The sequence below is a fragment of the Macrosteles quadrilineatus genome, unplaced genomic scaffold, assembly GCF_028750875.1.
Source record: "Macrosteles quadrilineatus isolate MER2022 unplaced genomic scaffold, UCM_ALF_1.0 Scaffold_2__2_contigs__length_208266976, whole genome shotgun sequence".
NCBI classification, from domain to species: Eukaryota; Metazoa; Arthropoda; class Insecta; order Hemiptera; family Cicadellidae; genus Macrosteles; species Macrosteles quadrilineatus.
The window spans coordinates 47,405,011-47,477,099 of NW_026542595.1; the positions used below are offsets into that span (position 1 = coordinate 47,405,011).

The 72,089-nt window shown below is 35.1% G+C and overlaps 3 protein-coding genes across 3 annotated transcripts in view; all 3 read left to right on the top strand.

Annotated features, from left to right (window-relative positions):
* Nucleotides 1-1,940: 1,940 nt before the first annotated feature.
* On the top strand, nt 1,941-28,035 carry LOC128986504 (hexokinase-1-like). The gene is made up of 10 exons (XM_054406907.1): nt 1,941-2,053; nt 9,719-9,872; nt 13,402-13,620; nt 14,547-14,729; nt 15,746-15,882; nt 17,697-17,809; nt 22,943-23,098; nt 24,040-24,179; nt 25,513-25,646; nt 25,765-28,035. The coding sequence occupies exons 1-10, from the start codon at nt 1,961-1,963 to the stop codon at nt 25,861-25,863; spliced, it is 1,428 nt and encodes a 475-aa protein (XP_054262882.1). The 5' UTR covers nt 1,941-1,960; the 3' UTR covers nt 25,864-28,035.
* A 6,064-nt stretch (nt 28,036-34,099) lies between these two features.
* LOC128987688 (hexokinase-1-like) lies at nt 34,100-55,231 on the top strand. The gene is made up of 11 exons (XM_054408671.1): nt 34,100-34,117; nt 38,854-38,946; nt 40,216-40,369; nt 41,476-41,694; nt 43,113-43,295; nt 44,182-44,318; nt 49,534-49,646; nt 51,400-51,555; nt 52,305-52,444; nt 52,811-52,944; nt 54,839-55,231. Exons 2-11 carry the CDS (start codon nt 38,857-38,859, stop codon nt 54,935-54,937), a joined length of 1,425 nt encoding a protein of 474 aa, XP_054264646.1. The 5' UTR covers nt 34,100-34,117; nt 38,854-38,856; the 3' UTR covers nt 54,938-55,231.
* A 10,651-nt stretch (nt 55,232-65,882) lies between these two features.
* Nucleotides 65,883-72,089, top strand: part of LOC128986595 (uncharacterized) — a 15,238-nt gene continuing 9,031 nt past the window's right edge. The window contains exon 1 of the mRNA XM_054407036.1: nt 65,883-65,952. The gene's annotated coding sequence lies outside the window, so the exon portion shown is untranslated. The remainder of the gene's footprint in view (nt 65,953-72,089) is intronic.

Here is a 72,089-nt window from a genome sequence, read left to right on the forward strand (position 1 = left end):
TGTCGACTATTTTCGCAGCCTAATGACCGTGATAGTTTTTCTGCAGTATACAGTATCTAGCTTCTTAATTGTCTAACCTCACCACTCGGCCTTGCATTACAGTCCTACTGCAGCTTTCTCTGCCAGGTTACCTTATTGAGATGTTCTGGAACGGGGCCGGTCCTCGACGCGCCCCACACGCACACTAGCACACTGGACTGCATCACACCATCACCACCCCACAACTTGTAAGGGGGTTAGACTATTATTTTAAACCCATTATAGCTTACGGTTGGATTTGATTCGACTGAAACAATATCGACACGCCAGGACCAGGGTGAAGGTGATAATGAATTAAAGATGGGGATTGGATGGTAGTGCAGGGCCGAGTGCCGGCCAGGTATCAGTGACCGGTTCCACGGTGCGGCGGGTATGGGGGTAGAAATGTCGACCAGGGAGGGGGCAGGAGAGTGCAGGGCCGAGTGCCGTTAAAACAAATTAAAAGGGTGCTGTTAAAACAAATTAAAAAGTAAAGCGTTCCTGGGTAGCCGTGCCGGGGAAAATTCCCTAAGAATACTTGGGACATCCAATTTTACAAGAAAGTTTAGCTCGTATGTTTTTTTTATTTTTTATTATTATTTGTAACCTAATCGTGGATATATGAACGTAAGCTTTTTAATTACTATTTTACTAAAGTATGCTAATAGCTTCATTTAACGAAAGTTAAAGTATGTCTAGCACCTTGTGAGAGCATTGTTAAGGATTGGATTTCAACAGAATGGGACCTCGTAATTACCATAAGGTATTGTATCTAGAATACACAGTAAACATACATACCCAAAACCTACTCCCCTCTACTCCAAAACGCGCGTTCCAACGCTCACATGTGTACGGTCCCATTAGAACCTTCGAAACTCTAAGCGCGCTGCTAGCGCGTTGCACGATGAACCTCACTGGCGCTGCATGTGTACGCACTCATTTGTTTGCTGTGTTTCTAGGACGCGCGTTGCAACGCTCTCACATGTTCAGTGTCTAAAGGCCCATGTAAAGTTTATATTCACGCAGGGAAAAGCCCTGTAGTCCGATTTGTACTTTTTCAGATTTATACCTTCCCGTGATTAGTTACTATGACTGTGCTAAATTTCGTGCGATTAGCTTCAGCCGTTCAGGAGGAGTATTTGTATAACAAAAGCAGGAGTGTAGTAATAAACCTTTGAGTTATTATAGTCTATGAACATCATAATCAATCATTACTATTACACAAAATCGAAACCATAACACTCGATCTAGGAAAAACTATATTTCTCCGAAACAACTGGACGAATTTCATATCTAGATTAAAAACATAGCTTCCTTTATGTATTCTAAGAAATGTTACTGGATAATTCAGCCGCTGGTCCACTACATGAACCTTTAACCAAAACAACTTTCTCGGATCAGTTGGCGAGACAACAAAGCCAACATTAAATTTTTCAGAGTGATAGTTTACGAGATTTGTCATTTTAACCAATTTAATAGACGATGGGTGTTAAAAGAACACTAACACTCCACAACACTGTTTCATTATTTCTTGTTACAGCGCATAATGACTCTTCAACAACAAATCAATACTCACTGTAGGCACTAAACAAATAAAAACTGAAATCATTCCTATGAATCTGAAAATTCTGTTTGTAGGAACTTTGTGTTTTGTTGGATCGATGAAGAAATGAAGACCACTAAATTTTACGAAAAGTTGACTGACGTAGAATTTAATTTGAACCTGTGGTTTGTCATGGTATATTCGTGCATGCTATAGGCTACTGTAACTGTAATTCTTATTCATATTCAACCTATCGTCTCCAGACGTATGGCACCGCTAAGCGTGACCAGAAGAGCTAGTAGCCTGATCACGGCTAATTAAGAAGTTACCTATGTAATATCCTAGACAAGATACGAATACAAATATTCTCTCATTGCAGGATAGGGCGGCCAGGACAAGATGGCGGTCAACAGGGCGACTGTCCTCAAAAACCTGAACGAAGCGATCAAAGTGTCACCTCTCAAGATAACTGACGAGAAAAAGAAAGCACAGGTAAACATTTGTTGATCTTACATCATTTTCCATTTGATAATCGGCATTTCTTTGTAACGCCATACCCAGGGGTTTACATTGTGTTACTTTGGTGTTTGAAGAGAGTTTACACTAATCTTTGTTAAACCCTTGAAAAGACTTTAGAATATGGCAAATATTATCAAAAAGGTCAAATTACCTGATGAAATTCTAGTTTTAACTACAGTACTTGATTATGCATCGTTGGAGATTTTACTTAATTATCACTGTATAGGAACCCTCCTGCATTATAAATTATTTAAGTTTTTTTTTTTTTTTTTTTTTTTTTTTACAGTTTAAGTAGGTAATCAGAGTTCATCAGGAGACACAGGTCGTGGGTTTAGTAGAGCAGGCGTAACCCTTAACCATGTAACCTATCTAACCACACAGACATCGGATATACATATACAGTGTTGACATGTAGCTGTCTTCCTACAAGAATAGACAGAGTTTGCGGTCAGTCTGTCATATAGTTTCATATTTTTGACATTAAATTATAACACCTATTACCGTTACTGTAACTCTATGGCAAGACGTAAGTTCGGACCACTAAACCGTTTTGTTCTAAGAGCCAAAAACACCGTTCGATTAAGTTTTTCCATTGATACGATAACACTCGTAAAAATAGTATTCTTCGATTCCGAACAAATTTATCAAACGTGAAAAACAACTTCTAATTGAATGAGTTAACGAAGTAGTCCGATACATTCTTTTGAAGGGGTTTGTAACCTCAAAAGTTTTTTGTCAATTTTATTGCAAACATTTTTATCTTTGATGAAAAGTATAAAGGTTTTTTTATAAAGTACATACTGCACCCATTGGTTACTGAGACAATGCATGTGCTGAACTCAACATGTTGTACCCTTTGTACTTCATGAAACTGATTCTCCACTTGAAGAGAAAATTTATTGTTGCAGATTGCTTTCTAAATTGACATAAAAGAAAAAGCGTGTTTATTTTTTTGTAAGCTTTTAAATATATTTTCCTACAGTTACTTGGCAAAGCAGGCTTCCTTGCACTGATTTTAGCACGTAATGTAGCTATTTGCTGCATTTACTTACTTTTGCGGCACTCGTTTTGTTTGCCGCATTTCAGTATTTCAACCATACAACACAAAAAAGTGTGCTTTTTATAAGGCACGTAATACGTGTACGCTTGGAAATAAGTTGGCAACACTTAAAGATAATACGACTACAATTAGCTGATGCAGCGTTTCACAGCCTTTTGAATTTTGATACTACGACTTAACCTGTTGTTTCATATTTCATGTCAACATTCTATTTTCGTTCAACACTTGAATTAAACCTAACCTAAAACGTTAAATTATAAATTAGTTGAATTAGGTTTTGAAGACTATTTATTTATATGTTGTATAGTAACTGTAGGAAAAATATAATGTGTAACGTGAGCGCAAAGTGCCTTTGCTGCACTCTAGAAACTTTTCACACAAAACATTTCTCATAGTGCAGAAAAGTGCCACTTCGCGCACTAGTTATACAAATAGCTATTTCAGCATAATTTAAAAACGTGGACGTAGAGTAAAACTGTTTATCCACGAAATCGTTACTGTGCTACTGTATACAGCAGTCGATGGTGTTTTATGACACTATACATAATAGTCGTTACTGATACAACGCAACTAAGCCGCTATATTTGTGCACTTCTCTCGAGTGTTTGTGTAAAGCAACTTCTGTCATCGTTCTTTGTTGTCCGGAACTGTCAAATGTAATTACTGGTAATCCATTACATTACAATAATTACAGTAATCACCGAGGATTTAACATCAATGGAGTGATAAGAGCCGTGCCGTGCGGATCCTATAGTGATAACAGTATCTGTCAAGTGGCGGTTGTTATCACCACAAACAGATAACATACCTGACCGACACCATCGATCCAGTCCCCGGCCTTGCCACTTAATAACTTTAGGAATCTTCCTTTCTTGGAACTTCAGCTCGACTTTGTCATTTCACTGCGTGTATGACAGGGAAACTGGGATTAGGTCTGAGTTCTTAGACTTTCAACAGATATGTGTTGCCAGTTTTTTACATACAAAAAATGTTGGAAAATCTGTATTAGGTCTATTTTAATTAAAATCGTTTCAACCTGAAGAATTGAACCACCATGAACACTTTTTTTGCATTTTACTATTGTTGTTTATCGCCCTCAGCGAACCCTACGGTTAGTTGAAGAAAGTATTTAAAAAATACAAATAGATTTACTAAATTAATAAATAAATTTTCACTATGCTAATGATAATGTCTTTTTAAATTTACCATGATTAACGCACGTAAACTTATGTTACAACCTTCGAAATGATCTGACCGTTCAACTAAGGGCTGCAGTATCCAATTGTGAAACTCTGTCACAAATATTAGTGTTATATGTAGTTTATTGGATTGTACCTACATCGACCAATCACAGTTCATGTCGAGTTTAAGGATACTGTACTTCAAAAGAGAGTCAAAATTTTGAGGTAACTCTTTGACACCACATTTACCCGTTACATAAGTTGTCGCGTCCCCGGTCTGACATATTACAGGATGATCGCGCTGTGTCTGCGACAACAACCGGTTTCTGATGTAAACAAGGCGCCGCGAACTGGCAGCCTGGAATGTTACGCTTACTATTTTTAATATCCCTTTTATCTCCACTTTAACTATATTGGTATAGCTTCTTGCTGAAAATGTTTTGGAAAGAATCTGGACCACTGGACCATGTGCACCTTGCTTGGTTCGCTGCAGTATAAAGTGCCTTGGCGTCTTGGCCACCAGATCATCATTGCCTCTAGTTCTCTACAGTCAAACATCAATCGTCTTCTACCAAGATAAAGCTTCTCAGTTTGGCTTTGAAGTTTCCACTCACAAAATGTGTCATTTGATGTACTTTTTCGCGTTTACAAACTCAAAAATTCTCTTCCATGGCTCTTCACTTGTACCCATTTCGTTGCCTATTATCAAGCGTTTCGAATATCCGTGTTCTTTGCTTTTATTTCTCTACATCTATTCATGCTTCCTTGTAAATTTTTAGCTTTAACCTCTCCAATATCATCAAATACAAAGGGATTACTCCAATCATCACACTCACTGCATCGTGCTGTAGCCCTTTCGACACCACCTGAACAGTATTTTCCTCTTAGGACTTAAACTTGATATTCTCCTCTGTCCTCTCGTTATCTTTCCCCACATTTCGCAACCTCAAGCCACTGATGCACTCTGGAGCCCCCACGTCCGGAGGTTTTTGCACCTTACATTGGTGTTTAACTTTGCAAACATCTTCAACTTTTCGAACGCCTTCATGGGGTTTTCGGTAATCTGATCGTAACGACCAGCACTGCTCAATTTCATCTAACTTGTTATCCCCACTCCTAAATGTTTTGTTCTATTCGATCATTGGATGGTCACTTTTACCCATGTTGTATCTTGCCAATTTCTCCAATTGACCCACTTGGCCATCATTTTCAAAGTTCTAGGTTCTTATTACCTTATCGCATCAGAAGCTCAAAGCTCGAGTTAGCCTTAAGCAGCTGTCTGTCGTCCATTTAGGCTCTTGCAAGAATATTTTTTTGAACGGCAACCGCAGAAATCCTCCAAACAAGACCTTCCACAACAAAAGGGTGTAACACTGATCCTAGTGAACATTATTTCGTGATGATCTTGCTCCACTTCTCCATTGCCAGTTTATAGCGTCACCGTTCTGTTCTGGAAGTAGTCCCTTGCCAGTCGGTAGATGTTCACACATCACAATGCTCGCAGCACTCTGTCATTTTATGGCCACCTTGCAGGGTCAAGTCAAACGCTCCCGAAATATCCACATAAGCCCTAAAACGTACTGAAATTGAAAACCAGAGTATTTCACTCTTGTTTTCATATCAAGCAGCGAATCAACTGCTCCTACTCCTTCTGTAAATTCATGTCTTCTATTTATTCTCTTCGATATTACCTTTGACTATTAAGTATCCAATAGTCAATGATATAAAAGTACCTAGCAATAAAAGAAAAGTGTTACCAATATCGAACTTGACTTTGCATAGGTCCTTGTCATTAAATTGTATTTTATTTTATTTTACCTATTAAAGGTTCGTAAACCTACTCTTATTCAACATCTTACTATTCAGTGCCAATAACGTACCCTTTATTCTCTCGTAAACTCTTTTTTCGTTCATAATAAGGTTTGGTTTAAGGCTGGTTAAGTGATTGGTCCAGTACAGTGAGAGAGAGAGAGAGATAGAGAGAGAGAGAGAGAGAGAGAGAGAGACTTGCAGTCGGCACGAGGCACTCTAGCTAGACTGGATACTGATGAGGAATGTGTTGGAAGAAAGCCAACTGCGGCGTTAGAGGTTCTAAAGCTTGTTTACCTTTCTAAATTCAACTTAAATTTTTACTTTTATTTTGATCCAGATTTGATAGCTTAAAATCTTTTTGAAGCCAAACAAGGTACTTGTGTTTTTTTTTCGTTAATACTGTACATAATTTTACTTTTTATCTACTACTACTTCACTAAGTAGGAAATACTACAGCAATGCGGGTTTCAAGTAATATAAAAATATGTGCTGCATTTTATTAACGTTTCTTCAAAGTATGACATTTTAAATACTGTATTGATTACTGGTACCTATTTAAATAACACTGAATTTGAAATATCAAATTGAGGTTAATTTCACCCTTACCCCCACACGTCCTTGGAGTATATTTTGAACCCATTCCTATTCCATTTCCACGCCGATCACGCAGCAATAAAATAGTTCAACGTCACCGCATGTTCAGTACACCAAGGACGCATGTATCAAACCATTAGAACATCGGGTTGATGAATTATCACGTAACTTGAACAACATACTGGTTTGCATTGAAAAGTGTTGAGGCCCGCCGAGATTCAAATTACATTTGAACTTCTGAACAAGTATCCGAGCCTTCTGTTCATGACACGGGAGTTTAAAGGTTATTTCACAGTCAGCCAGGAGCCTGTGGTCCCTCACGTGAGCCAGTGTCGCCCTCGCCTTGGCAGTGACAGAGAGTTGTAGCTCGCGACGACGCGACGCGCGATCGCTAATCAGGCTGTTGACGCCAGCGCAGACCTTGAGCAGAATTTATCCTTCACAACAATATTTGACCTTCTTCACTCGACTTTAAACTCCCAACTTGCTTTGAATTAATGTTTACATTGTTGAATTTCATTGGTGCAAACGCCGGTCATGATACGACTTCCTCACACAATACTTCAGATGATGTTTTGTAGTGTCTTTGGTTGTAGGATACTGTTTTGAACATTTATATTTTAGAAGCTATGACTTTTACACCATCTCGGATCATATAATTGCAAAAATGTCTAAGCATGTGATGTGATACAGTAACCAAAACAAAATTAACGTTATGAAATACGCATAAACTGGATACGCATGACTATCCGATACAGCATTTTTACCGTGCCCCTTGTTTTATAACTGTATTTTTAGCTTTGTTCTTCACTAAAGTGGAGTTAACTTGGATTAGATTGACGTTTTTACATTTTTATTTTACATTCCCTGTAGGCCTATGGGAAAAGGAAATTCTCTAAAAACAATTGAAAATGCCGAGGCACTTTTCTTGTAAATGGCTCACAAATAATCAAAATCCCATATCCACCTTTAAAACCGTACAATTTACATAAACATGTTACAATTTAAGGTCAATTCATAAACACGAAATTGGCACTTGTATAATGAAAGCAAATGGGAACTCTTTGTCGTGGCCATGAATTGGTGAGAATTAACAGACTGGTTGATATAAGCATTTGGCTTTGAATAATCACTAGGCTAAGTTGTGTCAGTAGCTTCTCCACAACTACAAACGACATGTAGACGAATCTCTCAACATCTAACAATCCAACTATTGCTGTTGTTATAAAAGTTTTAACATCCGATATTAGTAATTTCAGTTGGAAATTACACTGTTTTAAATGTTACTTAGTCATATATACAATTTATTGAATACATTATTATCAGTTTTGATAATTTGTTGACTGTTACCCTGCAGCTTTTGATGATTACGTTAGTTAGTTTCTGCAATCTTTAGATAGGTAACTTAAAACGTTTGAGAGCTGAAAAACCATTTCGGTCCGTGGTACGAACGCTATCTTTCAGCACACGATATCCTATTACCACTATTCACCACAATAATAATGCACACTAACAGTCAACAGAACTACAACTTTAAAGATAGGTATGTGAAGAAATAACTTGAGGAATGAGCAAAAATAACAATAATTGATAGTTGCTAGGCAGCGGTGAAAATAAATCAATTATATTGCAATGCTATATGGATACTGATTGTGTCTTTAATATGCATTCATGTTTTAAGAAAGTAAGCGGGCAGCTGATTTTGCGTCCCTAGGGATGTAAAAACCTGCTCGGTCCCCAAATGACGATGACAGCTGGCATGGCGAGCAAAACGTAACTTTCAGCCACCAATTAACATATATGTAAAACATCTAAAACATCATAGTGTGGTGAAAAACAATTAGTTAATTTACATAGGCCTACTTTGTTACATTTTAAAGTCCCAGTTTATGCTTTCATATGTTTTAAATAAAACTATTAAGGATATTAGTAGAGAACATGATGACAGGTTATTGAGACATGATCAATGATCAGTGTTTTATTTGATTGGTAACCAGCCTAAGATATGGAATTGACTGCGCCAACCCCACTGATGTGGACAAACTGACCAGGTCAAGTGAAGGTCATGGATCAAACAATCCATTGCCAGGAATACACCATCAGAAAATAGCAATGCAATTGCAATTCAATCATCTATCTTTCTACAACTCGAATTTCTAAGCATAAAAGTGTTTGCTCTGGCAATGAAATCTTTTCAATACAGTAAAATCATACATTTATTCTCTTTAGTTGTTTTATATATTGAGTATATGTTGACATCATGCTTGATTTATTTTGTATATTTTATGTTGTACTGCATACATTTGTATTTTTTTTAATAATTAGAAGGGGTGTTTAACTACTTAAGCTTGTAAAAGATTGAGAGTTTTGATTGTGCAACACTAAAATCCACCCAGCAGTTCATTGACATTTTAATAGCTCATTAAGATTGTATACACTGACAGTAGGGTACAAATATTTCGCTACTAGAATATTTAATTACTGCAAGGTATTTGTATATTCCACTTGCTGCCATACTTTCTTCATTTAAATATTTACATTCTTGGAACTTCAAAATATTCAGGGAAAAGACCATACATTTTTAATGGTTGAACTGCATTGGAGTTTTAGTTATAGTCAACGGTCCTTTCTATACTTTTAAATTGTTATGAGTAACTTTGTGGTATCTTTTTGTCTCAGTGCTTAAGTTCAAATGTTAAATATGATTAATTATACTGAGACAAATCAACAAATCATTTTTTATTTTAAGAGTGTACCAATATTTCTGTTATACCCCAACGTTTTAATTTATTAAGTTCTTAAAACTGTTGAAAACTATAAGTTTTACTTCATTTGTTTCACAAGTTGCAAAAGTTTCTTCTACCATGAGAGAGGAACAAAACAATAAAAAAATGCAACCAAACATTGAAGTCTTTATTAATATTTCTAACTTTAACACCAAAATCCCTTGGTTAGTATCTGACCCTACTTTGACATTGCCTTTTGTCACAGATTGATGAGAAGCTGAAAGGGATCCACATAGACGGGCCTACAGTGCTGAGGATTGGGGAGGTGTTCCTGAAGGAGCTGGAGTTGGGCATCCGGGACAAGCCTTCCTCTCTCCTCATGGAGAACACCTACATCCCGGAGTTACCCGACGGCACAGGTACAGTCGGGCTTAGCTAAATGTGGAAACAAACTTCAGCATACATATCTTTTTGTAGGCTTTTGAATGTTGTACATGATGATAACTTTTTGTTTTGTTTGAAAAAGTACAGTATTTGAAAAAGTTTTGCATTCCTTCGAGTTTGGAAATAAGCTATGTTGGAGGCATAAGTAGCCGTAGCATGATTTTTTTAGGCATTTATATTTGACTAGCAGAATACCCGTCCTTCGTACAGGGCTGGCGTATAAGTATAAAATGCTTTTTGCAGTTATACTCATGCTTTGTGTTTGCAATATCTCTTCCATTGCAAACCCAAAGCACGGTTTGAGAAAATTTGGTTCCTTTAATTTACAGAAGCTATAGTATAACACATATACCATAGCCATAATGTTCTACCACTACACCTAAACAATAAAAAAGTAAATTATCGAATATTTGCACATTTTTTAAACATCTTACTAATATTATAAATGTGAAAGTTTGTGTGTTTGTTTGTTTGAAGTTCAATCACGCATTAACTACTGAATGGATTAGGCTGAAATTTGGCATGATGATAGCTTACATGCAAAGAGTCACAAATATCAACAAATAAATTTTTTTAACAAAAATTCCAGAATCATTTAAGTTGTTAGATTTAAAATCATTTAAAAATAAGATCCATGATTGGCTTATTAGTCACAAATTTTTTTCTGTAAAGGAATTTTTAGAATGTGATATAAGTAGGCCTAAAGTGTAAACTAAGTGTTGGGTCCTTTATTTACTATGAGTATTCGAATGTCTTGTTGTTGTTGTTGTAAACGTTTTATTGTCTTGTTTATTTATTTTGTTGTTACTATTTTTAATCTATATTTATTTTATTTTATTTTATTGTTATTATTATTATCTTGGTACTGTCTTTCAATGAATAACTGATGAAGCCTATTGTAATCATGTATTACTTAATGGTGAATAAACTTCTTGATTCTTGATTCTTGATACATTCTCGATTAACATAGGCATATTCTTATCTCAAAAAACCTTTCAGGCTCCGCCCCAGTGGCTCTGTAGTTCCCCATGTTAACCTTACAAGTATTAATATTTAAAGGGAATAAAAATATTTAGTCAGCTGTTTCAAATAAAAAGGTTTGTTCTGTGTATGATATGCAAAAGCTTTAAAGATTAAAAAATTTTGCAACAGGGTGCAGCACTATATTTTTGCATTTATGAAAACAGCTAATATAATTTGAACTATATAAGCAGAAACAAAAAAAACCTGTGATACGCGATGAGAACTGTAATAGAAGGATTGATTACAGTTATGTTTATGTTTTTAATTTCATGAATAATTTGTGATATTTTGCGAATTTTTAATAATTTATTTTTAGTGGTAGAACATTATGGCTATATGGTAGATGTGTAATACTATAGTATACCTTAAATTTAAAGAAGCAAATGTTATCAAACTGTGTCCTTCCCCCATTGCAAACAGAAAGCTTGAGCATAACTGCAATACACATTTTATACTTATATGCCAACCCCGTACGAAGGACGGGTACTCTGCTAGTTATTTATAAATTTAAAACATAGACTTAACTGTAAACAATCATACTTTAACAGTTCTCATTGTGCATCACAGCTTTTTTGTTGCGGCTTGGTTCAAATTAACTTTTAATGCTATTGGATATCATAGAACAACTTATGTAATTGAAACAGCTGACAAAATTCTTTAATCCCTTTTGAATATGAATACTCATAAGATTAACATGGGAAACTCCAGAGCCACTGGGGCGGAGCCTCAAAGGATTTTTGTGATAAGAATGTGTCTATATGTTAATCGGGAATGTGAGCTATCATCATACCAAATGTCAGCCCAATCTGACCAGTAGCTAAAGCGTGATTGAACTTTAAACAAACAAATAAACACACAAACAAACGAACACACAAACTTCCACACTTATAATCTGATGTTAGACAATTATTTACCTACCTACCTCAAACGATTTACCCACTCTATTTCAAAAATGTGCTTAAGGCTTCACCCTAAGAGATTTCATAAGTTCAGTGTAATCCTTATGAGTAGTTTTAGCACTTTTTTTTTAGCACAAACAAATAAATATTACAAATAAGTTAGCCGTAAACAACTATCTTGATAATCAATTTAAAATTAAAGCCATTGACTGGCTATAATTTTATTACGTCTATGACAACTACTTTTGGTTTAATGCAATTGCATTCTGTATATTGTTAAAATAACATGCCAGAAAGCCTTCTGCACGATATTTAACTATATTATTTTGTGGATATTATTCACACTCTATCAAATCACTGTGTTCAAAACACTATGCCTAGGTACCAGCGTTGGGTTGGGATTGTTCAGGTACCGTATTGAAAGATTAAAATGTTGATGTTATTACAATAGTTATTAATTATCGACTAATACTTTCATTTAACATATTCTTTGTGCTTTCCTGAGGATTCATGACAGATGGTGAGTGCTTTAGTGTTGCATTATAAGACATACAGTGTTCCTTGCACATTGTACCATAGATAAAAGGAGTATAGACACTACTTCTAAATCTACTTCTGTGTCTACTTCTGTGTCTACTTCTTTTAATCTATGATTGTACACATTGGCAGTGTTAAACATACCAGAACATACCAGTTATATGACATAGGAACTCTATCCCTACACTTACCTAGTTGATTTGTTAATTTATTTAGTGTAGCTCTGATAATATAAAATGTAAACAAAAACAGTTAAACAGGTTTCACTATTAAATTTTAAAGTGGGATACGGTATTGCAATGATATTACTGATCAAGTTTACAACCAAAGGTATCACTGTTGTTTGAGCAGGTTTGCCCCTTTTAGCGAGTTTCCCAAATAGTGTATAATAATCTATTACCATAAAGTCTTATGGTAAGACCTGTGACCAATATACTTTTCCATCCGTTCAAATTCGTTACAGGCTATATATTTGTTTCTACATTTGGTAAAGATACAACTTTTATCCATCTGATCATTAGAGTGCACCTACAGCAAGTTAAAAAGCAACAATATTTGCAGGATGTAGTAGCATATAAACAGTCAATGGTAGTAGTCTTAAGATTCTATAAAGAAAACTGCAGCCCAAAAAATTAGTTAATGATTATTTTGCATCTAAACTAGTTTTAAATATCAATAGACCTAATATAAGAATTTGTTTTCTGACCTGATATCAGTAGCTCTATATCACTGTTAATTATAAAAAAGTTAAAATCACTACACTTTTCAGTAATTCATCACTTTGGTAATTCTCCGTCTAGTTATTCAAATGGTGATGTTACCTGTCAACAGCTCAGATTCCAAACCTAGGTTTTTTAAGTTTTTACTATTATGATAGCAAAAACTTGCCAGAAAATGAGAAGGAATCCACACTTGCACAACAAACACAAAACTAAGTTATGATGTACACAAATTAGAATATTTTTACTTTTATTTTGTATGTTGGTGACAAGGTGGTCCTTTCCCATTCAGACAAACCCAGTATTTATTGTAATTATGTTTTCAGAGGAAGGTCAGTTCCTAGCCCTAGACCTGGGAGGTACCAACTTCAGGGTGCTTCACCTGGTACTTCACAAGGGCCGTATAGTCAAGGAGCAGTCCAAGCACTATCACATTGATGATGAACTCAGGCTAGGCTGTGGACTCAAGCTGTTTGACTTCATTGCTGAATGCATCTCCTCGTTTGTTCACGAACACAACCTTGCTGATCAAACACTGCCCTTAGGTAAGACCTTGGTAAACCACTATAATTAAACATAACTCAGTTTCATTTTTATGTTATAGCCTCTGGATCACTGATTTTTACAACAAAAGGTTTAAATTACCTGTATCCGTCAAGTGATCCTCGATTGTAGTTGTTTGACTACAGCTGTTTCGCGTTTATAAACACATCCTCGGGTCAATGTTTCATTGATTTATCCCATCCATGAAATGGTCGTCATGAGGTTGAAAGTTCACAAATAACACACGTACACGAAACATTAAATTGGCCAAAACACAAATACATAAAAACAACATCGGACACATGCGGCACCGGTAGAAGGTAGGTCATGACTGCCAATGGCCAATTATTATTTTGTGTAAAATAGAATAATTATTAGTTGGGTCAATAATTATTAGTTTTGAGGAATAGAGCGGCACGGTACTCTATTCCTAAAATATTTGTGGATCGACCTTGTCAATTTGTGACTAAAATTATTCTGCATTTCAGGGTTCTTTCAGATAAAAAAAAATACCTTGTTTGTTTGATTTACTAATTTTTCTAATTTAATTTCTCAAAATAAATACTGTATACTAAAAGTAATTGATTGAGATCAAGGACCTGGTTCAGTTTGCTTCCTTCTCATAACAGTCTCATAGCGGTTGATCATGTTGATCCTTTACCACTGTGAATTCCTAGCTGATTAACCCATCACAACTCAATCTTATGAATAGTAATGAAACGTTAAAGGTGAATTGTGTTCATTGTATGTCACTAAAAATTGTATTGGGCTCAGCTTCACATTGAATTCCAGCCCATACTAAAACAGAAAATATTAATTGAGAAATGTGGGTGTTCTATAGTCCTAAGCATCAAATCAGTAACTATACATTTTTATCCCAGTGTCTTTAATTGTACATCGCCTAACATACTTTTTTTTTTATATCTAGGTTTCACATTTTCGTTCCCTATGCACCAGAGGAGTCTCTCATCAGGGATACTGGTCACTTGGACCAAGAGCTTCACAACCTCTGGTGTGGAGGGGGAGGACACAGTGAGACTGCTTAGAGAAGCTATGCAGAGGAGAGGAGACAACCATGTAGAGGTGGTGGCTATACTGAACGACACTACTGGTGAGTCACTACTGACTAGGAGTCTTTAAACATGTTTCTTTAGCTAATGTCTACTTGGAAACCACAAATTCAGAACACACAGGTTTTATCTTCACACAACACATGAGAACAACACACCTTCATTGCAAATAATAGACTTGTCGGCGTTAAACACTCAAATCCAAAACATGTAGTGATAATGGCATAATATGGCATTGGTAATGGTGTAATAATAGTATAATTAGGCGTGATAATGTTTGTGCAGTTGAGTTGATGAATAAAATGAATTTACCTAACCCGCCATGTTAAACTTCCCTATCCCAAGCGTGATGTATACAACTTCCTTACTTCTCGAGTGATGTAAAGTATCAAAAACTCACTCGGTGATGTAATGAAACCCATTTAAATAACATTGAGTGATTAACTTAAAAAATATACCTCTATGGAGCCAACGACGTTCAACGCCAGAAATCAGCTGTGCTCTTGAATTTTATTGTTATGTTTTGAAGAATTTTCCTAACCTAGCTTTTGTTTGTAAATGAACGTTACTGTTAGAAGATGAGTGAAATGGATAATGATTAATATTGTTCGTAACCTCCTGTATATTGTCGGGTCAGGTAAAATCTTGTACGTTACACGTTACGCAAGAGCGTGTTTATACATCACTTAGGTAAATTATGCAACTCGCTTCCGCTCGTTGCACAACCTTCACCTGCGTGATGTAAAAACGCTCTTACTACACTTGTAAAGTAAATAGCTATAATAAATGCTCAAATTTCTATTAAATTGTGGTTTACTTATATTTTTGTCATGACTTCTTCCTAGTTATTCATCACATAGTTTTAGTAACCAAACAAGTAATTTCAATAGCTTGCTTCTTCTGCAAGATATCACATTATTGTTTCAGGTAGATAAGCCATGATGGGTGATGTGAAAACTGAATCTAAAATTGTTTTAAACCATACTTAACTTGGTCATCCTCTATCATTTAATCTGAAGATGAATAGTAATGATAAAGATTGTGTGTTGATTGACAGGCACACTGCTGCAAGGAGCTTTGCTGGATCACCGCACCACCATCGGTCTCATCATCGGCACTGGCAGCAACGCGTGTTACTTGGAGAGAGCGGACAGAGTGCAGCATTGGGAGACTGAGCGCCATGGCGAGAGAGAGGTACTCACTAGAATGTCTGTATAATACTTGTGTGAACATTACTTAATGGTTATACGGAATACATATTTTCAAAGGATTTCTTTAAACACAGTTTAAAGGAGGCCTTCGTTGTGTGTAGGTACTGTATATGCTGTAAATGCATTCATAACCTTGACTGTCAACCCTTGGCTGTATAATTGTGGCCCTCTTCTAATGCCTAACATGGGAAATGAAAATTATTATTTCATCTAAGATTGATTAAATAATTTTAATAATAGATAATGTTTTACCAACTACTAAAGGCACACTACCGGTATCGATCTTTTACCCGATCAAGACCGAACCGAGCAGGGAGAAGGGAGGTAAATATCAGCAAAATTTTACTCCTAAAATTTCTCCGATCAAGACCAAGACCAGACAAATTCTAACGAGCGCGGTAAAAGGGAGTTTAGAGAGAGATAGAGAGCGTGTGTGAGTGAGAGCGCGAGAGGCAGTGCAGTGGAGTGGTACTTGTCGCTAAAATAAAATATTCTAAAAAGAGGGCTCAGTTATATGTATTGATTTTTATTCAATAAAATAATATATAACAGAACGATCATTTTAATTGACTGATAATATTAATTTTGAAAGAATTTAAGTATTATTACATAACTAGTTCACCTGTTGCTCAAATTTGAGCCATTGTTAAGTATTGCAGGCGTTATTTCAAAACGAATAAAATTTGTGATGACTTAAAAGAGTCAACTCAAAGATAATGTGATCAATCACTCCACTCCAGTTATCGAAACTGGAAACGAACTCACTCTGAAAACGAACGCTCTTGTGTGTATCATGTGTTAACTACGAACAGCTGTAATTAATACTAATTATTTGTCTGTTTAAGTAAACAAAAACTTTTCATCATAAGAAATACATTGGGACTTTGATGGCTTGTGGGGCAAAGCCCGAGAGCTTTTATTACAGGAATTGGCAAAAAATCTATTCTACACAAAAAATACTTAATTTTGACACATCGTTTGTAATAATCCGTCCATTGTTAACGGAGGAGTAGTGTTTCGTAGAAAACGCCTTCACGTATTATTTATAAGGATTCAAGTTTAACATTATTGATATCTGATGAAGCAATATAAAAATATATCAAAATATACCCTAACTCAATTATTTATTATTCTATGTGTAACTAAAGACTGTTTCATGTTTATAAAATGTGTTGTTATGTTGGCATAGCAACTTGCCTATACTTGTTATGTTGGAGAAAAAAAATGTGCTTATGAGTTGTACAAGTTTGTATGTGTTTTAATGTTATAAAATAAAGTATTGTTTGTTTGAAGAGTAAGTCTTATAATTTAATAAGGTCCACAGATTTAACCTCAACAATATCATTGATTTAATGGTTTCAAGTTGTAAAATACATTTTCAAACTTGAGGGAAAAAATTACAACATGACCCATAGTATATAATGACAAAATGTTATCCACAATTTATCTATTTTACCAATTAAAAAGGGTAATTGCCATATGCCGATGTCTGGATTGTCATACGGACCCCAGACACACTATCGAACCTGCTCCCTTCCACCTCCCCTCTCCCTGCTCGGTTCGGTGTCTTGATCGGAGAAAAGATTGATGGTGTGTCACTGTCATAAGTGGCATGAACATGAGCTAACCTTATGACAAGGCCAGTAGAGCAACGATACTTTATTGGCACCACACAACTGTTTATTTATGGTTTTCATTCCGTATACTATTTTAATTGACTTTAACTGCAATGAATTTGATTATAAGGAAACTGGACGTTTGTTTTTAAGTATTTAAATCAACAAAATATAATTTCAGATCATAATTGACACAGAGTGGGGAGCGTTTGGAGACAATGGAACAATAGACTTCATCAAGACTGACTACGACAGACAAGTTGACAACAACTCATTAATTAAAAACTCATTTACGTATGTATACGGTTTGAATTTTTGTAGTAGTTCTTCATAAGTTTAAACTAGCTTACAAGGAAATATAAATGATTTATTTATTTAAAATTGTTGAAAGATTGCTAGATTCAAAAAAGCAAAATAACATACTGATATATCTTCATAAAATATACAAAATACACGTAAATTAATTGGTAAAACTTTATTCTAGAACTAATTCAATTCAAAGATAAATGTAAACAATAACAAATAAAAACAACAATAATCATCTGATTATTTAAGCATATGACAATCCTCCCCCCTATTAAGCTGCTCTTAGTTGGTCGCAGTGTCTCTTAAATAACCGCCCGTCTTCTGATTTAACGAGGTACATCACATGCCCAAGCGGCCTTTCGATTGTTCCTGTTGACCACTTTTCTCCTGAGACGTTTGAGTAATTTCTCATCAATACACCTTGTCCCTTTGAGAAACTTCTTCTAGTTATAACTTGACTTTTATTTTGCGGGGTAGGTTTAGTCTCGACCATTAAGTCCATTTCGGTTCTTATGTTTCTTCCAAACATAAGCAAGTATGGAGATTGTCCTGTCGCCGAATGGTGTGTCTTCCTCAGCTGTTTCAGTATCATGTTTATCTTATCCTCATTGTGTCCTCCCCCACAAGCATGTAAGAGGTTCTTCACCGTTTGAACTACCCTTTCTGCTTGACCATTAGATTTCGGACAAAAAGGAGCAATGGTTTTATGTGTTATTTGATACTTCTTGAGGTAATTTTCAAACACAGTTGATGTAAACTGAGTCCCTTTGTCTGAAACGAGGACATGAGGAAAACCAAATGTTGCAAATAGTTTGTCTAGTTGTTTTAAGCACCAGTCAGTTGTTGCCGATTTAGTCGGGATCACCTCTACCCATTTACTGTAAGCATCGACAACAATGAAGTAACTCCAGCCTTTTAGTGGTCCTGCAAAGTCTACGTGAATACGTTCCCATGGCCCACTTGGAGGTTCCCATGGATGGATCGTTTCCTTAGGTGGACTTTTGAGTTTCTGTTGGCATGAATAACAATGTTTGACTAAATTTTCTATCTCCTGATCAATATTTTGCCAATAGCAGTAACTTCTAGCCAGAAGTTTCATCTTCGTCATGCCCATATGACCGGCATGCAACTCGTTTAGAACTTCTTTTCTTAATGTTAAAGGTACACAGATTCTATTCCCTCTGAACACACAGCCATCCATTAAGCAAAACTCGTTGTCACTTAATCCAAGTTCTTTTAAACTCTTCCCTGTGTTTAAATAGTGTAATATCACTTTGAGATTTTCATCTTTCCTTGTTTCCTCTTCAATCTTTTTTCTTGTCACTGGCATTGCTTCCACTTGGTTTATCAGGTACTGCTCGTGATCATCAATTACATTTTCTGGAACCTCAGTGACCGGAAATCGAGATAAGAAATCTGCATTAGCGTGTTCTGTTGTATTGCGGTATTCAATTGTGTAATCGAATCCTGATAAAAAGTGAGCATAATTAAACATTCTCGAAGCTGTCATTAAAGGTAAGGTTTTTGCAGGATCGAAAATGGAAACGAGGGGTTTGTGATCTGTTATTAGAACAAAATGTCTTCCATAACAATAGGCGAAAAATTTCTTCAAACCCCAGTAAATTCCTACAGCTTCTTTGTCGATTTGGCTGTACTTTCTTTCTGCTTTTGTGAGAGTCCTTGAGGCGAATGCTATTGGTTTCTCTGATCCATCTTGATATCTGTGAGATAAACAAGCACCTAAGCCAGTTGGACTCGCATCTGTAGCAAGTACCAATGCTTCACTCGGATCATAATGAGCTAATATTCGTTCACTGGTTATTTCAGCTTTGATCTTCACAAAGGCATCTTCGCACTCTTTATTCCATGTAAACTTCTTTCCATGTCTTAGTAGATTGTTTAATGGTTCCAGATAGGTTGACATGTAAGGCACAAATCGTGTGTAGTAATTTGTGAGTCCTAGGAAAATTCTTAGTTGAGTAACATCTTCGGGTCTCTTTGCTTTACTTATTGCTTCAACATTTTCAGGTGATTTATGAAGGCCATTCTCGTCTATAACATGACCTAAATACTTTACACTTTTCTTGAAGAATTTGCATTTGTCCCGATTCATTCGTAAGTTGTATTGTCTAATTCTTTGAAAAACTTCTTTTAGTCGACTCATAGTTTCTTGAAATGTGGTCCCTTGAATAAGTATGTCGTCAAAGAAACATGCAGTGCCTTCTAGTCCATGGAGAACCTTGTCCATAAATCGTTGCCATATACTTGGCGCTACTTTTATGCCGAACATTAGGCGGTTTACTTTGTACAAACCTAAATGAGTACTTATGGTTTGTATTTCTCTTGATTCTTCATCCATTTTGGAAGGTGCAAATAGGCATTACTTATGTCCAAGGTGCAGAAAAATTTCCCTTTGTTCATGTGTGTAAAGATGTCTTCAATGCGAGGGATAGGGTACTTCTCATCTAATATTAGTTTGTTTGCTGTTACCTTGTAGTCAGCGCAGAGCCTTACACTTCCATTAGGCTTTTTTACGGGAACAATCGGTGTTCCCCATTGTGAGTTTTCAACTTTAGAGATTATACCACTGTTCTCTAGTCGATGTAGCTCATCTTCAACAGCTTTCCTTAGAGCATAAGGTACTTGTCGTGGTTTGACGAAAATTGGTTTTGCCCCTTCCTTAAGCTATATATGTCCTTGTTCTGAATTTATTTCACCGATTTCTGCCTTGAAAATATCTTGAAAGTTTGTTAGGAGTTTATCAAGTTCCTCTGATGTGTTAGTATCTGTAAGTTTTATGTCAGCCCAATCCATCTTGACTTCTCGGAGCCACTCACGTCCAAAAATTGGGTCTACGTTTTGTTTTAAAACATAGAGCTTCCCATGAAAACTGAAATTTCTGTACTTGCATTCAACAAAACAGACTCCCACAGGCCTTATAATTTCTCCAGTGTATGTTCTCATTTCCACTTCCGTCTTGAATAGACGTTTATTAAGTTCAAGTTTAAGAAAATCACTGTATGATAATGAGCTCAAAGCCGCTCCAGTATCAAGTTCCATATTCAATGACTTGCCTTCAATAGAAACATTAATTATAAACTTGTCATTCACGTTTGGTGTACCCATCATGTAAACCTCATGAACGTTGTCATTATCATCTTCAACATCAATTTTATTTGATTTCAACTTGTAAGCGTTCTCACTTGCATTGCTAACCCTGTTGCGTGTAAGACAAACATTCGCAATGTGTCCAATCTTGTTACACTTCATACAAAATTCATTTTTAAATTTGCAAGTATCAGCTTTATGTTGAGTACTGCCGCATCTGTAACATTTACCTCTTAAATCTTGACAGGTAATATGCGGTTTGGTTTCATTTCTACTCTTACTTGTTAACCCAGATTGTTTACTCACATAGTTAACATCCTTAGTTTGTTCTGTAACATAATGAGAGTACTTAGGTTTTATTGCATAACTTTCCAGTTTGGACTGTTCAATAGAAATGGCCATTTCTACCACTTCCTTAAATGATTGTGTATTTCCTTTTTCTTGAAGAAGCCTAACTCTCACTTCATTATCTCTTAATCCTCGAATGAATTGCATCTTCAAGAACATATCACAAACTGAACGTTCACAGTTGTAACACTTAAAATCGCAGTCAATTGCCAAACGTTTTAGTTCTCGAGCGTACGTAGAAATTCCCTCTTCAGTATCTTGAACTTTACTGATGAACCTATTTTGGTTAGCAAGTACACTTGGAGTAGGTTCCAAACAGTTTTGCAGTATATCTGAAAGCTCTTCAAACGATCTGTCACCTGGTGCCTCGGGAGCAATCACGTCACATAATGCCTGATGCATTTCGGGTGTAAGAGTACTAAGAAACAGTTGTGTTTTGGTTTTTGACTCTGTGATTTGTTTTAGGTCCAAGAAATTTCTAAACCGCATTAGGAAATTCTGAAAGGTTTCATTTTCCGTGTAAGGTGTGAAACTCACATTCGGTATGTTCAACTTATGCGGATTATTTCCTTCACTAGAGACATTCCTCTCTACTCCTGTTTGTTTAATAGTGACAAAGAATGGTTGTAATAAAGCTCTTGGCTCGAGGTATGTTTCCTCTACATCTGTACGGTAATCTTCTTCTCTTTCAATTTCATCTTCATCATCTGTAGTTGTTATAATCTCTTCATGTAACAAAGTGAATCTTTTCCACGTTTCATCCAGTAGAGTTTGTCTGCCCAAAGCATCGTATATAGATGAACCTTTGGTTTTCAGCACATGTAAAGTCCTTGTAATTTGAGACTTTATGATTCCTCTTTGTTGTTTTAATTTTCTAGTTTCACTTTTATCACTCGTCGCCATTGATGTATCTTCATAAAATATACAAAATACACGTAAATTAATTGGTAAAACTTTATTCTAGAACTAATTCAATTCAAAGATAAATGTAAACAATAACAAATAAAAACAACAATAATCATCTGATTATTTAAGCATATGACACATACCTTCCTTCATAAGTGGCAGCCTGGCAGCCCTCTTTCGTTGTATGTGGATGCCCATTCTTGTTCTTGCGTTCTTATAACAATAATCCTGAAACTTATTACTTTCAACTAAACAAGCTTCTAGAATTACACTGCACCGTTTTCAGCAACAACGCAAATGCACCTGACCTGTCAGTGGCTGTCACTCATATATTGCAACTTTTGTGTGTTGGTTTGGTTATGTGGGTTTTGGAGTGAAGTGACTATGGTTATGGGAAGGCAGGCAGGGGTGTAACCCCAGCTACAAAAAAAAAAACAAACAAAAAAATGCATAAATAATTATAAATGATAAAAAGCATTATTAAATCATATACAGTATTTAAATCAACCTGATTCAAAATTCAAATATATCTCATTACATCGGCTTGGCCTCAGTCTGTGAGGTCCAATTGACTAAAAGCAATTTTACAGTATTTCATTTTTTAAGTACCTTCAAACAATGTCTAAATAACGAAGATAACACAGAGGAAAACAATCTTTAGAATGTTGTAATCCAATTTAGTCATTAAAACCCTTCCTAGTTGTAAATAATTTTGAAGATTTTCTAATATACCAGATACTATAACTTATTTTATTTCAGGTTTGAAAAATACATTTCCGGAAAATACATGGGTGAAATTGTCAGAGTTATATTATTGGACTTTGCTAAATCTAATTTAATTTTCAATGGAGAACTTAGCAAAAAACTTCAAGATCCTAACTCATTCACCACAGCAAATGTTTCCAGCATTGAAGAGTGAGTATAAGATTTATTCTGAATCAAAATAACTGTTCATTTAGGTGTAGTGTATTAAGTCTGTGTATTCATCATTCAACCTATAACTTAAAATCTTTGTTGGGATCCAAAGTGTTCATTTTGTTACTAGAACTAAGGACTGTGAGATAGAATTGAGCAACCAAGTGTATTTCATTTTGTGGTTTTAGTAAACACGTGGTTTGGAGAACCAGATACACCTCATAGCCTGTGGTGCTCTAGCTACCTAAAAGCCTGTGTACTCTAAGATAATTTACAAGCTGCAAATGTTAGCTATTAGCGCAAGTTAAGCACACTAGTGCAAATACGTCTACTTTCTATTATACAGGGACTAGTTATTAGCATTCATTGTCAGCACTAATAAGTTGTGGAAATAAGATGAACAGTAAACACCTTTTTGTTCTTTAAGTTTCTTCTTCTTAAATAACTGTATTCTGAGACAAATTTGTGAACGATTTAAGAATTGATTTACAAAGTTATGAAAATAAACTTAAAAAACTAATTTACGGGACCCAAAGTGGATTGGGAGAAAATAACTTGAAGTTGCCTCAAATACTTTGGTAGTGTAAGACTCTATACGCACTACCCTATTTAAAGGTATAATTGTTTAAAAGGGCTCTTTAGTACATTTTCTTTTAAAAGTTAAGCAAATAGCGCATTAATATCTTGTACACAGCAAGTAAGGAGCTAATTCACTGGGCTGTAGTGGACACAAGACTATCCATACCACTTATCTCAAACATGTTTACAACAACAAGCGAAAAAGTGAAATACTAGCAAAGCTAACAATTATCATCACCACTAGTGGGGCAAAATTTTTAAGCTGTGAATCAGTCAGTCAGTTATTGGCTATGTATACACAACCCTTTAAGATACAAATAACCAAGATCTTTATATTCATAGATATTCTTGTATTGTTTTAGAGACTGCATAAACAATGTGACGTTAAAAACTGAAGAAATCCTTAAAAGTTACGGCCAGAAGTACACACAAGAGGATATTGTAGTATTAAAGTACATCTGCGAGATTGTCTCCCTGAGGGCTGCCCTACTTGTCTCTATATGTAAGTACCTACAGAAGTACACACAAGAGGATATTGTAGTATTAAAGTACATCTGCGAGATTGTCTCCCTGAGGGCTGCCCTACTTGTCTCTATATGTAAGTACCTACAGAAGTACACACAAGAGGATATTGTAGTATTAAAGTACATCTGCGAGATTGTCTCCCTGAGGGCTGCCCTACTCGTCTCTATATGTAAGTACCTACAGAAGTACACACAAGAGGATATTGTAGTATTAAAGTACATCTGCGAGATTGTCTCCCTGAGGGCTGCCCTACTTGTCTCTATATGTAAGTACCTACAGAAGTAAGCCGAAGCTACTATGGATTTATTTTTGTTACATTTGTAAAATAAATGGTATAATAAAATGGCACATACTGCCTTCTAAAAAAAATACCCCCCATGTAAACCATTTTATAATTACTCATTTTCTTTTATACAATGTGAAATAAAAAAAAAAACTTATTGTACGATAATTGCTGCAGACAAGATATAAAAATGGCTTTTGTAGCTAAATTTTATGAGTTTTGTAATTTGTACTTTTAGGATATGACTCTTTTAAAAAGTAACTTTTTGCCCGTGTAGTGAACTATATTTCTATGTTTTATTTTTTGTCATAAAGGAAATACAGACAGATTAAACTATATAATTATGTACGAAGATTAGTAAACACTAATTCACCTGTTGCTCGAATTCGAGCAATTAAAAAGTATTACAGGTGTTTTTTTTTTAAAGAATAACAGTGATGATTTCCGATGACTTAACCCATTGGGGAAGGAATTAATGCGCTGCCTGCAGCAACCTCTGTCAGCAATTAATTTTACCGAATTTGTAGACTTTTACTCTAATTGCTAACCTTAGGTAATAAATTAACAATTCTTTCACCATTTTGTTTACAGTAAAACTAGCTACAGAAAAGTGGTAATTGGATAGTCAAAGTGTAAAACTTAAAAAAGCAAAAACTATAAAGATTATAAAAATAAAAATGTTTAAAACTATTTTTTGAAAGTAAACTTGATTTACAAATTCCAAGATTAATGTAGACACCAAATAACAACACTATTATAAAGTTCAATTGATTCCCTACGTAGAAAAATCAAAAGTTGTGTACTTTTATAAGTAATAACGCAGAAAAAGATTTGTTTGTTTACCTTACCGCAGCTGAGTTTTGGTGATATCCGGTTTCCATGGCAACACAAAATTGTTTGTTATTCGCTAAAATAAATGAGTAAATACGCAAATCAAGAAGCAAGATATTTTTAAACACTATAAAATTAAGAAGAAACAAAAAGGAAAAGGGGGGAAAATAATAATAATTAAATAATGTGTTTGCAGGCTGTGCAGAGCTACTGAAGCACATGAACAGGCCAGACTCTACTGTGGCGGTGGACGGAAGCCTCTACAAACATCACCCTCGGATGAAACAGTGGATGAACACATTCATCCCCATCCTGGCCCCCCTTCAGAAGGTACAGCACTTGATGTAGTTTTAGGACCAAAATCAACGCATTATTAATAATTCACTGTCTTACATCTATTCAGTGATGTCACAGATTGACAAATGTTATTTGTTTGACATCGTTTCAGTGTCGTCTTCTCCTGGCCCTAGACGGCAGTGGCAAAGGCGCTGGATTGGCAGCAGCCATCGCCATGAAGCTCAAGTCAAGAAGTAACGGGGTTTCATGAAACATGATCTGACACATCAGGACTGTTAATACATTTCATCCTACAGCAACAAAACCTTCAGGAATGCTAAGTTAGAAACAATATTTTAGGTTCATTAATTTAAACTAGTCCGATAAAAAATTTGTAGTTAAGGTATAACTTAATTTTTAACAGAGTAAATATTGTATATGTATTTTAACCCTTTAAGCCCCTAAGACAGATGCATTGGACATTAAGATTAACATAATAAAAGATGAACTAACAGCTATTTGTGTCAACATAACTCACCAGAAATGTCTGAAAGCTGTGCACAACAGTAGGGCATTGTCTCCCCGGCCAAAAGGTAGCACTGAAGTTCATCGGTGCAAATTCTGTCTTCGGTCAGGTTTAGTATGAGAAGTTCACATGTCTGTGCCACAGCTGGGTATCTGGTATACACCTAAATAAAACAATTGATAGCTGAATGTAAGGAGATGGGATGGGTATATTATCTGTGGATTCTTTGTAATTACTGTCCCGATCAGACGTTTTACTTTGTACCAAATACTTGTTTTTTTAGAATTTGTGTTTTTGTGTTCATAAGATGAGGAAAAACAAGATAAAATTTGGCTTATAGAAAACAATGAATAAGCCCTGGGTTTCAAAAGGTGAAATATCACTTAAAAATTCAATCCAAATCTCATGTGTGGTTATTAGAGAATTTCCCATATAGGGAATAAGCTATGGCCGTAGGTTATGGCGGGTGCTCATGGTAAGACCTGGACCCGGAACCGATTTACTTAAAAACACCATCTGTTCAAATTCATATATAAAATAAAAATATATGTATCCTTTAGCACCAAGCATGATAACATGAACAAAAATCTTCCGATTTTGATGGAGATACAACTGTATAAACAGACGTTTGTTCGAACGAGTTTTCAGAGATCATGGGAATGGTTTTATTGGGTAAAAATTTGGTTTTCTTATTTTTGACCCTCAAAACTTTAAATTTCTCAATTTCTCTCAAAACCATTTTGTAAAGCTTAAAAAAAAATTTAGTACCATGAAGTGTTTTTGGACAGATATTGGTTACGGAGAAAATTCAAAAAACTTGGCAATTTTATGTATTATTTTATACTAAGCTATTATTATTTTACTACAAATAACATACCACCCTCCCTGTAGCAGCAAACCTAAGTACTCGTTAAAACTAATGTCGTTTAATTAGATTTAACTTAAAATCAAATCAGGCAAATGAACATTTGCTTAGTGTGGAGGTTTGTTGCAGTGGGTGTGCGTCCCCATCTCAATGATTGATAATTGACAATTGATTTTTGATTTATTATAATAAACATGATTAATTTACATCTTTGTAAATATTTCAAGCATTCTTTATTTTTGAAACACAGATAATGATAGTTATCAAAATCATAAACACAGATCAATGTTAAAGGATTACAAATAGTTTATATAAACTTCTAAACAAAAACTCTTGATTTTTTTAAATATACATTTTTTTTGTGGGAAAGTTAACCGAAGATGATATTAGTAGTCATTAGATTATCTTGTAAATATTATATCTGTTAAACCATGTACAGTTTTATGTTGGGAAGTATATATATTTAGGTATATATTTGTTATATTTGCTAGGCAAAATGTTGTTGACTTTTGTAAGAATATTTCAGAGAAAATCTTAAGGATATGACATAATGGTAGTTTATTTTAATAAAGGACTAAATAGTCAGTAAATGAAAGTTAGAGCTGTATTTTAGGATAATGTGCCATTAGTAATCTGTGATCATCAGAAACCTTTTTTTTTTGTACGGTAACTATTATGAGTTAAATTAGTCTGAAAACAGCTAGCAACGTTTTCTATATTTGTTTTATTTTTGTATTATAGAAATGTTCAAGTCTTTTAAAAATGTGATTTTTAAAGAATAACTTGAGAGTTTCATCAACTTTGTTAATAAGGTAAGAAGACAAACTTTTTACATGCACTATATTATAGTTTTTGAATCCGAATGAAGAACTTGATATTGTTAAGGTTTGCTAATGTCATTCCAATTTTTGTTTTATTATTTGTTACTTGGTTTCACCTGTTATTGTATATTTTATTGTGTATAATATTTTGTTTGATATTTAAATTTTTTAAATATAAAAGAATAGTTATTATTGTAGATGATTGATTGAAATAAATATATGTGACATGAATTATACTTTGGTATTTTTTAACTCCCAATATCCGAGTTTAATGAATATAAAGTAAGTATGATGTACTGAAATCAATGGTAATATGGGAATTAAAATTTGTTAATGTTTCTTAATTTTAAACCTGTTTATTTGGAAGGTCTGCTATTTTCATAGTCAGAGCTGGATGTGTAACATGTGTACTTATAGGTAGTCCACGCCCGTCCACGCTACTCAGTCTCAGTTTTGACAATTTTGAAATTTTACATGCATTTTATTCAATTATGATGTTTGTATATGTAACTTAAATAAAAATTGTTATGTTACCTAAAAATAAAATCTTAAAACTGTTTGTTTCATTTATAGTACCACTTATTAAAATAACATGAGTGAAAAACATATTTTCTATTAGGTATGTTGATTTTTGCTGGTGGTGGTGTATAAATAGTCCTGGCTTTACATTGTTTTCTTTTGTGTGACATTTTTCTAGAAGGGATCGGATCTACCACATACATATAGCAAGAACTACCTGCTTGGAGTTTTGTGAGCCTGAAATTTTGTTGTTGTTGATTTCACTCTGGAATCAATCTTTAATGAGATGCATATGAGAATAGTAATGCCAAACCACTAACTGATTAAAACATTGCAGGAAAACTCAAATAAGCACTGAATAAGAAGTTAATTTTAAATAGTGTTCAATTAGAACGATATGAACAGCCATCCAGATCAGGAGGTGAATTATGGACAATACCCTAGTTTCATAAACATAGGTTTTTTCCACAATCATATTATTTAAGTTTTTTTTTTGGCAAAATATAATTGTAGTACCGGTATAGCAATGACAAATTTCAGGCAGCTATAAATTACATTATCCAGCAGAAAAAGGAATAAAGGCAAAAATAGGTGTTTTTGTCACCCCTTTGAGAGCAATGCATTATTTACATAATTTAAAGTTGTGTTAGGTTAGTTTTTGTACACACTGATTGTATCTGAAGAACATAAAAATGTAGACACTTAAAATCTCATAGGATTCAATTGTTCAATGCTGTAAACACACATTTTTATCAAGGAGACATAAAAAATCTTTAAACTACAACACTAAAACATGCATCAGTATTGTCTCAACAGACAAGATATGTTTTAGATTGATATTATCTTCCACAGATAGTTTTGGCATGAAATAAAACAATTACTAGTGTACCTGTTGCTCAAATTCGAGCAATTGCACTACAGGCGACTCAAAGATTATGGAAATACTCACAATCTACACAACAGTAGTTAGATATAATCAAAATCTTTTGTAAATATCTTCTTTTTTCAAAAAGCTGATCTTGTTTTTTTAGTGTTCTCTACAAATTTTTCCCTCTTATAGTCGCATTAGGTTGTCTATGATAACGATTATAAATGAAAAAAAAACATTATTTCTATTTATTTTACTTGGTTGTGTTCTATGACTTTTTCTATGTTTCCATTGTTTGCAAATCGGGTTTTTCAATGATTGCTCAAGAAATGTAGAACAGTGTTAATTCAGTTTTATTTTTAGCCTATATCAAATTGTCCAGGATTTCTCACTCTTTTCCATTCTATACACCAACCCAAGTTTCACAGATGCAATATGCCAACGAATATCACCTACGTACAATCTCCAAGAAGTGGTAAAACAGGCAGAAACCAACCCAATAGACCATAAGAGTTAACTGAAACTTATCTTCTTAACTTATCTAGTTAACTGAGTTAACTGAAAGAGTTATCAGAAACCAACCCAACAATAGATATAAGTTAACTCCAAAAGAAAAGAGTTACTGTGATAATAGGATTTTCTACTGATTTGGTAATGGAACATTATATTGCAAAACATGATACGATGCAGAAGAAAATCCATTTTAAAATCAGAAAAACCCAATACTGTACTTCATTTTGACAAATTCAATAAATCACAATTTGAATATTAACAGCTGTTTCATTAAAAAGTAATGTGAAATAATTATACATATGGTCATAATGTAAACAAATCTGCTGAGGGGACTTTAAATGCCTCTGGGGCAGATCCCCAAGGGAATTTACCACGTTTCTCTTTTGATGGCTCATCTAGAGACCAAGATCTTTCTTTAGAGACCCCTACCAAGTTTGTACGCCCAGCCGTTCTCTGGAATTAGCTGTGACAAAAACCCGTTTTTCCCCCATAAGAATAACATGGGATGGGAATTTAAAGGCCACTAGGGCAGAGCCCCAAGGGAATTTACCACGTTTCTCTTTTGATGGCTCATCTACTGACCAAGCCCTTTCTTTAGACACCTCTACCGAGTTTCTACGCCCAGCCGTTCTCTCAAATTAGCTGTCACAAAGAAAAACAGTTTCAAATCAATATATAGATACTAGCTGACCCGGCGAACTTCGTATCGCCTAAGTTATACAGTAGGTTTCCCCTAAGACAGACCGATGGAAAGAAAGTACCGTTACTTTTAATTTTCAAGATGATCTCGTTCGCATCGCTCAATCACGTCCTGGTTGAAGTTCGTTCGCTACGCTCACTCACCTTTGGGTTGGAGCTCGTTCGCTACGCTCACTCACCTTTAGGTTGGAGCTCGTTCGCTGCGCTCACTTACCTTCAGGTTAGCTCGTTCGCTACGCTAACTCGCCTCCAGGTTGAAGTTTGTTCGCTACGCTCACTCACCTTTGGGTTGGAGCTCGTTCGCTACGCTCACTCACCTTTAGGTTGGAGCTCGTTCGCTGCGCTCACTTGCCTTCAGGTTAGCTCGTTCGCTACGCTAACTCGCCTCCAGGTTGAAGTTCGTTCGCTACGCTCACTCACCTTTTGGTTGCAAATTAGCTGTTGTCATAAATGTAAAAGAAATAATAGTGCTGCACCCTGTTGGTAATCCTTGTAACTTTAATGCTATTGAACATCATAGAACAGAACCAACTTGTTTAATTGAAACAGCTGTTAAGATTCATTAATTCCATTTCTCATAAGGTTAACATGGGAAACTCCAGAGCCACTGGGGTGGAGCCCTTTTAAGAATTTCGAAACGGGAAATAGTTTACGTCCGATTCGCATACCTACAGAATTTACACACCAAAATTTCATAACGATCGGTGAAGTCGTTCCGGAGGAGTTTGCAGACAAACACTGTGACACGAGAATTTTATATATTAGATTTTTGCTCATAATCTGGATGATTTTGCCACATCAGAAAACAATATTAAAGGTAAAACACTTTTGTTAAAAAATACTCCACCAAATATACAGAAAATATCAAACAGTAGGAATAAAATCCAGACAAAGAAACATGGTGTATGCCTACTATAAGGCCATATGTAAATAAAGCACATTTTATGTACATTATTTTATCTAAATCTGTTGACATATCTACTCTCATGATGGTTTATTATGGTTATGTCTATCGTTTGTTTAATTATGGTGTGATCTTCTGTGGAAATTCAGATAGGAAAGTTTTTAAAAATACATAAGAGAATTATCCGTATTATTTTTGGACTTAAAGGAAAAAAATCCTGTAAGAGTATTTTTAAAAATCACAAAATTCTTCCTTTTCCCAGTATATACATATATAGTCTGATTTTGTACATAAGACAACATTTATCACATTTTCCAAATAACTCTGATTTTCACAACTATAACACAAGACAAAAGAATAGCCTTACATATCCTAGACATAACACCTCCACCATTGAACATTCTCCATATTACTGTGGTATAAAATTGTATAATAGTCTGCCTCTGCCTAGCACCATAAAGTGTTTGACAGATTTTAAAAGATTTAAAACCAGTTTATTCAAATTGTTGGCAGATAAATGCTGCAACGAGATTATGGGGACTTTTTCAATTAGCTATTAGTATGACAAATCTTACGGATGGGAAGTATGACTTGGGTCTGCAGTAGCATCGACGGTGATTACAAGTGACCCAGCCTGCAACGACGGCCAGGTGAGGCCGGATAAGCCCCAGCCTACTACGCTGAGTGGGGGGGGGGCAGAATGAGCCTCAGCCTGCGGCTGTGATGACAGGAGCTACCGTGAACCCCAGGCTACAATGGCAGACGGAGTCAAAACTATATACTTTATGTCGAACCCAAGCGCCTGGCTGAATGTCGTGTGCTGAACAAGAAAAAGATTTAGGGGGTTGCGACTAGTGTCCATGGAAGGCTACCACGTATCACTGCGGTAGAAGGGGCAGTGACCGGTCCGTGAGGATTATTCCGGACCACGGCGACATCTGGGTGATGAACCAGATGCTCGAGATCCCCGACGCAGTAAACCTCAGCCAAGGCGAGGTTTCTGAGGTTCTGGGTTCTGATGTTTAGGTACGGCTGAGTGTGAAAGTAGTATCTTGACGCTAACCCTGGAAGGCCAACCCAAATCTCCTTAAAACTAAATGTGCTGTATAGCACGTGGTACTTGAACCTGGCATGTAAACTAGTGATATATGTTTCAGTGTGGAAATGTACGTCACATCTATGCCCTACCAACTTCGGGTGCAAAAAAAAAAAACAGCAAAAAAAGCGTCACAAAGTAAATCGGTCCTGGGCCTAGGTCTTACCATGCCACCTACGGTAATAGCTACTTCCCTATAGGGTAATTCGCTAAAAATAAAGGTTAAACTCGTTAGCCAATAATTATTCCTTTGACATAGTTTAAATCACGGCCATGTCTTATATGCAGTAAAAAATTTTCAAGCCACAAAAATAATGTAAATATTTTCATTATTTTCATTTTACCTTTGACTATTAATACAACAATGAAATATAACCAGCTGTTCCCTAAGTAATAGTGCAGATTCAAAAGTATTCATGTGTTCAAATTTTTAAGCAATTTTTTTCTCTATAGGGATACATATAGGAACTTGAAATGAAAATGAAATGAAATGCTATGAAATGAAATGCTTTATGGTCATTAAAATTAATACAAAGTTCATGACAATCATCAAAAGAAAAAGAAAAAGAAAACAATCAAGATGGCAACTAAAATAACTAAAACTCTAAACCAAAGTACTCCTCATGTTTATACAGGCAAGCCTGGGTTAGAGTAGTTTTTAAAACATGTCTAAATTTTGAAACACACAGGTTTTTGATGGATGCAGGCAAGAAATTGTACATTTTTACACCTTGGTACTCAAAACTATTTTGAGTGGTTGTATACTTATGCCTTAGTGTAGACAGATCTTTAGATCTGTGTTTTATCTTTAGATCTAGTACAATCTAGACTAAGCCACTAGGGTAGAGCCCTGATGGAATTTCTTGAAAACACTTCTTATTGCACACCTAGAGGTTGATTGGAATTAACCTCCATGCCAATTTCTTAATTCTATAGTTTAGGTGCGAGCTAGGCTACCTCCAGTTATAATTTTAGCTCAGTGGCACTGGCACCAGTGGCACCTCCCTGTGGGCGCCCATGATTAAAAAATCCATCGTCGAAGGACCGCTGGAGAAAAATGTTTGTCCTCTACTTCAAGGTTCAACTTTTTTTATACTCCATGGCTGCAAGTCAGAGACTTATTAAATTGAAAAAAAATCAAACGTCAACGTCATACTGAACTGTGTCGTCTGTCAAGTGTCAAGGTTGAGACTCGAAAAGTCGAAAGTACTAGCCTATCTAATCTAACCCAACACCATTGATAAGCTAACACTTAATATAAAATAAGCACAATTTTGAATTACCTACGTGTAAGTTTTTCTGTCAGTGTATTAATATAAACTAAGTTAAATGTAGTGAAGTTATTTTTATGAGAGAACCGCCCTAGCTCTGGTTTTGTTATTTTATGTACTTGTCCATCTAATTTGTGAGAAGAGGCAATAGCCTAACAAACGGGTCGCCGGAAGACTGTCCCCCCGGAAAACTACCCCCCCAAACAGGTTCCTACGTCATATTGACGTCAGAGACCGGGGGGCAGTTTTCCAGTCACGGACACTCAAATTTACTTGTCAAACAGTTCTAATCTAACCTAACCTAACCAACCAAACTTGCTGTAACATTTCGAAATTCTGTTGACTTTTCTATTATCCAATGGAATTACTTGATTTAAAATTAAATAGCATGATTTGTCTAGGGGGGGTATAGTATTCCAGTCGCGGACACGGCTTCCATATTGGTTAGTTGGCAGATTTTGTGACGTCACGTTTCAACTGGGGGGTATTTTTCCAGGGGATAGTATTCCGCATCCCCTAACAAACATTGTTTTTATTAGTTACAGTAGTTATTATTTTAAACGAAGTTTTTAAAGGTTGTTTATTAGGCCTAGTAATTTACAATTATTTAGAAGACTCATATTCCAGTCTCATAACCAAACCTAAATACTTATAAGTTAAGAATCATAAATAAGATTGAGATTCGATCAAATGAATTAGGTAGTTGTTAGGTTAAGCTTTATGCCATAAATTCATTCCAGTTTTAAGTGAATTATTTTTAAATATGACAATATGGGTTTTATTTTACGGAAGTTTAATGGGCTGCACTTTACGCCCTACACTCATTCGAATGAAAATATTGATTATTCGATTGTTTCATTGCATATACCATTTGGTTAGTTAGGTTAGGTTAACCTTACCTAACTAACCAAACGATATATCGAATGAACTATAACTATTAATTAACTGTAATTAATCGATATCGAATAGGTAATCAATATATCGATCGATATTTTCATTCGAATGAGTGTAGGACGTAAAGTAAAGTGCAACCGTTTAGTTTGTATTCTGTCAAGGTAACTGTAATTTAATTAAGTTATATTTATTTGATCTTCCCAAAAATTTTCATGTAACTTATTTCCGTTTATGGTAGGCCTATTAACTTATGTTACAACAAATATTCTTACAAAAATTATTATTCTAGATGTATAATCTCTCTTACTTGTATTAAAACTTATTGTTTTTAAAAGCCTAGGTCGGTAGGTGTACAGTATGGCTCTGGGGAGTGGGAATTTTTGACAGGGATTTTCTCCCTAACCCTTGTATTTCGGACCCTATTGTGTGGGTAAGACATTCCAAACCATAATTTAAGTACCCTAACTTCATTGCAACATACCAACTCCCCAGATCTATAACTTATAGCTAAAATGGGGTTTTTGACTCCTAATGGGAAGGGGCAAGATAAGTGGTAAAAAAGTGGGTAAGTTATATTTAGTATTAAAAAAATAAAAGCAACCTATCTAAGACAAAAAATATTTATTTTAATAAGGATGGTATTTACCCCCCTAAAAAGTAAAAAAGGGGGACGTTAGGGGGACGGTGATGATTCCACTGAATTTCTCGCCCCAAATATAGTGGAGACACATGGTGGAAGGAAAATACATAAGTGTGCTATTCCCGTCATATGCTGACGTCACTCAGATTGCAAACACCATATTTTACCATTTAAGAAAAATTATAAAAACAATAACAATCAAATCAAAACAAATTTATATACTTATATGGCAATACATCAGCTGATTTTTTGTTTGCAATCTGGATGACGTCAGCAAGTGACGGAAATGGAAATACACACCTATGTATTTTCCTTCCACCAGGGGGGGAGATACATAATTTTAGTACTCTAGCATTATTGCAACATATACCAACATACCAACATTACACCATTACACCCCTAATCAAAATCAGAATATTTTTATTGCTGTCCTTCAGCATTTTACAATTATGCAATGGAAAAAGTCAAAGTTGGAACATTATACTTTATAATTTCAATGAAATGGCGACCATACAAAGAAGGTATTTTAAACCAAGTATGAATGGAGATGAGTGGCGCGATCTTGTAGTCTTGTTAGTGACTAAGGGCGACATATCCCTTAGACATAGCTGTTAATTAATAGCCCCTACAGCTAATGGCAACTAATAGGGACCTACAGTTTATACGAATTGGTCTAATTATCAGGATAGTACTGCGGATGACTGTGGAGTGCTCACTCGTGCAGACGTTAATCCACACCAAGAGTATCGCATCCACAGTGCATGCCTATAAATATCCACAATTCGTTACCTCCTAGTAGCTGGATTACAGGACGGCGCCACCCGTCCCAATATTTTTCAGAATATTTGTATTGTTGTCCTTCAGCATTACAATTATACAATATACAAATACAACGTTTAAATCCTAACAGTTTTAAAATCATAATACCCCCGTCGCAGCAAACCTGCAGACTAAGCGAATTTCCATTTGACTCTCACTTAAATCTATTTAAATATCATTAAGTTTAAGGAGTACCTAGGTTTGCTGCTACAGGGGGGCTTAATGAAGAGTGATTTCTGTAAAACATTAATAGCTTAAAATAAAGTAAAGAAATTTTCCAGGTTTGATCAACATATATCCAGAAATAAGCAAAATACAACAGTTTACTATTTTTTGTAAGAATGACATAGGTATTTACAATTCTTTTTGATTTTATACATAACAGATAACCGCACAAAACAATTCTACATACTAAATTATTTGTTTTTTAAGCTCTTTAAAATGGTTTGAAAAGAAATTGGAAAATTTGGAATTTTGAGGAAAAAATGAAAAAACCCAATTTTTACCTCATAAATCCCCTGTTTACATGGTCCGATCATGCTGGCTCGTGAACTATATATATACATATATAAATACCTCTGCCGCAGCAAACCTGCAGACTAAGCGGATTTCAACTTGTCTGATTACATTTTTACTCAAATATTTCCATAAATAAGACATATTTATTCCCTATTTAAATAACATTAGATTTAACGAGTGCTTAGGTTTGCTGCTACGGGGAGGTCAAAAGTGTTTTTGACTATACGTTAATAGTATAAGATGAAATAAATAAATTTGCCAAATTTTATTAATATATATCCATACAACTACAATATCCAATTAACTTTTAATATATATCCAACTACAACAATTTTCATTTTCTCCATAAGAATAACATGGGAATTTTAAATTACACTATTTTTGAATTTTTTTCCGTCACAGTTAGGCATACAACAATGCTTCAATATGCTAAATTATTTCCTTTTTTAAGTTCTACAAAACGGTTTAAAAAGAAATTGCAATTTTTTTTGTTTTTAGGGTCAAAAGTGGGAAAACCCCATTTTTACCCCATAAAACCCCCCATAAATCGTTTCCCATGGTCCGATTATGCTGGATCGCAAACTCGTTAGAATAAACGTAGGCTTACACGTTTGTACCAAATTTCATCAAAATCCGATGATTTTTGCTTGAGTTATCGCGCTAACGGACACACACACCATACATGGGGTTCCATTTTTCTCGTCCCAATAATAGGGCACACATAATTTCAGTCCCCCAGCATCATTACAACATACCAACTCCCGAGAGCTGTATACATGTATACTACCCCCCCCCCCCCCAACAAGTCAAAAAAGGGGGGGTGTTAGCGGGATTGTTCCATTGAATTTCTCGTCCCAAAAATAGGAGGTATACGAGGTTTCGAATGTCTTACTTAAATAACTTCTTTATTTGCATCGTGCGTTTTTTTTAAATACATGAAATTGTTTTTCCAACCAAAGTTTAGCAAATTTTATGCTCTACAACTTTGTAATGCATAATGGTACACAAAATATACTTAGTTTACAACATATACACAAAAAACTTAAAAAATACCAAAAATGTCTAAGTTTTTGGCCCCTCCAAAAGTTAGCACAAAGTACTAGAGGTCGGAAACTGTAAAAATATATTTACACTTATACTGGGTCACACTTTTATTTACATAATTACACTTATAGTTACATTCGCCTATTGGGGTCTGATGATGATTGGAGTGTCCAATCAAAATCGATCATCACTTACCATCTTTTAGTCTAATGAGTAAATAATATATATATGAGGTTACATTACCTTAATCGCCAAGTGATCCATGTAGTCCAAAATCTAGGATTACGTACGTTTCGACGTCAATGCGTCATTGTCAAATCTACAAAAACTTGTTTAAACCATAAGGGTCACGTCATAGTTTTTACGACACACACAAACAAATAATATTGACAAAATACATTTAAGTAGGCCTACTAACTAATTTATGGTAAACGGTCGTCACAACATAGTACAGATCTGATCGCATGCCGAGACTCGACTGCTTATGTTATATGCTTTGCAGTCGAGTCTCGGCATGCGATCAGATCTGTACTATGTTGTGACGACCGTTTACCATAAATTAGTTAGTAGGCCTACTTAAATGTATTTTGTCAATATTATTTGTTTGTGTGTGTCGTAAAAACTATGACGTGACCCTTATGGTTTAAACAAGTTTTTGTAGATTTGACAATGACGCATTGACGTCGAAACGTACGTAATCCTAGATTTTGGACTACATGGATCACTTGGCGATTAAGGTAATGTAACCTCATATATATATTATATCTCAGTGATTCAGAAAAACAACATACAACATGAAGTAATGAGTAAACATTATTAGTGCAAATATATTATTACAAGTGTTAATCAACATATTTTTTGTGCTTTCTAAATGTCTTACATACAAAATAAGGGAAATACAAGGATTAGGGAGAAAATCCCTGTTAAAAATTCCCACTCCCCAGAGCCATATACAGCTACTCCCTAGGTCATTTTTGGAATGAAAATTGTTTTGTTGCTGTGGCCTAACAGCAGTAACTATTAAAGGCCTTGCCTGGATACGTTTTAGATTTTGTTGTGAAGAGTGAAGTGTTCAACCATTGGTAACTTAAATAATAAGTTGTCAAGAGATTTATATTGCTTTGGCTTTATCTCTTGAAAGTGTTAAACCTTCTTTTAACTTATATCATCTAGTGCTATAAAACTGGTACATTTCCCATTAAATTTATTTTCCTGCCAGGTTGAACTTTCTGAGTAAAAAATGCTTTTTGGATGATGTTCTAGAAGATGTCGTACAGTAAAGATACAATGAGTAAATTGAATGAAGCTCTTATACTGCAACCACTCAAGATAAGTGACGGTCATAGGAAAAAACAGGTAACAAATAGGTAATAGTGGTCTGAAATAATACCTATTCATGATCATTTAAGTTAAATTCTGCCATACATAATTTTATACCCAATTAATTATTTGATTGTATAGCATAATACATTATTCCATGTTCATATTGTTTATATGGGCCCTGCCTATTTGAAAGAGCTTGTCTAGAAAATGTAGTGCTCTTTCAAGTATATAGAACCTTTTAAGTATTATTCGAAACCCGGTTTTTATACATCAGGTATATCAATATCTAAATACAGTACTATAGATTTGAGTAATATTATCAATGTAGGCCTACTATAGTTTGAAAAGGTTCGGAAGTCTAATTGTTTCATGGTTGCAGTGTAGTGTTCTTCTAACTTTATTCAAATTGTCTTCCCTCTTTATATGAGCCGGCAGGTGTTGCAAAAAATTTAAACCTGAATAGAGCTTATAGAAGTAATTTCATGTCCTCATAAGTCCAGGAGCGGAATTCAATTGTGTAAACGATGCAGATAATGGAACTAAGATTTGCATATAAGTAAGTTTTCTATCAGGAAAACAACAATGCTGCAAAGCGGACTCTAAAAGGTCATCCTAACAACAGCAGCGGCAGTTTAAAACTACCGTATAAGACATTTTTTTTCCTAGGACGCTGGGCATGAGCCCGGAATTGTTTTTCACATTACTTCAGGCTAGACCTAGGGGTTACGGCATTATCACTTAGATAAAATCCATCGGTGATTTGGCGGGATTTGAACCCGGGTCCCCAGGAACCGGAGTTCCGCGCTCTAACCACTAGATCAGCTCGCTCCCCACCGTATAAGGAATAGCAACTTAGCAATTTCAACAAGTTCAAGTTTGTAACTTTTAACTGCCATGTTGATTTGATGTGATTTGATGTTGATGTTTTTTTGTTGAGAAAAAACCTGTTGAAGTGGGGTTTGTCTAACTGCGTTTTTGCAATTGAGACCTATAATATAATTAAAAACTCCCAACCTATGATCTCATTTAAGATTTCCATCTGGCTCCTTAGACCATCCCCAGTGGCAGTATGATTGAAAAATTTTAATTTCCTTAAAAAAGTAGATTTGTATGTATGTTGGTACTTATTTGCTAAGATTAATGACTATCTGCAATGGTTTCGGAAATAGTATCATTCCCATATTGTACATGAGGATAATTACATGTATATGAGGACCCTGTATATTATAATCACTTTACTGTATATGCATCCACTGTAAAAGCATTGAATTTCATTAGTACCGGTACTGTTTATTTTTTTAGATTGAAGACAAGCTCATAGGCTTGTACATTGATGGACCAACAGTCAGCAGAATACGTGATATATTCATGCAGGAGTTGAGGTCCGGTCTAAAGGGTGAAACGTCGGCAATGCTGATGCTAAACACTTTCATCTCTCAACTTCCTGATGACTCAGGTTAGGAAAATATTCTTATAAACTCCCTTCTCTCTTAAAGTTTTTATAAGTTATATCTTAAATATTTACTGGTTAAAATTGAATCATTATTGAAAGGAAACAAAGGTTTCTATAAATAAATTGCAGTAGAACTCCAACTATTCAAATTGATTTCAAAAATAACTTTTAATACTCCTGAACTCCTGTGGTCGTCTAGGTGTAGAAATCATCTTCTCGCATGAGAACAGAAAAATTATTATAATAAATGGCTTATATTACCTGTCCGTTAGTGATCCTACTGTCTTCTATGGCGACTGGTTTCAAGATTAAAATCTCATCATCAGGCTTTTTCATCCGTCGTCATAGAGGACAGTAGGGTCACTGAGGGACAGGTAATATAAACCATTTATTTCAATAAGTGATTCTGGAATGAAACATTATTATTGTCTTCCATGGTTGTGTCAAAATCTTTAGTATCTCTTCCAGTCTTGTAGACATCATCATCAAGCGATGGCGGAAAAATATTGAAAATCTTCCACAGACAAGTAGACATCATCTTCATGCAGGATCAAGGCAAAATCATCATTGTCTCCCGCGATCACAGAAAATCTTCATTGCCTTCCTCCGCGTGAAAATGTCATCATTGTCCTTCGTAAACGCAGTGAAGGTGTGAATTTTTGAACCACAAAATGTTTGCAGACAGAAAAAGTTGACGGTATCCCAAATGTTGGTAAAACCCCACCATACAAATTCACATAGGTAATTGTTCTACTGTAAATTGATAAAATTAAAATATTAAACAGTACTTTTCAGCAAATTGGTAATATTTTCTTTGAAAGATATTACAGTTTGTTGTCAATCTCAAGCACTATGATATTATTTGGAGTTCATCAGTTTAGTCACGTAAACACCATGCCGGGGAATAGATATTGTTGAAAATGGCTTTGTACTAATAAACATTTGTTGAGATCATCCTGCCCTGTAATTTAGTGTGGCCGTACTGTGAGCGTTCGCCTGGTATTGGTATATTATGAATTATCAGAAATTATAATTTCAATAACATCTTCAATGAACCAACAAGAAACTTGATCTTCAACACAAACAACTAATATAATTGTTCGTTGTAGAAGAGGGGCAGTTTCTTGCACTTGACTTGGGAGGCACAAACTTCAGAGTTCTTCATGTGATGTTGGAGAAAGGGCAAATTGTTGATGAACAGTCGGAAAGCTACCATATAGAAAACGAGCTCCGAGTGGGCCGTGGAACTGACCTGTTCGACTTCATTGCAAAATGCATTTCTTCATTTCTACAGAAATACCAGCTTACCAACAAAAAACTACCTTTAGGTATTATAACGTTCTTTACAAGTTATTAGGATTATTTGTAAAAAAAGTTAATTGGTATATTGCATCATCTTAGTAATGGAAATAAGTGTGTCTAGAAAATAAGTTATACTTTTCCTACAATGTGGGAATAACTCCCATCACCGCCAACAATTATATAATAAGGTAAGAGTCAACCCCATCAGCTGATCCAAAGGCAAGCAGACAGCTCTAGTCGGACCGATACTAGCGCTCCGGCCGGAAAAGACCAACCGCCGGCAAGCAGGTTTGTCTTGGATTGGCATGGGAAGGAGAAGGACGTCTTAATCTTTGGTCTACAGTTGGTAAAGTACCCATAATGTCTAACTAGTTAATTAATCTTTTGGGGGATAAAGGGGTTAAGGGGTCTCTATCCTTTCTAAATTAGCCAACTTCAACCAACAATAAATTAAGTGATGTAACGAAATAAAACTTTACAATTATCGATATCTAACTTAGGGCAAGTTGTTGCAGGCATCAAATAATGGCAAGGGTTAATTAGAATATGAAAATGTAGTTAATCTGTTAGTTCAAGACCCATCAAAGCTGGTTTACGCTGAGCAGGGTTATCGTGAGAGCTATTGGGAAATGGAATCATTACGTATTTCATTAAAATGTGGATCTGGGTGGATTAATTCCAGTCTGGACCCCACAACAAATTACTCAATCACACAATTGACACAACTCATTGTATGTCTATTTGCTCAACCCAGTGTAAATTGCATATGCCCAATAGTCATTGTGTATTGCAAAATTAACATTGGCCTTTAACAAGATGCATACTATAATTTTTAAAACTACAAATTTTATTTTGCCTGATTATCAGTTTGGCAATTGTAGGGTACCATCTGAATATTGATAAACCACATATTTTGTTTTTACTCACAATCATGATTTTTTTTCAAAACTAAAATCTCCAATTATTAGTCTGTGAGGTTTTTAACATCATTTATGTTACTATTGTTCTGTAATGACCAACACACACTATTGTTCTATGAAAATATGTAAATTATGAAAGAAGTTGATGGTAGCCTTACTCAATGTGTTGTTGCATGACATAGTTTTGGTAAATAAAAAAAAAAAATAAAAACAATCTAACAACAAATTTTTAAATTCTGATTGGCCTGACGAATAGGACACTACAAACTTAGTTTTTAGGATCCAACTCTCTCACAAAACTAAAATTGTAACTACTAGAGTTTTGGCCTTTTTGCAGATATCCATCATCAGTGCAAGTAACTGGCATTACTACTCCGACGACATGCTCATATAGTGGTTATTTAGAGCATTTAGTTATAAGTTTAATTTAGTGATGGGGTCGGATCCTGAAGATAAGTTTGTAGTGTCACTGGGGTTGGAGACAGTGGAAGCCTTAGTCTATATGTGACTATCCTTGTTTGAAGGTTTCACCTTCTCATTTCCCATGAAGCAGACGAGTCTATCGTCAGCCCAGCTGCTGATGTGGACATTATCATTCAGTGCCTCTGGTGTGGAGGGAGAGGACGTAGTGAAGCTTCTGACAGAGGCTCTTGAGAGGAACAACCTGAGCAATGTCTCAGTGGTGGCCATCATTAACGACTCTACTGGTGAGCTTTACCTCTTGCGACTACTGTAGAGTGATTACAGTTGTTATTACAGAACATCTACTCTTATGTAATGTGCCTTTGCAGTGGTCATGTTTGGTTGGTTTATTTTCTAGACACAAATGCAATGAGTAATCTTACAAATCCCTTAATTATAATTTATACTCCCCCAGGTTTTATGTCCTTGCTACTATAGTCAGGGAATCCATACTTAAAAATCTATGGAGCTTACCACTTATTTTATTTTAGGTATTCTAGTGTCATTGTCACTTTTATACATTTTTATGAGAATGGTCCAACTGGTTTTGTTATTTTTCAAGACCGATCAAATTATATAATAACAATAATTGATAACCTAATGACCAACGACTTTTGGGTCCAGAATCTATCTTGCTTGGGATCGAAACGGCAACCTTCAGATTTGATGGTGGGACTATATCCACTCAGCCTCCCTGAGAATCAATGATTTGTTATGAGACATTTTTCTGTTGTTAGTTCAATATGAACTTGTTAACATCATTTTATGGATGTCATCCAGTGGTTTAGTTGGGTGGGGACATGTGCAAACTGTGTTTCCTTTCTGCTTTTACCAATAATCCTAGATGTAAGTCAGTTTTCAGACAATGGTAAGTGTTTTCACCCTGGAAAATTTACAACCAAACACCAATGCGATGTCATCTAAAATGGTCATGAAAGCAGAAATGGATATGTACCGAAATTATTGTAAAGGAACTAACTTATGAAAAACTTTCAAATTTCATAGTAAAAACTATAATATGTGATATAGGCCTAATGGCATTATATAGGTACTATCAATGAAATATTCTTTTAATGCTTATTAGCGTGATTATTGATAGCTTAAAGTTATCATAGGTTTATTTTGTTATAGGAACTTTGTTACACGGAGTGCTCAAAGATCGAAATACAAACCTTGGTGTGATCCTCGGAACTGGTACAAACGGTTGTTACTGGGAAAACACTGACAATGTGCCTCATTGGGGCTACAAAGAGCGAGGAATTAAACAGGTGATAAATTAACAACAACGGCTTACTTGTAAAATTGAAGGAATACAATTTATTATTTTTATCATCACTAGCTGAACCCGGCAAACGTTGTCTTGCCTTTGACTATTTATAATTTAAGTACCGTAACGTTTAATTGTCTTATTGTATATGAAGTGCTTATAACTAAATTAAAATACGTACGACAACTAATGAAACACATATAGTACAAAGGATAACCGATTCTTTATTATTGCTCTTATATTAATGCTAGTGGGTAGACAATATTTTTGGTCTTTCTATTCGGCTCAATCACGTCCTGGTTGAAGTTCGCTCGCTACGCTCACTCACCTTTAGGTTGGAGCTCGTTCGCTGCGCTCACTTGCCCTCAGGTTAGCTCGTTCACTACGCTAACTCGCCTCCAGGTTGAAGTTCGTTCGCTATGCTCACTCACCTTTTGGTTGCAAATTAGTTGATGTCATAAATGTAAAAGAAATAATAGTGCTGCACCCTGTTGGTAATCCTTGTAACTTTAATGCTATTGAACATCATAGAACAGAACCAACTTGTTTAATTGAAACAGCTGTTAAGATTCATTAATTCCATTTAAATATGAGTACTCATAAAGGTTAACATGGGAAACTCCAGAGCCACTGGAGCGGAGCCGATTGGACGGATCACGAAATTGATGGTGTATAAACCTATTCCATGAAATTCTACACGTATGTACCAAGTTTCGTGGCAATCGGTTCAGCGGTGTCTGAGTTTATCACTGCCAAACATCTATATATATAAAAGGCAAAGCCCTCACTGACTGACTCACTCACTCACTCACTCATCACTAATTCTCCCACTTCCCATTTACCTAGGAGGCTGAAATTTGGTACACTGATTCTTTAGGCATTAAATAGGAAAACTAAGTTGTTTTTATTTTGATCGGACTCTCGGGCTCCGCCCCAGTGGCTCTGGAGTTTCCTATGTTAACCTTATGAGTACTCATATTTAAATGGAATTAATGAATCTTAACAGCTGTTTCAATTAATACAAGTTGGTTTTGTTCTATGATGTGCAATAGCATTAAAGTTACAAGGATTACCAACAGGGTGCAGCACTATTATTTTTTTTTATGTATGACAACAGCTAATTTGCAACCAAAAGGTGAGTGAGCGTAGCGAACGAACTTCAACCTGGAGGCGAGTTAGCGTAGCGAACGAGCTAACCTGAAGGCAAGTGAGCGCAGCGAACGAGCTTCAACCTAAAGGTGAGTGAGCGTAGCGAACGAACTTCAACCAGAAAGTGATTGAGCCATGCGAACGAGCTCACTTATGAAGTAAAACGGGGCAAAGCCCACGGGTACAGCTAGTATCTTATATATATATATACAAACATCCTCTTTTATACTTATAGATTACTACCATATTATTTTAAAAGTTAAATGAAGTAAAATTTAAACTATAGGTGTGCCAGGCTTAGATTTACAACCAACCCAAACTCGAGGTAAATTGTGATCATTTCCGGTGGTCTAGGAGACATCATCACCGTCTTTCACATCACTGCAAAATCCTGAATATCTTCCTTAGTCACGGAAACATCATAATCATCTCTCAAGGTCACAGAAATGTCTTCTGCGATCACCGCAAAAAATTTAATATCTCCCGCAGTCATGTGATCATCTCCCGGGGTCGTAAAGAAATCATCACCACCTTCCGCGATCATGGCAAAACTCTGATTATCTTCTGCGGCGTTGTATACATCATTACCATCTCCCAGGATTGCAACGAGTTCTGGTCATCCACCACAGTTTTTTTAACATCATCGCCTCCCGCAGTTACGGAAACATCATGTCCTAATTTGCAATGGCGGCAAAGAGTGGTAATTTTTCTATTGTACGCCTTTCACAGACAGGTGTCGGTATAGACTTTTGATGATCGATTCTCGATACTGATACCAATGTCCAAGTATCCGTGGTATTGAGAATGGACATATCCATATCCTACTTATCCTACTAATTTTATAAATGTGAAAGTATGGATGTTTGTGTATAACCTTTGAGTATCAAACTCTGAAGTGCCATAATGTAAAAACTACTGGACCGATTGAGCTGACATTTTGCGGAGAGGTACTTGATAGTCTTGAGAAACACATAGGCATATTAAAGTCGTGAAATCCTATAGGGCTATGCCCCACGGGAGTTCAAAGTTTCCATGTTATTCTTATGAGTATTCATATTTAAAAGGAATTAAAGAAATTTGCCAGCTGTTTCAACTAAATTAGGTGGTTCTATTGTTATTAAATAACTTCTTGATCAGCATCAAGAAGCAGCATTGTGTTATTAAATTACATGAAAGCACAAAAAATATGTCAAATAACACTTATAATAATATATTTACACTTATACTGTTTACTCAAAAGACAGTAAATACATATAAAAGATGGTAAGTGGTGATCGATTTCGATTGGACAACCATCAATTCATTCGCCTATTGGGCCTGATGATGATTGGAGTGCCCAATCAAAATCGATCACCACTTACCATCTTTTATATGTATTTACCGTCTTGTGAGTAAACAGTATAGGTGTAAATAAATATATTATTATTAGTGTTATTTAACATATTTTTTTTGCTTTCAGATATGTTATTTAATACCATTAAAAAGTTACAAGGTTTACCAACAGGGTAGCACTATCAATTTTTTTTGCATATATGACAACAGCTAATATAAACTAAGCAGCAACAAAAAGCTGTGATACACAATGAGAACTTTCAAAGTTTGATTGTTTACAGTTATGTTTATGTTTTTAATTTAATAAATAACGAGGTGTTAGCCCGTCCTACGTACGGGAGTAGTCAGTTAAAACGGTGTAGGCCTATAATTCAGAACAGCTAGTTTACACGTATAAAGAAAAATTTTATTGCAGCCTACAGTAGAAAGAGTAATTATCAATTGAGAAGTGTATAGGCCTAGTCAATGATATCACCTTCCATAGCATACCTGCCTCTTCCATAATTATTATCACCACAATACAATTACTCATACTATACACAATTTCCAGTAGGTCTGAATTGAAACTCCCTAAAATAAAACGAAAACATCCAATACAATTCACAGTACACATAATTATAACGTTGGTGTCCTGACATCATTAAACAAATCGTCAACACACATCCTTTATGTCAATTTCACCGCATCAATTGCTAAATAAATAAGTGTAAACAAAGAAAAGTAAACACAACAACATATTAGTTTGTTTTGTAAACAGCTGAGTCAAAAATAATATTCATTTTAACAAAAGAACTGGTCACATGTTGAAAGAATTTAAAAAGTAAAAAAGCTAGTAAAGCTAGTGACGTAATTAATTGTCTATGTTTATTATCCATTCCGTTATCAGTTCCAATACCCTTGATAATTAAACCACCCTCATTGAATCAATGTACATCGTAATTCCCCATATTCATTTATTTAAACTATAAAATATTCCGCACCTCCAAACGTAACCACAACTAAACACACGCCAAACAAATTTTTTAGATTTCATAAAAGGATGGTTAGTCTAATTGCAGTATCCTAGGTCAATGATGACGTTGTGTTCAATCTATGTCATTCATCTGTATATCTTTGGATAACACCTGTCTGAGGTTGTGGTGGTAATTTAAAATCGTATTCCTGAGGATTCTTGATTTCCATCTTTATGACATCAATATTTCCGGGCCTAATCCAAACAAAGTTCAAGCATTCAAAAACATTGATTGTAAACAAAAAGCTGCCAAGATGAATTAAAAAATGTAAAAATTGGGATTTTCCTACCCTTTCCAAAAAAGTTGAGCAGTAAAATAATTTGCATATCTTTTTTATTTAACTCGTGTACAGAGCCTCGACTTGTACACATCAATGGTGTTACTTATCTCGGTGGTCTACTAATCTTACTTATTTCCTATAATCAATGACAAAATCAGAGCAAATAACCTCATAGTTCTATAGGGTATTTTTATAACTAACCAGCTGTTAGTTAAAACAAATTATATTGCTCTAAAACAAATCGAAGATTACAAAGATTGCTTTAAAAAATAATTTGAACATCCTAGTATTTTACTATGTATATTAAATTAATCTGTCATCCTCTTACAGAAGAATTGAACGTATCAATGATTAGCATTACACATAGTATAAATAAGTCAACCCTAAGTATGTCTTTACATTTTTATCCAAATGCTGAATTTGTGACACAAAAGCTGAATGATTACAGCTGTTATGTTAAACAAATTATTTTATGCCAAAAGCTAGTTTAGAATCTTAGCGTCGGCTGCTAGACTTTTTAAAAATCAAAACTTAATTTCTAAAAAACTGGGACCCTAAACTAAAATTATGGCTTCGACATTCCCTAGTTTTCAAAATTATCTTTCTTTCAACACAAAAATCATGAAAATCCGTCGAGTGGTTGATTCAGAATCGTGAAATAATAAAACACTGTTTCGTTTTAATATTATAGATTTGTGAAATAGTACAAATGTTTGATATTTTTTTCCCTGTTGTGTAGTGGTAGAACATATTCTGGCTATAGTATATGTATTATACTATAGCATGCCGTAAATTTATTGAACCAAATTTTCTCCTCCCACATAGCAAACGCAGAGCACAAGTATAACTGCAATAAGCATTTTATACTTATACACCAACCCCGTACGAAGGACGGGTACTCTGCTAGTTTATTTTGTAAAGGAGCACTGACAGATTATCAATTCACCCAACATAAAAAATCTTTAAAATCATACCGGTGGTCAAGAAACTTTTGGTTTTATTTGCAAATTATTCAACTAGACTGTCTCTGAGCATTATTAAATTTTAATAGTTATTATTTTTATTCTCTATTTGTCTGTAATAGAGAATATGTTTTACAATATACTTTAAAATCCATTTTTCTTTAAAATATAAATTCTGCCTCTCTGTCTTTAAAAATCAGTTGTAATTTCTCTATATATGTTGAACAACTTCTTAATTTTACAGGAAAAATTTGTTTTTTTGTTCTTTTAAAAAGTTTTTTTAGGTTGGCTGTGCCTGAGTTATTCTTTGTCCTTATAAAATACATTAAAACATTTATTGGCCTTAAGGTGATCAATACACACCAATTGTGTTAACCTGCCCACATCAGAGGCCATCTCGCCTACCATTATACCTTAAACCTCAGCCACCTTTATGCTCCCCTAAGCACCACTGATGGACCTTCCTTGTGCTGATTCTAGGTAGCTGTCAACACAGAGTGGGGCTGCATTGCTGACACAGGACTGTTAGACTTTGTCAAAACCCCTTATGACGAACAAGTAGACCAAAATTCTGTTGTCAAAAATATTTGTGTGTAAGTATCTTTTCTCAAGTCAAATAAATACATTTTTTCGTCATACTGCAGCAAAAACAGCCGTTTTTAATGCATGTGTTGCGGGTCTACAGTAGCATTTTTACTCTCTAGGGAGTAAGAATTGTTTTTATCCCCTAGGGAGTAAAAATCAGCTGTTGTCAACTTGGTTGTAAATTTCGATTGTAAACAATTGCATGTGTCGAAAGTATGTATCGATTGCTTAATCGATTGTAGCTTATTGTTGCCTTATTGTACATAGTTCGACAATCGATAGTATGATGTTAATGTTCACTAACACAATCGTATTAGACGAAACGGTTGAATCAATGAAAACTTTTTTAGTTTTGTATCATAGTTTGTTTAAATAATACGGTAATATGACTAAAATATAGTTCATCACATGGGCAAAAAGTGTCTTTTCAACCCTCGCTCAATTTCCAACCTCGGTTTTGCCTCGATCAGAAAACTTGAGCTCAGGTTGAGCTTTAGTGATGAAATTTATTGTTAACCCTCCGAGTGTCCATAGTTTAGGCCTTAATGTCCACCTATTTTTGGCCCCTTTGCAAGGTTTTATTAAAACGGATCTGAGAAGCTTAAAACAATGTTAATTCTAATGTTCTATATACCATTTTGTTTGGAAAATCATGGGCTTCAATATTATATATAAAACATAAGGAACATTTTTTCAAAAAAAAAATTTTTAGGTAAAAAAAAATATAATTTCGAAAATTTTCAAAAAAAAAATAAGTTCGCGCTCAATGAAATTGTATAAATTATAGGCCTATAAATATTTGAAAATAGCCACTTTGTTCTAAATTTAATGAGGATTACAAATATATAATCATATAGCGAGGTAAGTTATCAAATAAATAAGTTATGAGCGAAAAACGTATTTCAGTACATAGCGTTTAGCTAAGAATGCATAGCCTAACCATAGCTAGGAATCTGGCTGATAATTTACATCAATATCACTACCTACTTCTTCAGGATCATCAACCAGCACTTCAAAACCACTTAAATCTTCTTATAATGCACCACGTATATCACTACTTTTGATTTTTAACACTAAAACAATGATAAACGTAATAAAACACATCAGTCATCGGTCCGGGGGAACCTAGCTGTTTACAAATACACGCACGTCAGCTGTCTGCTACAATATTTTCGGAACTAAAATGACTAGCGCTTAGAGACAGACCTCTTGAGAAAGCTTAGAATATTACGGAAAGAACGATACCTAACTCGATCCAGTTCAATCCGATTCAGTCAGTCATAGAGCCTTCGCCGTAAACGATGTTTGTGCGTCTTAAAAGCGACGCGTGACCCTACACAAAGTGTGTTGTGCGTCGTTTTTATGACGCGTGACACTCGGAGGGTTAATGATAGTTTTAGTTAATAATGAATTTTCAAATGAGTTGTTTTATTAGTAGCTACTTTCTAGGTACGATAGCCCGCCATATTAGAATGGTTGAAGTTGAAAACAGTTTAGCACATTTCCCAGCACATGAACCCCCACGTGTTTTGTACGCCACATGTCCACAGCAAGCGCTTATGTTTGTTTTAAATACAAACATAAGTTCAACCTAAGATTATTAAAGTGATATAAAACAAAACCTTTTACCAAATGTTCCACCAAATTGCTTGATTCCATAGACACAAGCATGTAGAAAATGTTGAAGTTTTTCTTAATCTAAATAACTGTGTACTTATGTTCATCTCATTATTAAATGGACCGTATGTTACTTGATTTTAGGTTTGAGAAATTCACTGGAGGTGGATTCTTGGGGGAGTTAGTGAGATATGCTTTGGTGGATTTAGCAAACTCTGGCTTGATATTTGAAGGAACAATTACCTCAAAATTGTTGAATGAAGACTCATTCCCTTCATCCTTTATAACTGAAGTTGAAAAGTAAGTTTTTTTCTTGTTGGTAAAGTCTCTAAAATATCAGCATCTATTTACTATATGTTTGTTTACTAGTTTTTCCATTAGTTACTAAACCGTTTGTAAAAAAAATGTGTGTTCCTAAGTTTTTTTATCAAAATAATGAAAAAGCTCTCTGAAGTAACAATTACCTCTTAAACAATGAAAATAGACAAGGTCTTAATCCATCCTTTTATCAGTAAAATGTGTCACGTAATAGAAGGCTTGTACCTTAAATTTTCTACTCGTGTCGTTAACACTATCCATGCGAGTTGCGTACACTACTTTACCTACAACAGTGATTTAATTACTAAAAATCACTACTCATAACTTCTAAGAGAGGTTATGTTTTTGTTTATAACCTCTCATTGCCAGTGACAGTGATGCAACAAAACATCGTACCAAACACTAATTTCATCACTCAACAATTGAATTGGCCTGAACAGCTGATTAGTTGAAGTTCGAATCATTACAAATTTACTTCTTCTCTCTCAATCCTTGAACCTTATTGGTCCGTTTCCCGTGTTATTATGAGTAAAACTATGCCGCTATAAAAGTAAACAATGCTGTTATGGGAAAATTTTCAATTCTAAGAACTGAACTGAAACGGCTACTTTAAAAAACAGTCGTGGGTATAAGATTTTTATAATCTAGATTACTCATAAACTAATCAAATTTCCTATGGAAGGATGAGCTGTTGGCATGAGACACACTAATTACGTGTTTTCTTTGTGCAGAGATTCAATGGAAAAAGTAACAACAAGAACAGAAGAAATACTGAAGAACTATGACCAAAGTTATTCACAAGATGATGTTGCAGTTTTGAAATATCTCTGTGAAATGGTTTCAAAAAGAGCTGCACTTCTGATTTCGATCTGTAAGAAGCCTAAGTTTTAGTGATTTAATAAAAAGAGGTGCAGTTTCATAGAGAACCTGTAATATATTATCGGATGAATAACAATAAATATCTACATTTATACAATTCAATATATCATTAGAAAATATTGGTTTTTTTTCAGATGTAAACTTTGAATTGATCTTTAATTTTGTACGTTTCCTTCAACTTTTATTTTAATTTTAAATTTCTAAGAAAACAATAAGGATATCCCAGGTTATCTAAGGAACTGTGGCCATTTTTAGTGAGTGTTTTAGAGCATGCAAGAAACTCCAAATTGTGAACAATCTAAGTAGGAAGTACCGGTACAGTGGAGCTTAATATTTTACATGATTGGTTATGTTGTAGGTTGTGCAGAGGTTTTGAAATACATGAATAAGCCCAAGAACACTGTAGCTGTGGATGGAAGCTTTTACAAATATCATCCTCGCATCAGGCTGTGGATGAATGACTTTGTGTCTATAATGGCACCTGACCACAAGGTTTGTAATGGCTCTGATTGTTTACTGATGGAAGCTTTCACAAATATCATCCTCGCATCAGGCTGTGGATGAATGACTTTGTGTCTATAATGGCACCTGACCACAAGGTTTGTAATGGCTCTGATTGTTTACTGATGGAAGCTTTCACAAATATCATCCTCGCATCAGGCTGTGGATGAATGACTTTGTGTCTATAATGGCACCTGACCACAAGGTTTGTAATGGCTCTGATTGTTTACTGATGGAAGCTTTCACAAATATCATCCTCGCATCAGGCTGTGGATGAATGACTTTGTGTCTATAATGGCACCTGACCACAAGGTTTGTAATGGCTCTGATTGTTTACTGATGGAAGCTTTCACAAATATCATCCTCGCATCAGGCTGTGGATGAATGACTTTGTGTCTATAATGGCACCTGACCACAAGGTTTGTAATGGCTCTGATTGTTTACTGATGGAAGCTTTCACAAATATCATCCTCGCATCAGGCTGTGGATGAATGACTTTGTGTCTATAATGGCACCTGACCACAAGGTTTGTAATGGCTCTGATTGTTTACTGATGGAAGCTTTCACAAATATCTCCCTCACATCAGGCTGTGGATGAATGACTTTGTGTCTATAATGGCACCTGACCACAAGGTTTGTAATGGCTCTGATTGTTTACTGATGGAAGCTTTCACAAATATCTCCCTCGCATCAGGCTGTGGATGAATGACTTTGTGTCTATAAGGGCACCTGACCACAAGGTTTGTAATGGCTCTGATTGTTTACTGATGGAAGCTTTCACAAATATCATCCTCGCATCAGGCCGTGGATGAATGACTTTGTGTCTATAATGGCACCTGACCACAAGGTTTGTAATGGCTCTGATTGTTTACTGATGGAAGCTTTCACAAATATCATCCTCGCATCAGGCTGTGGATGAATGACTTTGTGTCTATAAGGGCACCTGACCACAAGGTTTGTAATGGCTCTGATTGTTTACTGATGGAAGCTTTCACAAATATCATCCTCGCATCAGGCTGTGGATGAATGACTTTGTGTCTATAATGGCACCTGACCACAAGGTTTGTAATGGCTCTGATTGTTTACTGATGGAAGCTTTCACAAATATCATCCTCGCATCAGGCTGTGGATGAATGACTTTGTGTCTATAATGGCACCTGACCACAAGGTTTGTAATGGCTCTGATTGTTTACTGATGGAAGCTTTCACAAATATCATCCTCGCATCAGGCTGTGGATGAATGACTTTGTGTCTATAAGGGCACCTGACCACAAGGTTTGTAATGGCTCTGATTGTTTACTGACCTTCAAAAAATTTCCAATATTTAATCACTGTGGTAAATTCAACTCTCAAAATGTTGACTGAGTTTCCAAATCGGCCTTAGTTGTTTAACTGCTCCAGATTTATTAGATCTATTTAAACTTAGCTTTCAAATAAGTGATTTTTTGCAATACTTTTTATCTTATTTGTGTAAAGTAAACCAAATTTTTACATTTTTAATCCATGCCCCTGAATTTTTTTAATAGTTTCGATTCCCCAATTAATTCATCTATACCTAACTGCTTGATGATCGAAGTAAGAGGAGAAAACAATTAAAACAATTAAAAGGCATATTAAGTTCCAATATATTCAGCTTTCAATAGTTTCTTTTTTAACTAAATCTTTCTAAAAATTTACTTAGTATCGATTGTCAGTGGTTGTCTTTGAAAAAACTACTACCGGTATACATTTTTTTATTATATTTTGTGTGTTTTTATGCCAGTGACAATTTTATGTTTTTAAAGGGAACAGTCATGTCACTTTTCTAAGAAAGTGTAAAGTATATTCAATATAAAACACTATAAATGGTCTTTGTATTTTGAAAATTCCAAATTCCATGTTTCAGTGCAACTTCATAGAAGCAGATGATGGCAGTGGCAAGGGGGCCGCAATAGCAGCAGCAGTTGCCTTGAAACTTCAACAACACAGCAGTGAAACTGCATGAAGAAAAATACCGGTACCTACAAAACCTGCCGTACAGCCCGTGCCTTATCATTCCAATATGAGTATTTAGAACTAGTGTTTATATTGTTTCTATTATTATTATTCTATATTTTTAACCATACTTAACCGTTAAAGATCAAGTAAAATATATTGTTAATGATGACTTAACATGTTGGTTTGTTACCAGGTCTCGGACAATATTGATTACATCTATTTGTTTAGTAGACGCAATGTTTTTCTTCTTGTTCATTAAATGGATGAGAGGCAAGCAATAAATGGAGCAATTTCAATGTCCTATACTGTCCTACCAACTGAAATAAATTATATTAAGTCTAGTGTGATCAGCATCCATCCAAACAGAAGAACCTCTTCCTCTTTTGGGGCTGTAGCAGGAAATCCTGCAAAATAGCACATAAACTGAGGTGGTTCCAGGAGGATTGAATACGGAGGACCACATTTCCTTGTTTATTGGTTGATATGTTTAAGTGGGCCCACATTGTGATGTTCTTTAGAAGTACCTTTCCAAGTCTTCCCTAATTTCTTACTCGTAATCCATCCAATTCTCCAGTAAAAGGTGTAAAATAGCAATTATTAAGTCACTATTATTGTGCTGCAAAGTTTGAGATTCCGTTCCCAAACCCAAACCATCCCCCATTCTAATTTCCAATCTTTATCCACCCCATATTCTTTAGGCTTATTACAAGATAGTTTTGTCACAATGCAATTTTATTACTAACATGAGAGTATAACAAACCTATACAACAGTGTTGTATTAACACGTTGACTGCGCGTGCCGACTTTAGTCGGCGTCGCCAGCGCTCCCAGGTGGCGCGCGCCGACTAAAGGCGGCACCAGACCAACAGAAATATATTGAGTCAGTGTGAGCTTAGCCTCAGACGGAGACGTTATAATCGTTGCCAGCCTGCCAGCTTAGAATGCGAGCTTTACTTTGGTGTAGGTTGGTACTAAAATTTCCCGAAAAATCCTGTCTGGCAATGCTTTTGTCCCGGTTTCGGGGATTTTTTCTCTTCAACCCACATTACAAAGACACTGGATACGGATCCGTGCAGTGCTGCTACCTTTGGGTGTTTCAGTGAACTACATCCACTCTCGGGGTAACGCAGCACAGTCACCACTGCTCTTTTGTGATTCGTCAGACTGAAATATTTGAATGCCAATTGCGTTCGCTGATTCGGTTGCGCGCCGGGGCTTCGCCCGCCACTGGGGAGCGCCTGTAAAGTCGGCGCGCGCAGTCAACGTGTTAAGAGGATGAGTCTTATGGTAAGATTTCAGTCATCATCTTAGTCAAATTTAAATGCGAATTTAGCTTAAAATGTATTTTTTTAATGAGAGTATCAGTACCAAACTATAAAGCACTGCAAGGCCCCAGTAACTTCATACCTTCTGATGAAGTAATTTTTCATATTAGTTGCCTTTTAAAATAGAATAGTTTTACTTTTATCTAGTATGGGGAAAACTGGTACAAGTGCCCAATCTGTGTCTATTGTTTAAAATCCTCAAGACCAATGTCAACATTTTCTACTACAAAACCAATAAATGTTAATGTTTGAGCAATTTTTTTATTTCTTATTGCTTAATAGCATACATTAAGTATTGTTTCTGATCAAATAAGATTTGAAAAAAAGGATGAACGTTAACCGATCTATTCCAGCTACTTAAGCCTGTTAAAAATCTATTCATATTTATTTAAAGTACAAAATAAATATTGTTGCTAGTTAAGTTGCTGATGCAGGAACTAACAAACTGAAGGATTATTTATGAGGTTGGCTATGGGCTTTTATAACAGAGTGAGACCAAGTCATTAAACTACAATGAATTAAAGGGTGAGGTTCATAACTCCAAGTTTTCATAACTCCAAGTACTTTTAAATACAACATTTCATAACTCCAAGTAAAATTATGTCCAAGTAAATTAAAACCAAAATATCATAAGACCAAGTTTCATAACTCCAAGCGTTCATAACTCCAAGATTCATAAGTCCAAGTTAAAATAAAACCAAGTAAATTAAAATACAAAATTTCATAACTCCAAACGTACAGATTTGCAAGGACCACAAGTCCAAGTTTCATAACTCCAAGGGTTCATAACACCAAGTTTCATAACTCCAAGTGACAATGGGTACAGTCCGTGCAGGAAGCGATAACGTACGCACACACACGCACCCATTACACACACACATGCTGGAAGAGAGTTTCCGATGTTGGCGGGATTATTCGAAGTGGTGCGTTCCCTGTCGCTTTGCACGTTCGTCTAAATTGTAATACAAATAGTGAGAGGATGAAATTTACATATTTAAATTCTGCGTAAACTGATGTTTAATACTATATAAATACAATTTAGTTTGTGCAGATGATTAATGTTTAATAATGGAAAATATGAAAAGGTTGTTCAATGTAAACATGAAAAAGTAAGTGAGCGAGGATTTTTTTTATTTTTTGGTCAGATGAAAACTTTCAGCGAGAAAAGTATAGATAATAAGATGTTCTTCAATTTTTGTTCCAAACATTTTTTCGTAAGACTTTTAGTTTGTCCAATAATCGACTTAGATGACCACCACGAGGTATGAATGAATTAGTTTACGCGCACAGTATTTTAGCAATTGCCGTCTTCCAACAACAATATTAAGGAAATACAGTATTAGTTCACGTTTTAAAATTTCTAAACTATGAAAAATATTTAGTCTTAACTTCTTCAGCTGTATGTACGAAATTTCGAAATTTTTTCTACATAATATTCGTGGTGCACAACGCAAATAAGTTGTAGTGCCTTTTTTTCCACTATTTTTCATCTCCTATTTTCGGAAAAAATTTAAACAGTATTAATCCAGGTTAAGGTTTCATCTTGTAGCATTCATTTGTAAATATAAAATTTGATTATAGTTACAATTACTTGTTCCCTCATAAATCTTTATTCCGTAACAAATATGAGAGTGTATGTTAGCAAAGTAAATTGTACGCAAAATGTCTGTAGTGCATAATGGGTTTAATAAAAAAATACCATATTTAAAATTTTAAAAATACTATCTAGATTTGTATGATCCAAACAAGCGGATATAATCTATAGATAGGTCTAAACATTTGGATTTCGAGACTAAATTATCATAGAAATAGGTTTTTGAGTAAATACATCTATACCTAATACCAGATTGTTTTATTTGAGTTAAATAGAAGGCATTTATCATTTAGGTATTATTGAAGTACCTTAATGAGTTAAGTACTTTAATATAAGAATTGATGTCGTCCAGTGGTCAAAACTCGACCACAATCCAAATAAAATATAAACTTATCTATATTCATCCCACGCTGAAAATCAAACATGTGATGATTGTATACCAGTCTTCAATTTGTTTTGATTTTCTGTATATTTATCGTTGTTATTGCGTCACCAGAATTTTAACTCATAATTCAAATGTTAGTTTTTTGTTTGTGTTAAATTCGTTTTCGTACTTATTTTTCATCAAATTGTCTGTCACAATTTTATTTGTTCAATTGGTGTATTTTTTGTTTAGTTGCAATAACGTTAATTATATTTACCTGAGAAAATGCAAAGTTAAAGACCTTCTGTTGTTCAGATGATTTTTGTTTCCCTTAGCATTATATGAATAATAATTAAAAGCCTTCAGGTAAGGGGCTCTTGGATATTTTCATAGGCTATTATTAAAATTGCTTGACTTTTATGAAAACATGGATTAATGTCATTGACGTTCCAGATTTATTTGGCTTTAGAGGGCTTTCCTCTGCAATGATCACAAAGTTAAGTCCATGTTTCCTAATAAAATTTGTAGCACTTCGGCTAACATCCTCGTTCATAGTTTGTAGGAATCTGAATCTTGTAGGTGTTCTTCATTATACAGGCTAATAAAGATAGTTAATTCTTTAAAAAAATATTATCTCTATTTCTTCTACTAGGGGGCGTTCTATGACTTTTAATGTTTCAATAATTTGCAAATGGGTTCTTTCAATGATTTATTTTTCAAAGATTTAATTTTTGTAGGACGGTTTTCTTTGAAATGCAGTTTAAATATTGACAGCAATTAAATTATACAGCTGATCAAAATTTAAACAATTATGATCTTCATAAGGATAACATGGGAACCTTCAAAGCCACTGGGGTAGAGCCCAAGGGACTTTTTCAAATCCAGTTCAAGGCCAGTTTGCAAATCTACGCGACACGCTCTTTCCAATGATACGTCAATGGATAAAATCGGTTAAGAAATGACGGAGGAGTTCAACCGACAAACTTCGTGTTCGCGTATTAATTGTATAGATATACGTATCACGTTTCGTTTAGCCTACAGGTAGGAAATGTCACTCATTACGAAAATCTATATAATTAATACGCTACATGAAACTTTGTTGGTTGAACTCCTCCGCCATTTCTTAACCGATTTTATCCATTGACATTTCATTGGAAAGAGCGTGTCGCGTAGATTTGCAAACTGGCCTTACATTTTTGAAAAAGTCCCTTGGGCTCTGCCCCAGTGGCTTTGAAAGTTCCCATGTTATCCTTATGAAGAACATAATTGTTTACATTTTGGTCAGCTGTTTAATTTAATTGCTGTTATTTATTTTTCAATTCAATGAAACCCATCGAGTACATTTATTTACTATTTGAGTTTGTGTAAACATAACCTCCAAGACGGATTTTGTTAGTATGGTTGTACAGTATCTTAAATTTGTGTATTTATTTATCGTTGTTTTGTGTAGCTATGACGGATCGTGTTAGCACGATTGTAACATTTATCGTTGTTTTGTGTAGCTATCATTTGTTTATTTGTTGTTTTTTTTCTTTTATATGCCTCCGACGTGACGACAACAACACATATAGACAGAGGCGTAATCGTGATAACGACCGCAGCTCACAGAACAGTGGCGAGTATTAGGCTTAACTCATCACAGTCAGCACCTGACCCTGGACAATCTCAACTATTAGGTTACAAATGCCCCCTAACACTACCCCAAAACGACTTTTCGTTCTCAATTGGCCCTCTATAAATGACCTGTGTTGCCTGTACAGCGAGGCATTTTGAGAAGGAGAAAACCGGCCCGAATGCTTTAGGTTTATCAATAACGAAGATAAACATAGTCTGAGTTACACACCGGTAATCTTTGAGTTGACTCTTTTAAATTCGTTGTAAATATGACTGTTATTCGTTTTGAAATATCTTCTGTAATATTTGCAATTGCTCGAATTCGAGCAACATGTACACTAGTATTTATTAATTCTTTTAATAATGACTCTAGAGAAGAGTTAGAAAATTAAAAGGTGTAGAACAATACAGCTAACAAAAGTGGTCCTGTAACATTTGGTCATAACTTGAACCCATATGACATTATGGATCCTTTCATGTTCTGGAATTGATGGAGAGTTGCGTGGAGGGGCGAGCAGGGGCGTGTGGGACTTTTTTAGTATCCATACTGGCAACCTGCCTGCCGCTTACTTCGAATTGTCAATGTTACCAACATGACGTGGCTTCCGTGCCCCGTCTTCTGAACTGCCCGTTAAAAAAATGTAAATTTAAGTAAGAAAGGCCTATAAATATAAATATAATAAAATAAATATTAATATAAATATAAATATTGCATATAAATACAATCAAATTAAATGTAAACGGTTATGGCAGTTTACCAAATAAAAATATAGGCATACAGCACATCAAACTTGAGCTTAGAATGTGCATATTTGCTGAATATTATAGGTATGGACTAATTTCTCAGGTCCCCATAGGCCGAATTCAACGGGCTACGTCTGTTATGCTTTCACAGTTTGAATAATTTAATTCTGTTTATTTAATGAAAGAGCTGGGCAATGCAATTAATTTGCGTTTGTTTTATTTACTTGAAAAAATATGTTTTTGATGCTAGGAAATATGTTCATCTGGGGGATTATGTTCGTACAAAAAAAGGTTGTACAAGTTTTGTAAGAGTATTGCTCACAGTTTTATTTGTAATGAATATAGTAATGAAATATAAATAGGCATGATTCAAATTGAAGAAATGTCATAAAACATCTTATTGAATGAAACAGAAGCATTGATATCGAGGACCTTATTTGTGTTATTGCTACACTAAGGTATGTTGTCATAGTCTTTCGAACTGAAACATACGGTATCGGTTATTGGCAGTCCTAGGGGTAACGATGTTTCTTACAACACAAAATCATGAAAATATGTCAAATGGTTATTGATTAGCATCGTGAAATAAATCACTCTGTGACGTTTTAATGTATAGTGTACATGTTGCTCGAAATCGAGCAATTGCAAAGAAGTCAAATAGTTATTAAAAACAAATAACTTTTTTGAAAAAGAATGAAAAGTCATAATTTCCGACGAGTTTAAGACTCAACTCATACACTACGTACCTAACAGTTTCATATAATAAACATTTCTTGTAAATATTTGATCATTTTTCAACATCTTATATGGTTTTTAGTGTATTGTACAATTTTATTCCACTTGTAGCTACATTATGTTGTTCATGTTGATCTTCGTCAAAATGTAGTCAGCATGGTACTACCCAGTGTCACCAGTACGTTTACAAATTTCAGTCATTTTTCATAGCGATAAAATGTTGTTCACATTACTTAAGAACTGCCTGATTTTCTGTATAACCTCTCTGTCACAAATTTGTTTGCTTTAATTGGCATTAATTTGGCTAGTTACTGTAATAACGTAAGTTAGGTGGTGTTATATAAGGCATATTAAATTTGCAAGTAGACATTCCATTGACGTGAACCAGACGTAACATTGACTTAATATACTGCGAATCGGCACTCCGTTTATGGGAATCAAATTAACCATTTCTTTGGATCCTGCAAGTAGACAATTTATTTATGTGAACGATATGTACCATTGAGTTTGTATACTTCAAGTAAACAATTCGTTTAAGTGAACCCGACGTATCATTGACTTTGAATGCTGCAAATAGGCATCTTATTTATGTGAACCAAATGGACCATTGACATTGGATACTGCAAGTAAATTTCTCATTTTTGTGAAGCTGGCGTACTATTGATTTAGGATACTGCTACTGCAAATAGACATTTAATTTATGAGAACCAGATGACACATATATACTTTGAGGTAGACAATACATTTAATTGAACCAGACTTGTAATTGACTTTGAATAACGAAATTAGACATTGCATTCATTTGAAACAAAATATATACTAATGAGATTGGATACTGCAAGTATACATTTCATTTACGAGAAACATATGTAACATTGACTTTAGAAATTATTTGATTATTATGTCTGCTATCTGCTCAATGTTGCAAGCAGACAACTGCATTGTACACTTAGTGTAAATTACCTGAAATGTAAAGTTAAAACTGTGAAACACAGGAACGTTTCTCATCCAAAGTCCCCGTGCGATCTCTAGTGTTCACTTGGTAATACATGTGTATTACAAAATATAGGGTGTTTTCAACTCCCCACGTGAGTGTTAACGTTTCGTAAAAAGTACAAGTTCCTGTATAAGGTAATGTTGTTCTTTTTGCGAAAGACTCTAAAAGTAATGAAAGGACATTTTTTATTTACATTTATTTCGATAAAAAAACAAGTGTTTTTGACATATAAATAAATTTGTTTGCACAAAACTTGTGTGTATTACGATCCCCCCCCCCCCCTAAAAACTGTTTTTTTAGTAGTACATTTTAGGGAAAAATAATACCTTTACCATTCACAGACATAATATAATCTTTTAAAAATTATATATTTTCCGGGTAGTACATATGCTAGTTATTCAATATCAAACAGTTCAATGACAAAATACATATTTTTTAATACAACAAATGGTTTATATGCAAAACTTGACCAAATACACACACAAACTGCAGTTGGTAAAAGAAATATATTATTTACATTGTATAACTTAAAATAAATAACTCTTTCATATTGGAAACAGTATACAGTAAAATAAAAACAAGCCCATGGGGCGTAGCCCAAGGGAAATATGAAAATTAAATGATATTATATTGCATTGTCTTCCATTTGTGGGCTATGTTTCAAGTTTCAAGTCTCTAGCTCATCGGGAAGTTAGTATAAAATTGATTGCAAAATTTGTACCGGACAAGAAAGCGAGCTAATAAAAACGTTTTAATAAACTTAAATAATAACAAAAAATGTTATTTACCAATTATTAGTGTTAATACAATTATAACAAATATGTAATAACGGGGTGTCAAAAACACCCCACGCGAGTACATACGTTAGTAAAACCCGCGCGAGTAGTTAAAGGTTAAAGTACCTTTAGCATAGAAGTAAGAAGTATAGCAATTAAATAATCTGTAAGTATATAACAAAATTACATAATCGTTTGACAGGCGACGGTAGGTAATGGATACAACGATGCGGCAAAGGCTGCTGACAGTATTACAGCGGAGCGGACAGCGCAGGAACTTGTGGCGCTGACTGTACTACACATTCCACTTGGAGATATGAGTATGAGACTCCACTCAACTTTTGGAGTTATGACACTCTGGTTTAATTTTTACTTGGACTTATGAAACTTTGGAGTTATGATATCTTGGACTTATGAAACTTTGGAGTTATGATCACTTGCACTTATATTTTTCTTGGAGTAATGAAATTATCCCTTTTCGGGTACTTGTAGTTTTGAAACTTTGGATTAAATATAATTTGGAGTTATGATCTCTTGGACTTATGAAACTTTGGAGTTATGATCACTTGGAGTTATGAAACCTTGGAGTTATGAGATGATCCCGAATTAAATTGGCACCAATCAAGACTTAACCTCATAGCCTTGGCTAGCCATTTACAATACATTCAATATAAGTACCTAATCCTTGCTACAATTCTACTACCGTTCTATATATTTTAACTTCGTAACAAAAACACCACTTGCAAGTAATTTGGCATTTTCCCCTTCAACTCCTTCATTTATCACAAAGTTGTTTGAAATACATATTGTTTCCAACCACTTTGTCTCGTGATCAAATTTCAATAACATTATTAGCTACGTTTTATCGAAGCTGTACACATGTCAACTAGACCAATTGAGTTTGGCTATAATAAATTAATTATGTTATATTATTGAAATAATATGTTACAGTGCTGACTATTTTTAACTTTGATTGTTACTCAAACCAACAAAATAATTTACTGGAGTGGTAGGGCCTAAAGTAAGGCCTGATTCTCTGTACTCAATTATTCAGAACATTGTTACTACTCTTTTAATAGTCCAGCACCCATAGGATGCAATGAGAGTGTAACACATTTTTGACAATTTTTTTTATGGCGAGTAAGTTTGTTTACAAATACAAATGTTCTGAAAGTTTGAATAACTACAGCTGTTGGTTTAATTTCCATAAGCAAAGTGATTTACTAGCCAATTCCGTCCGTATCCATTGTTTATACTAGTAGTACGCTTATTCTGCGCGTAACGGGATGAGTGAACGTGAGCGCAACAATGGAAGAGTCCCCCCGCACCTAGCCTTCTTACCGGTGTCACTGGTGAACACAATGTTATTTGTATGGGCAAATCAACCAAATCTCAGTCAACAACAATCCTAACTTCTTGTCCATTAATTAACCAAAGTTATTGGTAATATACGTAATACATAATGGATTTCCGACGTATCCATTGTTTATATAAAACTATTAAGCACCGTAAGCTAAATAAGTACTGTAAGCTACAAAATGGACTGTTCAATTTGCACATAGTTACCGTAAACAAAGTTGTCAGTTTACTTACATGTACATAAAATTCATGAAATAATAGTATCTTGGTTAAAATGGTGTTTTTTAAATGTGTAGGCCTACTTGAGAAAATCTTAATTGAATTTTTAGTAGTAGCTTATATAGTTTATTAGTTTGTGTTATTACATTTTAATGCCATTGAAACAGTTGAAACCACCTACTCCACATTTTGTTTCTGAATTGAATATGAGGATTAATTAATTAATCCCTGTAACACTTTCAAGGTTTTTTTTTAGCTTTTTTAGGTTACAAAATGACAATGGCTGATTTAAATACCTATTTTTGTTTCTCAATGCCATAATATGCTTACAATCTCACGTTATGCGGTTTCTAGAACCTGTGTTACCATATTGAACTGTAGTGTTACTGTTGCAATAACAGTTTAAAATTTGAAATGTCTATTTACTGGGCCGGATTAAGAGGTAAGCAAAGTACACAGTTGCATAGGGCCCCAAGCTAAAGTAGCTATTGTAGCAGGCGTTAGCACATTCCGGACATTTACTTATTTGCTTAAGTGTATCAATAATCCTTACAATTGTATAAGCTTTTTTTGGGAGGGGGAGGGGAGCATTGGAATGTTGTTTGATTACAATAAAAGTACCTATGTAAATTGGTTGGGTAAATATTTTCATCTAATTGGTTAGTTAGTTCATTTCTTTTAGTTCTGAGGGTCAGGGTGTCGAATATAAGGCAATGCTATATCATTCAAGTTTCCATCAATACAATTACTATTTTGCTCAAATCAAACCCTTTTGTAATCGGTCATTAACCATGTGTAAAAACCCTTTGTGCAAGCACAATAGTTTCAGCAAGTTTCTGTAGAAATAAGAGAGTAAATTATTGAATACCTAATTCTATCACCCACACCCACCTATAAGAAGATTGCACATTGCCGCAATGATTTGTCTTAGTAAACAAACTGAACAGAGTTGACTTACAATCTAAAAATGCAACCGTGTCTCTTGAGAGTTTAACACAATGCGTTCAGCTTTCGAAGGCGTCCTGCAACTGCAAGGGATAAGGGAAACACGATGTATTCGATATATTATAGATATGTTATGAGGGAGGCGTTAATATAGATTTAAATCGTAAAACAAATTTGACCAGTGTGATTGGGAAGGCATGCGGGCAACAATGACAGTGACAGTTGAACAGCTGATTAGTTAAGGGGGGGGGGAGAGTGGCCACGCCACACTAGCGTCACACCAGTCACCACTCACCACGCCACTGCACCACTCGCCACCCGCCACTCACTAGCCGACACCACGATCACAGGTGAGAACTGAACTGTCACTCTTTTGTATACAATAGTGTAGTAGTAGATTGCCGGTTCAGGTTACATGGATCTTAGCGTAACCAAAGTACGCCACTCGACTCATTACTTCTACTTTTTACGCTTTTATTCTGAATTTTATCTTTTGAAACCAAATAAAAATTGTGTAAACAATGCGTAAACAGCTTTACTGTAGTTGATATAATTACTGGAATAGATATTGATATTTTACAGCTTTTCTCTTTCGCCTGAAATGCAATTGTTGGTGCCGTGTGGCATTTGGCATCACAGGTTAACTAAAGAGACGAATTTTGGTAAACATTGTGGTTGCGTAAATTTATAAGATAAATTAGCTTATAACATTAGTTGTGATAAAGAATTGCCATGTCTTTTTAGATGGATTCCGTGTCATTAGAAAACGTCGTATTTTGTGGTTTACTTGCTTTATAAGTACGTTAAACATGTGATAAGTAGACTCTTAAACAATACTGTAATGCCGAAAATTATCAGTGCACTATAGTTTATTAGTTTGTGTTATTACATTTTAATGCCATTGAAACAGTTGAAACCACCTACTCCACATTTTGTTTCTGAATTGAATATGAGGATTAATTAATTAATCCCTGTAACACTTTCAAGGTTTTTTTTAGCTTTTTTAGGTTACAAAATGACAATGGCTGATTTAAATACCTATTTTTGTTTCTCAATGCCATAATATGCTTACAATCTCACGTTATGCGGTTTCTCTAGAACCTGTGTTACCATATTGAACCGTAGTGTTACTGTTGCAATATAAACAAGCCGCAAGTGGTGTATTATTGTATTGTCGAATGACAGATAATTCGCATCTGTTGTGGACTGTGGACCGGAACTTGTCAATAAATGATTTGCGAATATAAATCGCGGGTGATATTAAGTAATTAATGACTGCTAGGACGAGTTGTTTGTTACTGGGGGGCCTTGGTTAGCCTATGTGAGTATTCCATAGTTACACAATAATATTGAATAATCACTCGTACTTGCATAGTGATAAGGAAAACGTGTCAAGGGATGAACAAACAAACATTGTTGTTTTCTACCTCGGAAGTGACACGGCAATTAACTCGCCTAATGATGTCCAACTTTTAGTCCTTAAATTGTACAAATAAGAAGTCGTTACTTTTACTGTAGGCTAGTTATCAAGTTTGCCGCGTTTAGGCCGATGACTCTATTCAAGGTTAACCGTTACTTGAAGGTTAAAAGTCACAGTTTTTACAAAAGAGGCAACACAATGAATTGCTGAACTGTGATTTAATCATGATTGTAAGACATGTTTTTAATTCCTAAACCAACCACTAATTAATTTTAAATGTTAAGAAGTTAGTCAAAGTATCTTCAAAAGAAAATATTAATTTAAATGGTATTTGTTGTTGTTGTTTGTCTGCGCCATTGACAGTTTTAGGTTTATTTGTCTTTGTTTAGTCAAGGAACGGCCCAACCCCTGATCTGGTTACCGAACGGCAACCATTCCCATTTTTAGTAGAAAGCATCATTTAACTGATAGTCCAATGGCAAATGACACCTGTCTAAGACAAAATTAATGGTAAGTGAGCAAGACTCACACGTCATGCGTCGTCCAGGTAAAGGGGGCCCTCCCCCGAGAGAAATTGAAATTTTAAGGTCTAAAACACAGGTTTTGTGCATTTTTGCGCCTCTTTAAAACATTAAACTGTTGTCTCTCAATTTGATTTATTATTGATTGACTTGATAGGTTGAAGGACCTCTTTGTTGTACCTTAAACCACTATTATGTTCAGCTTTTTTGTCACTTAACAATGCTTTTTACACTTATATTGCAAGTAGTCTCAGAATAAATAGCTAATGCTGGACTGGACGTATGCCGGACCTAAGATACATTTACTGCCATATCTCATGAGAGGAAGAAATCAAACAACAGAACATAGTGAACCAATAACTACAGGGTTCAATAATGGCTTACACCATCAAATACCCAACCATTTTCAACTTTTACACTTGTCAAAGATAGTTGGGGCCGTTGGGGGTGGCTCCCCCCCACACCCCTTGATAAACGCCCCTGACCCTTCACCCTGTACAATCTGCTATCCCTGGAGTGTGTGTGGCGGGTATCGCGGTAACGGTGCTGCATAGCTTTCACACACATACCACATACCTCCGACACGCCAATCATTCCGTCCCGCCGTAAACAATCCCATAACACAACAAATTTAATGTTGTTATTGTTCGTGTACACGTAGAAAGTGTGTCTAATTGATCGATTTTGAATTGAGTGAACGTCAGCAAATTTTATACGTTTTATACTGTCAATCTCCAGGGTTTATGTGAAGGGTTCTCTGTTGTTTAGCTCCAACTATTCTCTTTGCAGATTTATAAAACTCATTTATTTCCACTCTTACAACTATTTCCGAATATCATTTCGAATATGGAAGCCAGTAAATGCTGTAAGAGGATTCTCTCCACCGTTTTTTACATCCCAATTTAGTTTGCTGCATACAATAATACCGTAGTTCAAATATACTTCTTATAGGTATGTAGAGCTAAGTCAGTAAAGGTTTCAAAATCAAGTTCGTTGTTGGGTAGATTTGTTTATGCATCTTATTATTTTACATAATTTGATACCACTTAAAGATGTTCAAGTCACTGGTTCCATATGTATCTCTCTTTATGTGCGTTGCTTTCAGGTGAACTTAGACCTCTCTTTGTTACATGTATTTATACTTGTAGTTTTTGGGTTCCTGCTTGAAACGGAATATGTTTGCTGTTAAAGAAGTTATTTTTGCATTAGTTTTTACACTTCAAGGTATTTCTTGAGTGATACGATTCCCGCCAGAGAATTTAAGTAGTGCAATATTTTATTCGTTTTGTACGAGCAAATGCAAGGGTTTTTATTCTTACTTAAGTTTTTTTGTCATATTTTTCGTTTAATATTATTGTAAGTCCGGTGCTTTTTTTAATTTAGATATTTAAAAAAAGTTTGGGCTCAAAGGTTGGTAAAAATTTTAAATTGTGTTTTTTATCATAAATTTTAAAGCACACAAATATTTTTTTGGGGAAAAATAACAATAGGTTCTTAAAAACAAGAATCTGCAGTCAGTTTACTAAAACGATATAATCACACAGATTCAAAAGGCCTGCAAGTGCTCTTCATAGCGATGTTCTATGCAATGGTATAGTAACATTGGCGTTAAGCAACATCATACTGAGAAATCCGAGCTGAGGTAGAGCGACATACTGTATAAGTTGGGTACTGCAGAAATAATTTAAAACGGTGATGAATAAGAAATCAAAAAACAAAATTGAAGACGCCAGAAAGATTGACCGATGCGCCTGGGTACTCGTACAGCCCATCGTCTCTTGGTACGTTTATTAATTGTTTCTTGTGCTTGGACTTGACAGTAATCACTTAACGTGATCGCGTTGCTGCGTGCTATCGCGGGAGAATGGTGAATCAAAGCCGTGATAAAGGACAGTGCGGGGTCACAGGTTATCTGTTATCAGCTGTTATCACCTCGCGTTCCTGGTCATTGTCAGTGACGTCATCGATCACGTGTCCACTGTGCCAGAACAATAGGTCGGAGAAGTACGGTAGTTCCCCTAGCTATGCGTTTGTATAATGTGTATTATTTTCGGTTGGACGTTTAACCTGAAATTTGTAGGATAACCCAACCTACCGGATTGTGAACCTGTTGACATTGGTCGTCGGACTTTTAAACGATCCTGACTGTAAAACCAGTTGGTCTAGTCAGTAAGACATGTATACACTTTAGTAACACCAATAACACCATATTCATAAGCTAATCATTCTTGTCTTAAAATTCCACGCCATTTGGTCGACATACTTTTGAAAAATAAACACCTGAAACCTTAAATTCTGGGCACAGATACTAGAAAAAACAGGCCATGCTGCAGCACGGGCAGCGCAACCCTACGTCACAGTGGTGGATAGTTGTACTAAACTCTTACCATTAAAATCTTACAAACAACCAGCTTGTTTATTTACCTAACCAGCTTGTTTATGGGAATGTTGATGGCAATGAATGTATCAATGAAATTTATCCATTAGTGTGACGTCATGGATCCTGCAGCATGGCCTGTTTCACAGATGCAATTTGTTATCCATTACTGCCATTTAATTGTTTGTTTGGGCTTAACTAATAACTAAATATTATAGATTATGCAACCTAAAAAAATACGATTCATTTGTTATCTACTGCTTGTCCGGTTGTATTTTAACCTGTAAAAGCGTACTATAAAGTAGGAGAGTAATAGCCCACATTGACACAGTAGTAATTGAAATAAACTACACGACTTTAATATTTTACAATAGATTGTGAAGTCTGCTGCTGCTCGCAATAGCCAAAGTCAATGATGGTCATGAGCGAGTGGCATTCCACACATATCAAGTAGGCATGCCACTGAGATGACCGCCGTGACGCTGCGGCCAGGCAAGGCTAGCAATGCTAATCTTTGTTTGGCAACTCGCTACAGCTGTGACAGGTTGCGAAATCGACAGTTTATGTTGACATGTAAGAAACGCCGTCATGGCGAACATCTTTAAAAACAAAAATAGCTACTTCCTGGGGAACTTTGCCGATCTGTCTTATTTATTATTTTATTTTTATCTAGTGTTTGTATACTCCATTGCCATTATCCGCTCATTTGAAAGAGTACGGTCCAAATCTTGGTCTTGTTTCCCTCTTACCTTTTGTTAGACAAGCCTTATCAACATAATATTACGTACATAGATCAAACCATAGATAAAACAAACGTACTGTACCTCCTTATATGTTTATCCTCAGCCGAAAACAAAATTTTCAAGTTGACCCTCTCAGGTGTTTTTAACTTATTCCAACATGATTTCAATCAAATAAGTCGTACAAGTCATAGAATCTACTCTTTAGCCAATGAGACATTTATTCGACATCGCTTTAATCTAAACATTATTAACTTCGTTTTAACACACAAGAAAACATGCTTCAAAAGTTACAATTGGATGAGAAGTCTACTTTCACTATTAAACACACATAGAGGCAACATATATGTGCGTAATTTAACACTTTAAACAAACAAGTTTAAAGTCAATGGTACGTATTTCTAATACAAAGACTTTGTATTTTAACACGAGTAAAAACTACTGAGGATGTTTCTGACTGGATGTGAACGAATAACACTCTATTTGATTTGTTCTATTCCTGTGTTTTATAATTATTACAACTAGTGTAGATGCACACTGTGTGTGGCGAACAATTGATTAGCATTCGTTGATCAGACCTGAGTTGCGTGAATCATACAACCACTTGCATTAAGCGATCTCATTGTATGTTGATCCTGTCGCTAGTGTGACCTCGATATACCAATGAAACTATATCACTAGATTGAAAACTCAGCCTGCACACACCATCAGCAATGATACCATTGGGATCTATGAAGCTTACGCTAATTCATCTAACTAGAGTGCAGTTTTACAAATTTTGAGCATTTAGCATTGTTTAATGAGTAATAAGTGTAAAAACAATAATGACTATTGCGTTAGTTACAAAACAAGGTTAATCATTCAATGAATAAAATATTTACCATACCGGACGTTATCGGAGTTATTTTACCATTTTAACTGGTTTATCTTCTTTTGGAATAATCTTAAAATAGCATACTTTAGAGAAATTGGTCGTGGGGTTACTGATTCCTTGACATGCGGCGGATGACAGTTGTCTCAGCCTTATCAATTACATAAAGTTGTCAATATAATCTCTCTTCGGAATGTTAGGTGTAGTGGAATATACTCGTAGTGAAGCTGGTTTTTATTCTTGAACTGTTACGGACCTCGTTCATATAGATTACTCATTACTAACAATAATGATTTTAATCGTTTTATATTTACAGGCTAACGGCGGTTAACTAAGCATTTCTTCGAGTACATTCCCAAAGGACTGTAGCACATACTATACGCCATTGTTATTGCCCGCCTGAGTTTATTTACATTGCTACTAACAGTTATTGTTACAACTTAAGACCATTAAGTGGACTTTGCATCCATTGTGTACTCAAATATTACATTGTCAACGAGGCCTACCAAGTACCAATGACCGGAGTCCGGCAACTTACTTATATTTTCTCTACCCACA

Excerpts from the sequence above, each read along its gene's own strand:
- LOC128986504 (XM_054406907.1), top strand. The coding sequence starts at position 1,961 with ATGGCGGTCAACAGGGCGACTGTCCTCAAAAACCTGAACGAAGCGATC. Across the intron at positions 17,810-22,942 it reads TTAATTAAAAACTCATTTAC|GTTTGAAAAATACATTTCCG; the intron begins GTATGTATACGG and ends ATTTTATTTCAG. Across the intron at positions 23,099-24,039 it reads AATGTTTCCAGCATTGAAGA|AGACTGCATAAACAATGTGA; the intron begins GTGAGTATAAGA and ends GTATTGTTTTAG.
- LOC128987688 (XM_054408671.1), top strand. The coding sequence starts at position 38,857 with ATGTCGTACAGTAAAGATACAATGAGTAAATTGAATGAAGCTCTTATA. Across the intron at positions 43,296-44,181 it reads CATCATTAACGACTCTACTG|GAACTTTGTTACACGGAGTG; the intron begins GTGAGCTTTACC and ends ATTTTGTTATAG. Across the intron at positions 52,945-54,838 it reads TAATGGCACCTGACCACAAG|TGCAACTTCATAGAAGCAGA; the intron begins GTTTGTAATGGC and ends TCCATGTTTCAG.